The sequence below is a fragment of the Quercus robur genome, chromosome 8 (assembly GCF_932294415.1).
Source record: "Quercus robur chromosome 8, dhQueRobu3.1, whole genome shotgun sequence".
NCBI lineage: Eukaryota > Viridiplantae > Streptophyta > Magnoliopsida > Fagales > Fagaceae > Quercus > Quercus robur.
The window spans coordinates 23,071,502-23,143,590 of NC_065541.1; the positions used below are offsets into that span (position 1 = coordinate 23,071,502).

Sequence of the window (72,089 nt, forward strand, 5' to 3'; positions counted from 1 at the left end):
TAGGTGAAGAAAACAACATCATCCAATAATTGGGCTAAGATTAAAAGATTCAATGAACTAAAAGACCCCCTAATAGCAACAGTAAATGACTTAGAAGACCCCAACAATCACGGTTTATTACAAGAAGCTGTCATAAATTATCAATGAGCCTGGAGTTAACACAAAGAATCCCGCAGCTCATACAAATAATTCATTTCGCACTTCACCCTTTATTGTAACAACAGGAATAATTTATTAAGTGAGAAAACATAAATGCAGGTACCACTAAAATTGTGGCTTCACACAACCAGAGGATTTAGTCCTTTCAATCCATGATATACACCTGTTTGATCAGCCACTTCATAATTTGTATGGACAGATTTGTAAAACTAATTTAACGTGCATTTTATGCATACCATGATATTAGATCATCATAAAGAAAAAATGATATTAGGGGTACCATGGACTCTACTGCAATTAAATTACAAATTGAAGAGATCATTTATGATGGGGCCGCTTAGTGTAATGTATGGTATCTACAAGTTGCATTCCATAAGCTCACCCTCCAAATTCACTGAAAGTGGATGTGATATACACGAGGCTTGAGAACTAAGCAACTAGTCAGTTCAACTTCTTTCTCATAAAATTTGTAAAACCCCAGTAATTCTCAAATCAAGATAAATTAAAGAGTTAAATTGTTTAATCTGTAAAAATTATGTGCCATCCATGTATGTAGTCAGGGTTTAGACAATAACACTGATTCCCCCAAGGATAAGACATACCTGACAATATCTAGACATATGTGCAATCTCTTGTAAGTATCCTAGGAGTATAAATATAAAAACTTTTGAATTGAAGTCTATTCAAGATAGAAACCAAAACCTGTAACTTACTGGGAAGGATCTGGTTTTATCCTAAAACAGTTGACAGAGACTTCTTAAGCCCATTCATATCTGCAGCTATATACAGTATCCCAAATTATGTCTGTGGCCTCAAGGTATGAACATATGATACTCTATAATTTATCTCAAAACTATTCAAAATAGGATTAGAAACCTAAGTTGCATGTCAAGGATGGAAAACAATTTGTGTCAAGTCTTAATCAGTCTTTCATCAAGAAGAGTGTTCATGTTGCAGCCTTAGGCATACCACAGAAACGCTTGTTCCCGTTCATTCCAGGAGACTGGAATATCTCACAGCCCTCAGCTCCAATTTGAGTAAATGCCTTGACAAGCATATCCACATAGCCTGCCAAAGACTCCTTAAACCGCTTTGAGCAGCTCCTGTCACCCACATCAACATCCTGCACCCCACCTTTGACCAGAGATCCTACTTGAGCACCTTCCATATATGCTTTGCATGCAACCAGAATATCTCGGGCACGGTTTCGGAAATGCCCCATAACAAAGTCCTCAAAATGCTGCAGCCACACATGACTCAGAATTAGATGTTGAACCCTCAGAAGCTGCCAAAAAAATCCCCCCCCCCCCCCCCCCCCACCCCACCCCCCAAAAAAAAAACAAGAAAAAAAAAAAAAAAAAAAAAAAACCCAAATAAAAAAGACCACACACACACAATCATATAAGCCTAGTACAGAAAGCATCATTTCCATCAATAACCATTCCAAGTGTGTACAATGGATGAAATCAAACCATAATTCACATGTAAACTAAAGACCGAATTTGGAAGTTATATAACTTTTTGATTGTCAATGATCATGATGCAGCAAAACAACCAAAAAGATCATTGTGAATCCCTAAATGCTAATAAATTAACATTAATGTTACACAACATGCTTAGTATTTATTTTTTTATAGGTAGGTTACACAATGGTTCTTGAACCCATAACAGCATAGCCTCACCCTTCATCCCTTTATTACGGGAGGAGGAAGTGCCATCAAAGCCAGGGCTCATTGGCATTACAATCTATTCTAAATTCAAGAATCAAAACAATCAATTGTAGACAACAAAAATGTGTTGCAAGAAAAAAGATATACAGAACAAAATTAGAAAATCATCAACAGTCAAGGATCTAATTTTTACATATTGTAACAATCAATTGGATCTCCGTACTAAACTATCTCCTTAAAACAGAAATGCTTGAGTGATCTAATGCCAGATATAATGCTTGAATGATTTAGTGTCCCATATAACACAGAGTCAAAGACCACATTAATTTCTTTTTCTTTTTTATAATAAATAACCATCTACATTAAAAAAAAAAAAAAAAAAATGCACTGTTTCCACAGTATCATAAGCATAAATATTTCCAGTACAAAGTGCAATCTTGGAGTCCATGCACAAAAGCTATTTCATAAGTAAATTAATATTTAATACCGAAAAATGCAATCTCTCCAAACTCCCACAACAACATATGCAATGCATTTGGGATATGATTGGAATTTTAGTTGAGAATACTTTGGAGAAAAGAACAAAGCCCAACCACATTAATGGGTATTAAAATAAATAAATAAAAAGCATTTGCCCACATTTTTAGAAATTACATCATATCATATTGAATGGGGAAAAGTTAACCATGACTCCACTATATCTCTTCATCTCAAATTCCCTATACACTAAATTATTACACATAACATGGTTGTTTGGTAGGACTTCAAGAAGTATAATATTCACTGACGTTTAAAATTAAATACTTAAAAACCTCAACAGGAATCTACATGAATTAATGTAAAGTTATGTATTAAGGTTATAATTGTTAAATTGAAATTGAAATTAATATCTATTTCAGGATGCAATGAACGATACCATATCCAAAATGTGGAAAGAATGAACAAGGCATAATCAATGGAATTGAGAGATCTCAGTAGCACCTCCAATTAGTGCTAATACGTATGTTGTTTGATTGGTCTAGAGTGTGGGATTTCACTATTGTAATTCTTTTCTAGCGTTCGAAGACTCCTTCCCTTTTCTGTATGATGTACTTTTTAAGACACTTTGTGTTCATCATTGCGAGCATGACGTGATCTTCTTTCTTAATAAAACTTTATTACCTATAAAAATTAAAAATTAAAAAAAAATGGAATCTTACCTTTGGTGGCCTCCTCATTGTGTACATCATTGTTCTTAGTGAGAGAACAAATGTATCCTCATTGTATTGTTGGGACCTCATTTCACCAGACTCTGAGCCACTCATATGTGCATATCCAGGCTCGTTGAAATAGGGCTTTGTATTCAAGATCAACCCTTGTATGGAGACAAGAACCTGAAGCATGGTCGATACACCTGGGATCCACTTCTCATTCTTGTTACCAGACCAGGTATTAAGTAGACTCAGGCATACTTTCCCACAATTGTACAGATTAGGATTGAGTCGAAGGCCACCAGAGTGGTAGTAGACATTCTGACATAAACAAGTTCTACAGTATTCAGACCAATGATGTAAAGCAGAAGACAAAAAAATATATATCGCCAGCACTCAAAGCTTCAATCACATACCGGTGGTACATTAGGATAACCACAGGGGAAGAAAACATCAAAGAAGAAGAGACCATCATGATAGGGAGTACCCTCTGCTCCAACGATGACAGCCCTCAAAAGATCCATCCTTGATTCATAAACTCTAACGAATATTGTATCTATTGAAAAAAAAAAATTAATTACAAAATTTTAGGGAAAAATAAAGGTGTGCATTGGGGAGGGGCAGATAGCAAATCCATTAATGTCCCACACTACATTTCTACAGCTATGCTTTGCATATTTAAATTTTAGGGCTACAATTATCAACAAAATATTTATTTCCAATGGTTTGATCAAAATAAAGGCTATGTATTGGAAAAAAGTTGCAGCCATTACATCAAAAAAATAAAAGAATTAAAGCTCACCAGGTAGATCCTTCTCCAGGATCTTCCACTCCTCCTGAATTTTCTTTGCCCAAGTCCTTGATGGCTGTAAGAAAGGGGGCAATGAAAACGAAATTTAGATAGATTTAAAACCACAGACTGAAAATAGAAGGCAAGCAATGCATCGTCTAAACCTAGTCACCTGCTTTGTGGTAGAACCATAGCCAGTATAGTGATGGTCCGAATAGTCTTCCACGGTATCAAATTGTTTAAAAAGTTGGAACCTCCTCAAAATTTCATCTTTGTCCTTGCCAGAGATTGCCTCAATCGAGAATGTTGAACTACCTTCAGCAGCTGCATTATTTTGATTTTGGGCGGAATCCGGAACCCAGGGGAACTCTTCCACATCTTCAGGAGGAGCGTGTAAACCATGAAATGGAAAATAATAACCTGGATGGTTAGTCAAAGGTGGCGTCCACAAGGGTGTGGGTGGTTCTAATCCAGCAGGATACTTAAATGGATCTGTATGGCCCCCAGCAGGATACATAAATGCATCCGCATGCACCCCAGCAGGGTACTTAAATGCGTCTGTATGCACCCCAGCTGGATACTTAAATGCATCTGCATGCACTGGGTTAGTTGGATAATATGTACTACTACTAACTTGCTTCTTTACATTCTCAGGAGTATAATGTCCCCAAAAGGATGGCTCAGCCCCAGAAGGGAGCTTCATTGCATCCAATTTCTTTACATAACTACAATTGGGTGAACTACTTGAAGCAAATGGCTTCTTCTTACTTTTGAAAGGATCCAAAAACCACCGCGATTTAGATGATTCTTTCCCAAGTGGGAGATTCAAAGAATTCCCTCTATGGTGTGAAGCAGATGATTTCTTTTTATTTTGGCCAACTTTGGAATGAGGGTGAACGACAGAATCCATACTTGAACCACTGGCCGAAGTTAGATTCTTGTTGATGTGAACAGGCTTTTCAGACCACGAAGGCAGAGACGGGTCTATGCTATGGGGACCAACAACATCCAAGTGCATTTGTGACTCCGTATAGTGTGAACTACTTCCAGTAACTGGCTGTTTCTCATGTTGTGCAAAATCTGGCAACCAAGGAACTGGTGCCTCTATTCCAGGAGGAATATCCATGCTATCAAAATGGGCTTGCAAAATGGCATACTCATCAACATCATAGATATCATCGGGAAAAAAATCAGCATACTCATTATTATCATCATAAGATAGATCAGAACTATGACCATCAAGGTTGATTAAATTATGCATCTCAGAAGACTCAACCCCATTCACTGATCCAAACATTTCCACACCAGCACCAAAAATATAATTAGCAAAATCTTCCTGATTAAAAAAAAAAAAAAGAGCGATGAATCAGCAACTAGAATTCAGAATCTAGAATATATTTTAAAAGTTAATCACAAACCTTAGCTTGATGATGACCATAACCATCAGCCACATCTTTTATTTCCTTCCCTTTTTTACTTGTGTGAACTTTTTCATCAATAAACATTACATCAGCAGAATCCCCCTCTTTGTCTATATCAATCACATCGTGCAGAATGACCTATAGAGAGAGGAAAAAAAACGCACACACTAAGCAAAAACAGAATAGTTAATAAGAATCAGAGAAGCCAATGAAGTTTAACTCAAATTTCTTCCCACAATAATGGGATGGAGGGTGAAGTCTTAGACTTCAAAATTTGAAGCCAATGAGTACGTGCATATGTTATAATTATATTTGATGTCATGTGATGGCACTATGCACATAAAGAACTGAAGCTACCGAAAGTGAAAATCAGTCTGAAGACAGCAACTTGACCCTCATTCCATGGCTGCATCAAATATACAGGATGCCAACTCTCCCTTAGATAAAAGAGAACTTAAAATTTTCATGCCAAGGATGTTTCAGATATACAAGACAGCCCAGTTTAGAAAATGCATAACATGTCATTTGCTAGACAGATTCCATTCTTCCTAACTTTGAAAGAGTGGAAACCTCCAATTATTCCATATGGAGGAAACCAGGAAATTGCTAGAATAGTGAGTAGAATAGAAGTCTTAGAAGTAAAAATGTACAGTAAGGGACAGACTACTGCACCCAGAGATCCTGAAAGAAATGTGTAAAACTTTTTTTTTTGTGGGTTATTGGTAAGTTACATGCCTACTCGGTGAGTCTTCAACCCACTACCTCACCCTCTACCTTGCTTTTACAAGGGAAAGAGATACCAATTGAGTTAGAACTCGACTGAAATGTGCAAAACATTGCAATTTCAACAAATTGTGGACACAAAACCTGCTAGGAATAACAGAACTCCAAGGTTTGGTCAAAATGACTGTGTAACCATTTCAATTTCAAACAAAACATTTTGTAGGATTCAACTATAGGATGGTGTACCAATTCAACCAAAGGTAAATGCCCACCCATTGTTGCTGAAAATTGACTGATCATCTAAATGGGTTTGAGATGACATGTCATTCATAAAATAAAAACTACACATAGAATTCATAATGGATGATATAAAACACAAACAACAATCACTTCAGCAGCAAGAAAAACCCATCTGCATATCAAACTATCTTTCTTTCTTTTTTTTCAATTTATACTAAGATTCATCACTATAACATTGCACATAACAACAAAACACTACTATGAAATTCTTTAACTCGCCTCTAAACTCCTTTGAATGAAAACTTCCAAAACAAGCAAAAACCCAAATTAAAAAGACTTACAAATTTAGCTACAACCCACCCAGAAAAAACCCTAAAAACCGAAATTTTGCATCAGATTAACCAATTTAAAGTCCCCCATATTGCAAAGCAAGCGAGATTCTACTCTGTCCAAATGAAGTCCCACACACACGATCAATTTCATGCAATTCAGAATCTAATCACTACGAGATTAAGCTAACAAAGACCTATCAGAGTAAAAAAAAAAAAAAAAAATTAATAATTTCAGTATGATCAACAGCCGAAACGAAAAACGAAAAGATTAAAACTTGAAAATGAAGTTTTTTTTTTTTTTTAAAAAAAAAAAAAAAAAGCTAAATCTAGAATCATGTAGGAGTGAGCGAAATAAAAGCGAGTGATTGAGAGAAATAGCGGAGCAAGAATCTGAGAAAAAAGAAAATTGGTTTGGGTTATGGAAACCTGTTTTTGTTTGAGGAATTTGGGAGTTCGGAAAATCGGGGGAGGGATTTCGATTACTTCGGGCTCCATGAAATCGGAGTATGTTTTCTCGGAAATCAATTGCTTCCTGTTTGGGGACCGAGAAAGTGAGGGAAAGTGTGAGAAAATGTTACTACAAAAATAAAAATAGTCAAGTGTGAGAGAGAGAGAGAGCGTTTTCAAAAGTGAGTGAAAAAGGGCGAGAGAGAAAGAGAGACACTTTATAGGCGAGAGGTATTTGCGTGACGGCGGCGGCGGCTCATTTTATCGACTCGGCTCGGCCCCAGAGAGAGAAAGTAACTGAATCGGCGCGCTGGGGCTAGTGGCTTGGCTTTGAAACCAGATATATAAATACTATTTGCTTTTGTTTTGGTTAAGTTTGGTTTGGTTTTGTTTTTCTCAGCTCCACAGTACAGTACAGTCAGTCGAGTCCGCTTTGGATTATAGAGAGAGAGATTTGTGAGTAATTAATAATCTGTTAGTAGTTTTGGCTTCGTTGGCTTCTTGACAAAGAGATCAACCTAGAGAATGCCACGACGCGACTGGTGCTTTTACCTCTTTTAGTATAAACTATTCGACTATACCATAAATGCACACGCTTCCATCACACCCTTTTTTATGATTTATCACTTTTAATCACTAGTGGATAGGTGGTAAATTTTTGTTCATTCTAATTATGTATACATGTGCATAACACTATTTTTAGATAAAACTTTTAATTATCATCAAAATATTAAGTAAGTTATCTCTTCTCTATATATTAAGAGGATTCAAAATTTTAGTTATTGTCTTTTTTATTTCTAAAAATACTCATAATTTAATTAACTTATTTTTATTCCTATAACATAAAAATGAAGTTAAAACTGTAAATTGACCAAAATTAAAAACAAAAAACATACTCATGCTTATAAAACTATCCCATGTTCTATAAAAATTTCCACTACCCTATCTAAACAACCAAATCTACCCCATGTTCCTATTAAAAAAAAACTATTTAAAAAAAAAAAAAAAATAGTCTCATTACACGCACAAAGTTCCTAAAAAAAAAAAAACTACCCCAAGTTCCTATTAAAAAAATTATCAAAAAAAAAAAAAAAATCTCATTACCCGCACAAAGCACGTGTGATGAGGTTAGTTATTATTAAATTTTTGGATTGTTTACTCTAAGATTGACAAAATCTTACAAGACCCGCAAACTCGACACAATTAACCAGTTTATAAATAAGTTGTAGATTGACGTTAAAAAGGTTCGAGTCAACACCACTAACACGTTTAATAAATGGGTCATGTTCGTGTTCAACATGTGAACACGTTTGACCCGTTTAAGTTATAAAGGTATTAAATTTTGTTATTAGTATTTTGTAATTATTGCTTTTGATTAATTTTTTGTTGTAATTATATGTTTATTACTATATTTATGGCTGTAATTGTATTTTAATTTTAGCAATATGGAAATTGATAATAGGTTATTCAGGTCAAATATGACCTATTAATAAAATAGGTTATTAGATGGGTCATTTGTGTTAACTTTTATATAACTTGTTAATTAAACGGGTTAAACGTGCTATGTTGGGTCAATCTTTATAATAAATGGGTCGAATTAAAGTTGAAAATTATTAACACATTTACTAAACAAGTCGAGTTCGGGTCAACCTATATAGCCGAGTATCCATGGCTCGACACGACATGACCCCGACCCACGAACACAAATTGCCACCCCTAGTTTACTCTAGCTAAAACTCTATTACCCAAATTTCAAGAAATTTAAAATTCTATTTAATATTTGTTTTAATTATTTTTGTTATATATCATAATTTAGTTTTATAATATAGTAAAAGGCCATCCTATGTTCTTTCTTATAATATAGTATAAGGCAAGACTTAAATACAGTACTTAGGTTCCCTTCTTAAGATTCAGGCATGTGGATTTTTTCTCATAGAATAGAAGTGTATTTTTTAGTTAAGCAGCCACATAATTGAATCTTTAAAAAAAAAACCTAAGGAACAGCACCTAAGATATTGTACCTAAGTTTTGTCTTATAATAAAACATACACACTACACTATATATTTTTTTTTTATAAGTAAGAAAGATGTATACACACTACACTATATATATCATACATACTTACACTAAATAGCTCTCTCCCTCTCTTTTCAAAAAAAAAAATATATATATATATATATATATAAAACTTCATAAATTTAATATGTTTTTATCATGGCTCATTAATAATTAATTTATTATATAGGTAAAACTCTATTTAAGTTACTCAGTATAATTCAATGATATCAGTTAAATATTTTCTTGTATTTACATATAAGTTTTTACTTAAAGCATACTACTAGACTACTAGTATAGAGTTTTAAACCTACAATTGAAGAGGTGCCATCTCACCAAATCAAAAAATGGCACAAGATTTAAAGTTTAAAGCCCTCCTTATAATGACACTATAAATTTCCTCTTGTATCCTAAGTATCCATTACTTTTTATTTGATTTTTTTTCTTTTTCATTTTTTCAAATTTACTACTAGCTTACATTGTCTTTTACACCTTTCGTAGTTCATAACTGTAAAATATCAAAGTTTTTATAATTCATATTTATATTTCAAAACCATTAAAAAAAATTCATGGATATAGGATAATAACAAGATCTAATTTAATAAAAAATTTGACATACATGTTAAAAATAAAGAAATAATAAATTCATTAATATTCATTAATATGAAATATTAATGTAATAAAAAAATACTTAAGAAGTAACATAAATTAAGTTGTACACTAAAAAAAAGTGAGAGGTTTTAAAAATATAGTTAAATAAATAAAAGTTGAAAAAAAAAAAAAAACTTTCAAACGTGGTGGTGTAACATTAATAATAAAGAATTACGTAGATGTGACATGATATAATTAAGAAGGTGAGTGATGAGTATGAGGAGGCTGTCCCGGACAGAAGCCAAACTTGGGTAGCAAGCCAAATGAGTAAAGGGAAAGAACTTCCTCAAATTCTCCAACAGTCCAACGTTGTGTGTTGACTAGTGTAATGCGTTATCAGCCGTTGGATCAAATTTTTGGAGTACGTCAGAGGACCAATCAAACGGCTGTTGTCAAAGGAATGGAAGAATCTACCTTTGATGGTCCCACTGCTTCCCTTGTTTTCATTTTTGGTAAAACCTTGTTTTTCAAATGGCTAGATTTTTTATACATATATAATAGTAACCTTAGAGAGATGTCCACGTGTGCCTTATAATGTTTTGGAAGTGGACCCCACATCTATATATATATATATATGGAGAAATTTTGGTGTACGATAAGGGATTTTTTTTTTGTTTTTTGTTTTTTTTGGATTAGTGGTGGAATAAGATAGTATAAGACTTTTGTGATAAGATCTTGATTAATCAGGATTTTGAAAATAATCATTTTATTTATTCTTCGCGTGAACAAAAAAGGAATAAACTTTTGACAGTAAATTGAGGTACAATCTATGGTACTCTCTACTATATATATTTGTATAATGTATCCAAGTTTCTTAATTAAAAAGTCTCTTTTAAGTCACGTTTCATTTATACCATTTGGAAGCAAATTTAACATGTCAACAAATTTACCAATATGCCGGCAATTTTTGCTCTAAGGCAATTATCATTTTAACTTTTAATTTATCCAAAGTTTTGTTAATGGCTCTCCCGATAACTAAGAGCAACCACCATCAATTTATGTAAAGTTTTGCAAAATAGAAAAAGTTACTTCTTTTACACATTTTGGCTAAAAAACACCCACATCAGTGGGTGTAAAATTGTGCATTTATGCACAATTGCTATAGTAACCGTGCATATATACACAATTACTGTGACACGTGCATTTAATATTTTAATACTTTTTCTCTCTCCTTGTCTCTGCTCTTGCTCTCACTCTCACCTGACTCTCTCCTTGTCTCTGCTCACACCTCACCTCACTCTCCCACCGTATTAGCCAAATCCAAATCCCAAAAAATTATAGAGCATGAACATGTGAGAAGGTAATGAAAGAAAATTTTCCAAAACAAAGATTAAAGACTTCTTTCTTGGCCATAAACTTCACATTTTGAACCACAAAACAAAGAGATCCCCACCCTTTTTTAGATCACTGTCCACCTCCTCAGGTCAAAAGCATCGACTTTGGGTGGTGGTGTTGCGATTCCGGGTTTGAGTTGCAAATCAGCGGCAGCGTGGGTGACAATAGTGGAGATTTGGGCTGTCTGGTGGCGGTGGTAGGTAATTTAGGATTTCAGTTTGGCTAAAATGGTGGGTTTTGGGTTTTTAGTTTCTGCAGTGAAATTTTTTCAATTTGGCTCAAGAGATGATGGTGAAATTGCAAATTTGTTTGGAGAGAGAGAGAGAGAGAGGCCATGAGTGAGAAAATAATAAAAATGGTAAAAGAATGAATATTTTATTGAATAAATGTGTAGAATAGATAAACTGATGTGAGTATTTTGTAAAAATAGATGCATAAAATAGAAAAAGTAGATTTTAAATGTGCAAATTTACAAAAATTTTACATCAACTGATGTGGATGCTCTAAGAAAACAAAATAAACAAGTTTCTTTGTTTTGGCTCAAAAGTCAAAACCAAAGTTGTCAAATTCTGTTCCGATATATACATCGGAATCAATCAAATATTTTGGTTTCAGTCTTATATATATATATATATATATATATAACAAAATATTAAATTATTAATTCAAAATCAAATAATACATTCTTAATATTATCATTACATATCAAAAACTCTATAACCCAATTAGTATCTTCTACAATGGAATATTCCTGCATTTCAGGTGAAACGAAAAGGAATTGAGCATTGGTCAATTAGAAATTTAGGAGTAATCACTCTAGTGTAAAGATTGAAGTTTGTATGGTGTTTTAAATTTTAAATGTAACTTAAACGTTAAAATATAGGTGTTTGAAATTTTATTTTTTTTCCTTGTTTGACTATTACATTTGGATCTATTAATGTTTTACTCAATAGGGGGGTGGCTAAGGTCACTCGTCAAAGCATTCTTGATAATCCCCTATAGCTGATCCTCACAAAGATTTAATATTAACCCCAAAAGCTAACCAGACAGTGGAGGATGCGCACAAATCAATACGACAAATGTTCCTTGATCAAATGAATAACCTATAAAACAATGGGATGAGTTGGAATTGCTCCACAAACAAGAGCTTTTGTTTAGTGATCTCCCAAGCAGGGAATGTTCAGAAATTTGCAAAAACTAATTTTGCTAAGAGAGGTTTCGATGTAGTGATGAAGGTCTTGAACCATAAAGCAAAGTTGTCAATACCCAGATGTTGTTTTAGTCTCGCTAAGGAAACAAAATATTTCAATACTAACTAATAACTGAGCACCATTTTTAAGTTATCACTATATATATATATATATATAAAAAAAAAAAAACATAGAATTTAAAATCTATGTATTTTATAAGCCCAAGTATATTAACCCAACATATTTCCCATGTTTCAACCCCTTTCCATTTTTTTAATATTTTTTTTCTTATATTGAGCAAAACACTCATACATCCCCCAATGCATGCCGGTATTTTATTCAGTATGTTTCAGGAATTTGTACTGATTTAGCTAGCTGCTACAATTTGATATTGACAACTTTGCTATGAAGAGCTTCCAATGGTAGATAGGGGTTTCAATCTCAATGAGGATGGCAAGTGTCACTTGCAAATAAAAACAAGTAAGAAAAACAATTGGGGACGATATTGTTGAACTGGAATTCCTTCTTAATCATGCTAAGGCTGCGTTTGGTTCGATGTAAATCGAATTCCGAGTGTAAAATAAATGCAGGGGATAATGAATTCCCGTAAGGAAATTAAAATCCGGGCGTTTGGATGTGCAATGGAAAATATTCCGGAAAACGATTTCCAACGTTTGGTAACATTTTGAAAATGCTATTTTCCTACAAATTTTTCACATTTTCTCAGCCATTTTCTCAACTTCCAAACAAATTTTATATCAAAAAATCCACCAGCACCCACAGAAAATTCACCACCATCCACACAAAACCCACCACCACACCACAAAAACCACCAAACCACCACCCACACCACCACAACAACAACAAAAAAATCAGAGATCAAAGAGAGAAAGATTGAGAGATTGAGGGAAAGAGAGATAGATCGAGAAAGAGAGATCAATCTTCAGCGGTGGCGACGAGATCGGTCTTGGGTGGTGACGACAGTGCATGGCCTACGGTCGATTGTCAAGATCGGAGCTCAACTTGTCTCGTCGATGCATGGCTGGCGATCGGAGAGGTGGGTCTTGGGTGTTTGTGGATCGGTGATGAGGGAAGGGTGGATCGATGATGGCTGGCGATCGGTGATGAGGGAGGGGTGGATCAGTGATGGCTGGCGATCAGTGATGAGGGAGAGGCACGGCCCAGACGGCGGTGCCATCAATCTCAAGTTCAGGTGACCGACCTCTCTCTCTCTGATGGTGGGCGGCTCTGTCTCACTCACACTCTCTCTCTCTCTCTCCCTCTCTCTCTCTCTCTCTCTCTCTCTCTCTCTCTTGATTCGGTGCTTTTTTTCTGGAAATGGTTTGAAGGTAAAATAGATCTGTAATCTATTTTACACTTCAGCCAGTCACATTTTACCGTCAACGAAAATGATTTTCCGTTTGACCAAATTTTTCATGTGCAACCAAACACATGGCAGGGTGTAAAATGATTTCCTGAAATGCTTTTCAGGCGAAATAAATGCACTCTAAGATGCAACTCATTAGGCATAATATGAATGGTTAAAGCAAAAATAGATGTCAGTCTAGCAAAACTCCAAGTTTTGAGCTTCAAAGGCCCAAATGAAAGTCCAAATTTTAGCCTTTCATCTTGAGCCATTAATGCGCCTGCAGAGAATTAGAGTGCTCTGTTTCAAAAAGATCAGAGAACCTTTACAAGCTTGCAATTCATTACCTTTAATAAGGTGAATGGAAAGATTATTGTCAAAGCACTAAGTGAGGCGGTTGCTAAAGGAGAAGCAAGAATAATAAAATGAAAGTCAAGAATAGAGCTCAATGGAACCTTTTGTAATTCTATTCTTAACAAAGTTGTATGTTGCTTTTGGGGTATTTCTTGTTCCAACATCCACGCTTAAAACCAGAGCAACAAATGGCTCTCTACTCTTAGCTGATGTTGTCTATTAGCTTTTTTCCTATGGTGCCTTTGTCATGGGGTTGTTGAGTTTGGATAGTTTTTGTCCTGTTGTTTTGTGCTGTTGTTGTGCTTAAACTAATTGTACCTTTGGTTTTCTAGAAATGAAACTGCTTAGTTATATATATATATATATATATATATATCACAAATCAGCAACTAGAACATATTTAAAACATTAATCACAAACCTTAGCTTGATGACCACCATAACCATCAGAAACATCTTTTATTTTCTTCCCTTTGTTGCTCCGCAATTTGTTCCATGTGTGAACTTTTCCATCAATGAACATTACATCAGCAGAATCTCCCCCTTTGTCTATATCAATCACATCATGTGGAATGACCTAGAGAGAGAGAAGAAAATTGCCCACATTAAGTGATAATGGAATAATTTATAAGAGTTAAAGAAGCCAATGAACTCCAGCTCAAATAGCACATCCTCTTTCCACAATAATAGAATAGAGAGTGAGATATTGGGTTCAAACATTTTTTTTTAATTCAACAGTTGGGGTTGGGGGATTTAAATCCTAGATGTCTCCATTGGAAACATCAAAAGCTATCAACCAATAGAGCTACAAGGCTCTTGGCGAGATATTGAGTTCAAACATCAAAAGCCAATGAGTACATTCATATTTTATAATTCAATTTTATTTAATCTTATCCAAAAACTATTCAACAAGACCAAAAAAAAATTGAATTCAAGCAAGGAACAGAAAGAAAGAGGAAGAAGCATACATTTGAGCAGGACAAAACAAATTCAAGAAGAAAAGATTTAAGATCCAGATGCACTTTTTATTTTTTAAGAATAATAATTAATGGGCCTGGGTTGGGCACAATGTTTTGAGCCTTTACCAAGGTGGTTCAAACATATTATACAAAGTCTATCAGCATATTAGGAACAATATTCTCAAAAGAGTCATTCAAAGTGCCACCTGCCTTTTGAGATCTGATACCTCTGCTGCCTCAATTGTCATTAAATAAATTGAGCATGCATCAATGCATGCTGTGATAGTAACAGAACAAAGATGTTTAAAGGTTATTGTCCATCTTAGCCAGTTAATGTTGTTCCAAAGTTTGAAACAATGTCCACCAATTCCATACTGTACAGATTACACTACAACTATCAGAAGTAATCCAGTTTACAGCATAATAAATGATGACACATTGAAGTAAGAAAAATTTAAGGAATCTGTCTACATGTGCTTTGTTGGGCTAGGGATTAGGGAAATCTGTGAATGTATTTAAAATTTTTTAGAATAAATGATTAGAATTCAAAGATTGACAAGGGTTTTGACTTTCAAAACAAAGGGGAATAATGCTAGGCCACTTTCTTGAAGCAAACAGGTTCATTCTATATAGTGACTGCGTTTGGAAGTTCATGGCTGATTTGATAGGTTTTTTATGTCTACTTGAAAGGGAAAATATATGGGAGTTTTAGGGTCTCAATAGGTAAGGAGAATGGCATAATTTGGGGTCACACAAGAGAGAAGAAAAAGAGAGAATTTTGTGATTGTTCAGGGGCTATGAATAATACTAATGCACAGTGCATAAGAAGAAGAAAGCTAATTAAAAAGAACACGTAAGGCAATCCGGCATCAACACTCAAAAATCAATATTGCATTATGAAAGTCTGCTGTCTTTTACCAATAAGGAAATTTATATACACTAATTGATTTAACCTACTAGGACTGGGACTGTGACAAGGACCCCTAATTTTGACTAGTAAACAAATTCCTGGAAAAACCCTAAATGCGGATTACTCATAAACTAGTGACTCAATTCAAAACTGTTTTAACCCTAAGATGCTTATAATATAAGCTTCAAAACCACATAGGTTTTACTTCAATGGATGTCACTTATTAGCTCTATGCAAATAAGGACCTGAACCTATCAAAACTGAAAATCAGTCTAAAGAAAGCAGCATGACCTTCATTCAATGGCAGCATCAAATATATAGGGTGAAGCTCTCCCTTAGATAAATGAGAACTTCAAATTTGTCAAGCCAAGGACGGTTCAGATATAACATGGACAGCTAAGTTTAGAAAATGCAGAGCCTGTCATTTGCTAAACAGATCCCCTTTCTTCCCAACTATGAAACAGTGGAAACCTGCAATTCTCTATATGGCACAAGCTGCAAGCCAGGGAATTGCTAAAATTTCGAGTAGAATAGAAGCCTTTAGAAGTAAAAATGTGGAGTAAGAGACAAAGTCCACTAATCTACTTCACCACAGAGATCCACATGTGTGTGTGAAGAGAAGCAGATTATAAGAAGGGTTTCCTAGTTCCTTATTCTGATCAAGAAAACAAAAACTCGTATAGTTTTGAATGAAATTTGCAAGACATTTCTTTGTTAAGTTACACACGCACTTGGAGGGTATTAAATTCTTGACATCACCCTCTACCTACTCTTCAACTCTTCAAGGTGTCATTTGAGTTAGAGCTCATTAACCGATGTATGAAACATTTCAACTTTGTCAAAACAGCAGACACAAAACCCGCCGAGGAATTACAGAACCCATTCGACTGAAAGGGTCCAAGTAGGATTCAACTGAAGGATGGTGTACCAATTCAATGAAAGTCCAATGCCCCACCCATTGATACTCAAAATTGATTGACTAGCTCGATGGCTTTAATATGATATGTCATTCATAAATAACAATCAAAACATAGAATTTACAATAGATACTATATAACACAAACAATTTTATCAATTTAGCAGTAAAAAAATATCCATGTACATCTCAAACTAACATTTATTTTACACAAAAATTCATCACAGTTCACTAAATGTAACACCAAAACAAAATTTCTAATACTTTACAATCCAGTTAGAAAGAAGCAAAATTGATATTTGGATAAACAGAATAATATGGGCGTGTGAAAATTAAAAGCAGTTGATTAAGAGCGAGAATTAAGGGGGGAAAATATATGCTTTGTTATCCAACCTGCTTTTGTTTATGCATTTTGGAGGACCGAAAAAATAGGGGCGGGATTTCGAAGATTTCGTGTCCCATGAAGTTGGAGCCTTTACCGGAAAACAATCGCTTCCTGTTTGGAGACAGAGAAAGTTAGGGAAAACGAGTGAGAAAATTTGTTTCAAAAAATAAAGAGTCTCAGAGCGAGAGAGAGAGAGAGAGAGAGAAAGACCTGGAAGTGGAAGTGGAAGTGGAAGTGGAAGTGTAAGGGTAAGTGTTGGGTGATGGAGGCGGCGGCGGCGGCGGCTTCATTGATCGGCTCAAGAGAGAAAGTAAGCGAAACGGCGGCGTTGGCTTGGCTTAGCTGTTATTTGACTTTACTGTTCCTCCTCGTTGGATGTGTTTTTTTTTTCCTAGTACATTTGATTCATTAAGTACTGTTTTTTTGTAAGCAATGCTAGAATCGCGCCATTTTATACAACTTTGATTACAACTCTTCACGTGGCAAGTTATAAGTGATAGATATGTGATAGTAAATTCATGTGAGACCATACCTTTAACACTCACAACTCATCATGTGGTGAGTTGTGATTAAAATTGTGTGAAATGGTGTGGTCCTAGCTTTTCACCTTTTTTTGGTAGCTTCGCGCCTTCAGTAAGTGACAAACAAACCAACCTAGAAATTAGAGTGCCAAATGCACACGCTTGCCTCTTTCATTACCATTTTTACCACTATTTGATTTATACTACTTTTATTTATAGTTTACCACGTTAACTTGCCTCTACAACTTGCCTATTCTACAATTTAAACACCACCATCTCACCAAAATATACTACAAATTTTTAATGGATTCGCATCCTCTTCATTTATAATCAAATGACTTATAGTGACGTGGGTTCTTGCTTTGGCTAGAGTCCAAGCCCAATAGTCTGAGAGGGTCCTAGACCTCTAAAGGATAGTATAAATAGTTGATGGACTAGGCTTGACCTACCGTGGCTTTGTTGGGCCGTTTACAAGCTAATATGTACACAAAATATGGCCTCTATAACACAAATATACATGAACATATATATATTGGTTAAACAAATAACTAAGAAATAGCAAAGGAACTAAAAGAGTGCAAATAAAAGAATGCCAAGGACCCTCAAAATAGAGTGAGATTATATTTTTTATTATATCAAGTATTTGAATATATTAAGTTCTACTTTGCTAGGATATATCTCAAGGTTCAATAAAGTTGAAAAATCACAAACTTAGATAGCTTTCTTTGGGCTTCCAAGACTTGTGAAGTTTGAATCCCTTTAAATCCAAGTATATCCTTAAGTATTTTCTGTAGGATCCTTCACAGTTCCTCACTGTTCACTCTATTTCAATCTTGCAACTCTCTTTTTAATATCTTTTCTAGTATTTGAGTGCTTCTTGTTGAATGTCTTTTGGCTGGAGCCTTGCCCCCTTTTATAGAGCCATTTCTAGGGGTTTTTTTTTCCATGCCATTGATCCATTCTCTTGGTACTCTGGTATCAGAACCAATGTTATGTCTATAACATTGGTGGCTAGTCCTTTCCTCTTTCTCAGTGTTTCCCCTTTTAAGGTTTAGCAACCCAAAAGTCTCAAGCTGACATTCCTCTTATAAGAGATCTTGTTTGAGTAATCCTAGATACTTTTCCCAAATCAAGGCTTCTCATCCTTTTCCCAAGATCTTTAAAAAGACATCTCAAAGTATTGGTTGCTTCACACTTTGTCAATTTCCTTTAAATGGGCAGATTCCTCATTGCTAATGATGAAATGCAAAAAGGCTCCCAACTACCTTCCTTCTTAATTCTCCTTTCCTACTTTACCCGAGGAATTAGGCTCCTTTATTAGATGCTGACTTCTAAGCCACCATCTGTACCCAAAGCTTTCTTCTAAATTATGGGCAGCTAATGGGACATGACCTCCTTCGTTTCTTGTGTCCATGGGCATGCCACCTTGAGCTATCCAAATCCTAGCTGGTTTTTTTCCCCAAAATTTCCCGAGGTTCCCCTTCTGACTCTGGGGGATCCTATGCAACCTGGCTTAGCTCCTTCTTACCTCCTTGTTAGGCTTCCTTAGGTACCACCTTTTACTTAAGCCCATGACCCATGTTTCCCTTTGTGCCTCTTTTTTCTTCCTAAAGCCCAATACTTTATTCTTTTCTCTCCGTGGGCCAAGCTCCTCCCTTTTTTATTTTTTGAGGGTTAAGCTTTTTTTCTTCATGGGCTGGGCCTCTCTTACTTTTAAAGGCTTGGTTCCTTATTGCAATTTTGAACCTATTGAGGAACAAAATATCACAAGTGGTGAAATCTAAAACTAAATGGGCTCTCAAAGAAAGGGAAGGCCCAATCCACTAACCAAGGCCCACTTAAAATGAGTAAGAGGAAGCCCAAACCTATGAATGGGCAAGTTTTGGGCCTTAGAAAAGGAAGAAAAAGGAAAAAGGGAAGCTCAGCCCAACCTTTGTGAGGAGATCTCCTAGGGAGCCCAAAAAGGGATTGGATCAAGATATCTTGGGACTGCCAGAACTAGGGGGGATTCTTGGGAAGTGTAGGAAAAGGATTAGCTAGGATTTGGACAGCTCAAGGAAGCATGCTTATGGACACAAAGAACGAAGATAGGCATGTCCCATCAGCCGCCCATGACTCAGAAAAAAGCTGATGACTTAGGAATCAGCACTTGATAAAAAAGAAACTTGGTACCTCTGGAAATGCAGGAAGGTGAACCATAAAGGAAGGTGGCTAAGGATCTTTCAACTTGACAGAGGAGAATCTACCCATTTAGAGAAAAGGACAAAGGGAGCAGCAACCAAGTGGAGGAGTCTGAAAAGGTCTCTCTAGAAACCTTGAAAAAAGGGATTAAAAGTCAGCCCTCAAGACCACCCAAAATAGGAAGGTTAGTTGTGGACTTTTGAGGGGGAAATCTCAAAAGGAGAAGGTAATTAGAAAATAAGGAAAGGACCCGCCATCAATGTTGGCTGGCACAACATTGATTCTGGTACCTAAGGTAGCAGATGGAGGGAATTAATGGCACATCAAAAATCTTAGGAATGTACTATAAAAAGGGATCAAGCCATCAGCAAAGGGCATATAGCAACACTTCATTAGAGCAAAAAGAGCATTTTAAAAGACTCATTTAAACCTCAGAAAATAGAGGAAATAGGGAAATACTGAGAGGAATCTTGAGATAAGTGCTAGAGGATACACTTGAATTTAAGGGGATTTAAACCTCACAAGTCTTGGAAGCCTAAAAGAGCTATCCAAGTCTATGATTTTTGAACTTATTTGAACTTTGTGACATATCCCAACAAGGAATAGGACCCAATGTACTAAGATTTAAGATAATGACATATCACTTTATTTTCTGAGGATCCCTGACTTACATACATGCTTTTTCTTTATTTCCTCACTGTTCTTTAGCCATTTTGCAAGAGACCATGGAAAATTTAGGGCCTCTCAAAAAAGAGATTTGTGTGCTTGTAAGGGCACGTCTCTTTTGGATAGTGGTGTGGAGTCACCGCTTATTTTTTATACAAAAAAATAAGAAAAAATAAATACAAATTACATGTTCAAAATACTTCGAATGTCAGTGATTGAATAAAGAACAATACAATTTTGGTAAATTAACCTTATAAGGCTTTGGGTCCTAGTTACAATCTATGCAAAAGAATATTAAACTTTGGTCCTAGTTACAATCTACCAAAATAAAAAACAAAACACTAATCTACGTATCCAAAAATCTTAAACTCAAGGGCTAGGTTACGGAATGGGAAGATGTTAGGCATCCATTCTGTCCAGACAAAGTCTGGTCTTCAAGACTCTAATGACCAATATACCCTTTTTTGAATGATGCTAAATGATCTATTATAATGCACATGACAAACACTTAACAAAAATTAACTTAAATAAATTTTCCTTATGGATGTGTCCTCTTCTTAAAAAAATTAGATATGTTTTTTGAATTAAAATAATAAGACTTGGTTTGTTAAAAAAAAAAAGAAAATTAGACCTATTTTTAGTAAAAGAAAAAAAAAAATTGTTAAAAAGAATCAGATCTGTTTTTGTGTAAAGTTAAAAAAAAAAATGATTTTATCAAGAAAAATCAGATGTGTTGTTTGTAAAGAAAAAAAAAAAGATTTCGAAAAGAATCAGATATGTTTTGCGTAAAGTTAAAAAAAGTGAGATTTTATTTGTAAAAATTAGATCTGTTGTTGGGAAAAAAAAAAAAAGACTTTTGAAAGAGGATCGAAATCTGCAATTTTATAACAAAGAAAACTTTTCAAAAAAAAATAGATCTGTATTTAATGAAAATACAGATCAGTTTTGGGTTTATATATCTGTATTTAATAAAAATACAGATTAGTTTTGAATCTTCATAAAAGAATTTTGTTAGTCACTGCAGATTTTGAAGTCAAAAAGAAAGAATTGAAATAAACAATCATTTAAAGTATCTAAGCATAACAATTATATATTAAGAACAAGACATAATAAAACATACTAAACATATTCATGCATCAAACAAAAACATACTAATTAGTGGAAGAAGAAAAGAAAGAAAAAATAGAATACCTCGTACATGAGCGTGCTCATCTAATGAAAGACTATTTTAGAAATCAAAGAAGTTTGTTCACCTCTTTGAAGTCTAAAATACTTTACTTATGTTGGGACGTTTTTCGTTGCCTACATGATGTTAGGGGAGTCAAAACCGAGACTCGATTTTAGGCTTGGAACATGGCCCAAAGGCTATCAATGAAGTGTGAAAGACCCATTTTGCTCAAGGTCTAGGTTGCATCCAACAAAGATTATAATAAAGCCCAAAATATCTAGATAAGCTAGCACAAAGGATGACCCACCACAACAAGGGCTTAAATAATAATCTAACGGTAAGCAAGAGAAACGTCCAATGGTAGATGTTTGGAAAATCAATAAATGTAGTTGCATAGTAAAAATTATGCATTTCCTCCTTAGTTGGTTAATATAAAAGTGGGCCCATTATAACAAGTACATAAGAGGAAAAATGGTCCAACGGTAAATATGACAAACCTCTAGCGGTAGATGCTGACAGATTAACAAGTGTGTTTACATGGTAAAAATTATATGTTTTCCTTAGTATTATTATTATTATTTCAACATAAGGGAAAACTTCCTTATTATCTAAAACATTATGGCTTTCGTCATAATAACAATAAACAAGGATTAGAGGCTTCATAATTACAAGTAAAAGAGGAAAAAATAGGATGGAATGAAGGGAGAGAGAGATTCCAGCTCAGTGCAGCAGATGTTGAACTAAGATTCTTAGGGTATATATATGTGGGGCATGAATAGGGTAGTACATGCTGTTTTAAGTGAGTGGGTATGTAAGCTTATGGTGGTGTGATGGAGTTAATACTAAGGCTAAAACTTTAATGGGTAAAGGGTTGTTTGTGACTGATTTGGAAGCATTTAGGGGCTGTGAATATGTAGAAAAAGAAAGGGAATGTCTAAGGCTAAGTGAGTGTGGGCTAAGGGGAATGATTTATGAGTTTGGAGAGAGCTAAACCACAAACAAAGTGGCAAGAAAATCAGAAATTTCAGAGGGGGTTAGTGTGTCTATTTTAAGGTGTTGGGATTTTCTAAGGAGATGGAATATGATGTTTATGGATAAGTGTATATGAGCATTTATGGACTAAAGGCTAGTTTCTGAACTAAGGGACTGACTTATGGGCTGAAAATAACATAATGGGTGAGGAATTTTATGATAAGATTAGTTGTGCTCCATGAGTTGATGGTAGTTCCCTTTTATATTGAAGCTTAAGAGATTGATTAGCAAAAGTCCAAAACATAGGATTGATTCAGGGGCAGAATACCTGATATAATTATCCTAGGATTTGGCCTAAAATGGGAGATTTGCTTTTGGGGCTATTTTGTTTCTTTGGGCAATGTCACACATGGGTAAAAATTAGCATAATCTTGCATTAAAAGCTAAGAATTCTGAGATTGTGTTCAACCAATGGGATTAAGGCAAGTATTAAGAAGGAATCCTAGTGTTGCAACTGAGATTTGGACCCTAGGAAGTAAGATTCAACATCCCAAGCCAGGTGTCAAAGTTTAAGTCCACTTCAAAGGGTTCCGTTGGAGATCTCTTTATGCCCTCCAAACCACATGTTCCCAAATTTTCCCCTTTAGGATTCATGGGCTTGGTTTATGTACCAATTACATACATTTTTAGTAATAAAATAAACTATTTGGTTGAGGATTTCATGAGCTTGGAGGTCTTGGTTGTGGCTTCCTTGAGTTGTGACCAAAACTTAGGAAAGAAGGGTATTTATTACCCATTAGCCTTTAGGTGTTAGCTTCTGGTTTCGTTCACGTCAGAGTTGGCAGTGGGACAGGTGGCCAGCTCCTAATTTGGTTTGGGAGCTTGGTTGCTTCTTGAGGTGACCTCCAACGGAAGGCAAAACTGAATGGAGTTCTCCAGCGGGGCCAGTTTGCACACATGGGCTATTTTGGATGAGATTTCATGTTGGACTTGGCCATGAGAGCTGAGTATTTTGGTGGGCTTCTGGCTTTGTGGTTCTCTCTACTTGGGCCTATTCTTTTGCTTTTTCATTATGAGCCCTACAAAATGGACAAAGCTACCATATATTGCCATAGATTTTTATTCCACATGGGCTTTAGTTGTTAGTAGAAATAAAATGAATCCATGAGTTTTAAATAACAACTTGTATAGTTTCTCATAATTTTTGCTATGGATTATTTTGTAAATAATATTTTCTTTGGGGCTTTTTAAATAATGACCTTCAATATTTTTTTGAGAATAATATTTACCATGGGTTTTAAATAGAGGCAATATCCATGAGTTTCAAATAAAATATGGTAACAACCACTAATGGAATAATGTGATATCCTCATGGGGTTTTCTATAGATAATCATAATAAGGTGAATAATTATTATGAGTTTTGAAAATAAATATTATAAATATTGTGATATAAGATAAATAATAACATGAGTTTATAATTTGATATGAAATAAATAAATGTCATGGGTCTAAGATAAATAATCATAACTTTCTATGGACTTTTATACGATGATTACCATGGGTTTGGAGAATAGGTAATTGCCATGGATTCCATGGGCTAGTAATATCATAGTAATGTTTAAGAAATTAAAACATTGCTAGTCATTGGACTTTTTAAGTGAAATACTTATAATATAGTATTTTGCCAAGTATTAATAACCATGAGCTTTTGATAAAATGGTGTCAAGTAGTTAGTTTGGGCTTTTGATGTTGCCAATGAAAATTAGGCTTTTGATATTGCTAGCGAGAATTGGGTTTTTGATATTGTCAACAAGAATTGGGCTTTTGATGATGTTGCCAATGTGGATTGGGTTTTTGATAAATAAATTGCCATGGGTTTAAATCATGGGCTTTGATTATGAATTTGAATTCCATTGGTAAAATTTCCATGGATTTAAATCATGGACTTTGATTATAAATTTGAATTCCATTGATAAAATTTTCTTGCCATGGACTTAAATCATGGGCTTTTCAGATACTGTCAAGCATAAGTATTCTTTGGCTTTAAAAAGAATGGGATGTGTGCTTTAAGCTCGTAGAGCCGGTTTTAGGCTTACCTAAATAATGATAATAAAATTGCATAAACTATGAGTTTTTTGGGCTTTTGTGATAGTTTATATCATGACAATAAGATATGAAATATTTGTGATTAACATAATAATAGGGCAAAAAATATTTGGGAAAGCCCAATAACTTGTTAGTGGTATTTGAAAATAAATAGGTGGTATTTAAATAAAATTAGGTGAAAAAAAAGAGTACCCCAGCAACTTACAAAAAGAAGTTCCTAAAACAAAGGCCTCCAAAACGTCTTTAACGTAAGGGAAATTGAAAGAGCCGGTTTTGGGCTTACCTAAATAATGATAATAAAATTGGATAAAATATGAGTTTTTTGGGCTTTTGTGATAGTTTATATCATGACAATAAGATATGAAATATTTGTGGTTAACATAATAATAGGGCAAAAAATATTTGGAAAAGTCCAATAACTTGTTAGTGGTATTTGAAAATAAATAGGTGGTACTTAAATAAAATTAGGTGTAAAAAAAAGTACCCTAACAATTTACAAAAGGAAGTTCCCAAAGTAAAAGCCTCTAGAACGTCTTCAACGTAAGGGAAATTGAAAAGTCAGAAGAGAATTGCCTCTCATTGTTATATTTTTCCTCTATTTATATAGATTGACATGCTTAAAAAACTAAGCTAAAAGAGATCAAATACGAATTGGAATGTGTCCTTATCTCTAAAAATCCGGAAAAGATAGGCTTTATCTCAATCAAGGGGTTCTCGGGCCGGGCCGAAGGTTTGGGCCAATCGGCACTTGCCATGTGCCGAAAGTTTGTTATCTCAATCAGAGAGTTCCCACATCCTAATGATCATTTAATTGTTATTTTAATTGTGATTACTCATAATCAAGTTTTGGGACTTTTTTTTTTTTCTCAAAAATAATACACTTTTTCACTAATTTTGCAATATATTGTTGGACTTAAGTCCGACTTTGGGCCTGTGGCTGTGAGTAGTTATTTTTAAGGGAATTCAATCATCTTTGATGTGAACACAAATTTATCTGGATCAAATGGTCAAATCTTGGTTGACTGAAGTGTTTAGGGTAGATGGACCTTGCCACCTTGGTTAATAAGGTGGCCTTTCGCGGACTGAAAAAAGGAAAGAAGAAAAACCCTTTTGCTAAAAGCCCGTAAAACCCTTCTCCTCTACACTACAGTGTGTACGAAAAACCCCAAAGCAGCAATTGATACACAGACACAGACACAGACACAGACACAGTAGTAATACAATACAATGGCCATCACCATCAGATTGAAACACTGGCAAACTGCCCTTACTCACCATGGCGCGTCCCTACTCTCCTGCCTTCAGACCCAAACCCAAACTCCCTCTCGCTCCCTATGCTCTCTTCTTTCACCCACCAATTCTGAGGAGGATCAGAAACGGAGACAGAATGAGGAGCAAAAGGAAATGTTTCGCATGAATTACAAAGTAGATGCCACTTCTCATGACACCCGTCAGCCTTTCAAGCCTTCTGTTTTTTTCTATGTATGTTTTCTTTTTATTCTATTCCAATTTCAGGCCCTTACAACTGTATTTTTTTTCCCATGTAATGGGTTGGTAATTTTTTTTTTAAAAAAAAAAAAAAAAATTAAAATTGAGTCTTTTGGTTTAAAGGTGTGTTTTTGAATGATGGTGCCAGATTGGGAATCAGGGTCATGAAGCTAGCGTAGGGGATTTTATATTCACGGAAAGACTTAAATATGTTGATGTCAAAGACAAGGTACGAGGATCAATGACTTTTCCTGTGTGTTTCTTTGTTTTTGCAATGTGGAGTTATTTTGGTCTTGCTTTTCTTTTCTTTTCTTTTTTTTCATACCCATATATATATATATATATATATATATATTTTAATTTTTTTAATTAGTAAGTTACAAATGGCTCATGGGTTTTGATCCTATGATCTCACCCTTCATCCTATTCTTATGGGGGAAGGAAGAAGCGTCATTTGAACTACAGTACATTGGGTACTTGATTTCTTATATGTAACAACTAGTTATCGTGGAAACTTGGTTGAATGGGGCAAATGGATTTTAAAAAGTATTTTAGAAGAGACAAGTCATGGTCAAGCACAATTTGATATGCAGTCGAGTAGTTTAGTAAGAGGAGAAGGAAATGTTTGGGGAAAAAAATGGAGATTATTGAGTAGAAGTAAATAATATATGCTAGTAAAGTGAACTATGTAATCATTTTGTTGGAAAACCTTTTAATAATGGAGACAGAAAATTAAAATTCACAGGAAGTAAATCGCATCACAGAACTCCCCCTCCAACACATGATGCTGCACGTTTGCGCAAGCAGGTCCTGTGTATGAGTGGATTGGGCGTCAAGCCTTTGAATCAATATTTATAAGTAGAATGGGGCTATATTCTACTGCAGAGACCTGGGAAACTATCAGAGGAACAGTATGCAAGTAGGCCTGGGGATCAGTTTACAAAATATTATGTCAAAATGCTAGGATATTTGGGGGCCAAATTCTGAATGAAGATAGTATAATAAATTACATTTGCTGGGAAGTAAGGACCCAAGCTACAGCAAGAGTGAGCTTCAAGGATACATCAACGAATAGGCAATTATGCTGCAACTGGGGAATCCTATTGTCAGATTTCAGAGTCTGACTGTCTGAGGCTTTGTAGTGTTTGATGCGTAAAGATTCCTTTCTTCTTGTTTGTATTTGATTGTTAGCAGCTTAGCCTTGTGATTTGTGGTTTGTGGGAGTCTAGTGTGTAGATTGGAGTGGGGCTCTCTTTATGTTGAGGTGCAGAGTAAAAATGCTTTTTTTTTTTTTTTTTTTTGGTGGGGGGGGGGGGGGGGGGGTGTTCCAAAGTAACATGGATATGCTTTGGAATGCTAATGCCACAGACTATCTTCCAAAGAATATCATCTGAAACAATGTAGCTTTAATATGGTCTTGGAAATTAGCACTATCGTAGATCCAGTGGCCCAAATAATGATTAGAAAGTACCAGCATGGGTTTATCACTTGATATGATCATAAGAGTTTTAATTTGCCCTTTTGTCTTTTTTTATTATTATTATTTATTAAATTTGTTCTCAGCAAGCCTTTCTTCTCTTATTCGTATTACCATCTGGTTGGTAGGATATGTAATATTAAAAAGTATTCTGTGTGCGTTTTATACACGCAATTAAATTAACAGCTGTAAATTTTTTTTTGGTTATTGTTTGCTGTGACATTTTTCATTACCTGCAGGTGGAATTCACCAAGGTTGGCTTAGTTTCACTAAAAAGGAAGCTTTTCTTGCGTCACCCACTCAAACGCTTGCTGCAGAACGCATATGTTAAGGCAGTAGTTGAGGCTCATGTAAGAAAAATATCTATTCTTCCTAATACGCCACTTCTCTTGCAGTGGTTGCTTAATAAGAACCATTTTTCAGATGCTTATCTTATAGAAACCTGCCAGTCTAATACACTTTGAGTAAGATCAGTTGAAGTTACCTATCATTGATTTGTTTTGCTAATGTTCCTTGGACAAAGTTGCATCAATGCATCTCCTCCCACCATAAGGGATGTAGGGTGAGGTTTTTCAATCTTTTGGGTGTGTGTTTATTAAAAATAGGAGTTAAGTGCTACAAGAAATTTTTCCTTTTTTTTTTTTTTTTCTCCTTTTGCCATTTGGCACATTATAAGTATAATAAATTATTAGCATAGTTTTCTCTAACTAAATCACTAATTCACTATTACCAAAGATGCCTGAAGATTAAAAATACTACTTAGATTAAAATTCGATTTCCCAAAGTTTAAAATATTTTCGTTATTTATTTTATTAATAATATGCCATGCTTTTTTTGTTTTAATAATAAAAGTTAAGCCTTACATGACATGCTTGAACTATGTAATTCAACATATGTATTACACAGCGTATGACATGCTTTTGCTATGTGATACACTATAAGTATAAGTACGTAAGAATTGTTAACATAGTTTTTAAAAAACTATAATGACAAAAGTTAGATTACCAAAAGTTTTTAAAATTTGAAAGGACTTTCATTATTTTAATAATCGATTATAAATTTTGGATTTTAATAAAAATTTGGTCTTAAACTATGTTCTTTTGGCATGTGAGTTAATAGTATTTTTAGTTTGTTTATTTTTACTATTTTTTTTTATTGTTTAAATTCAATTATATTATTGAAGTGTATCTTCAATTTTCACATGATTTTCTATTAATTTGTGCATCGCATGAGCATGTTTATTTACGAGAGATATAGTTCCCCCATTTATAGTATGTTTAATTATTGAATCTATTTTTTTTCCTCTACAGGTTCAAGAGTTCGGAAAGGTGATTACATTAATAATAGAAAGTGGAATGATGTATTTTACGCCCAAACCAGCAGTCACAACCAGGCTAAGTTGCCTAGACCCTTTGTATAGAATTTCAAAATATATCTATTTTAGTTCAAACACATTGATAGCATGTGGACAAATAGTTGTCACATTGATGCTGGATGGGGATTATTAACATAGATGAATTAATTCTGGTATGGATATCCAATTACATTAAAACTTCAGAAATATAGAAAATAAAGATTAGTGAAGTTTGGTTGAGTTGGAAGATTATAAAGAGGAAGAGTGGTATAGTTTTAGACACATAATTGTTAAATCTAAGAATCATTTCTGGCCACCACAATTTTGTACAAGTTTCTGTTTGTACATTTAAGTGGAGCTCACATCTTTAATACACATGTATCGACTCATATGTTTTGAGTTTATGGTGGAGTCAAATTAGTCTAATGTCTTCCACACTGATTTACTTTCAGGATTTCACTAAGTTGAGAGTTGTTGATTTTGGCTTCTTAGATGACGAAGGCAGAAAAAAAAACCTCAAGTTTTGAGGGAACTTTTAAACAATTCATGGTGGAAGTTAGGGCATGTGTCGGGGCAGAACTCAGAAGACAAAGGCAAATGCTTTTAATCTTGAATATTGCAGCCTTGCTTACACCTCTGGTTATCCTAATGTATTCCAGATTTATATTTCATGTAAATTATGTCTCATTCCCTGCCTACTAGTTAGAGAATAGAAACAACTTTGTGTTTGGTTTCCTCCTATTAATGGCTTTAAGTGATAATTAAGAAATTACTATATCACATAACTTCACATGTTACTAGAGTTCTTCTAGCCAACTCTTTCTGTTCTTTACCACTTGTAGTATTATATTTTCGGGTTTATTTGGTCGTGTAATGTTTTTTTATTTTTTTATTATTTTAATTTGCCCTAGATTCTCTCACCTTTTAGCTTTATGTTCATTTTGATCATGTACAAAAACTTTGCAGCAACATGCATTACACATTTTCCTTGGTAGCTTTATGCTCTTCACAAAAACTCTTGAAAGACTCTGGTTAGCTCAAAGTAGGGAAGCCACCATATGCGAAACCAGAAACTTTGGGTTACTCTGGTTGGTTAGTATTCAAAATAGCCTCACCATTTGGGCAGTTAAAATAAGGTTAAATATCTAGTAAAGCAAGTGATGATCTTTTAATTGAGTAGGGTTTTTTTTTTTTTTTGGTGGTAAAACTTAGGTATAAACGTATAGTATTTTAGGTGTAATATGTCAGATTTCTTAATTGAATTCAAATACTTGTTTGCATTGATTTTAATTTTCCTTGAATAAGAAAACACTATTTATATTTTATTGGTTAGCATGATAACCATTGTAACGCATATCCTTAGAGTTGAGTAAATTCCTTATAGATTTAGAAGAGTATAAGGCATCATCAATAAAAAGTTTAGTGTCTTTTGGCAATATAATATTTTATCTTCTGGAACCTTCAATTAGGTTAAATGAGCCTGATATGGTACTTTAGCTTTGGTTAATGTTAATTGTAGAAAATCTTTCTCATCTTTAAGGATTGTGTGCATTGTTGCACTGCTGACTAGATAAAAATCTTCACCAATTATCTAATAATTAAATTTATCAATAAGACACTTGCCTTAATATATATGCAAAATATAAGTAACAATTCATTACATTAAACAAAAATAAAAACATGCAAAATTGCATTAAGTGAAATAAAAACATGGCGAAATTATATTAGGCAAAATAGCATAATTTTATTATATGTTAGGCGAAATAACACAGTGAGTACAACAAGAACGTGGTAGTAGTTCAATAAAGCTTCAAGAGGCCAAGAAGAAAAATGTCATATAGGTGTGATATGAAAGGGCATTGGTTGCGCGCTTGCCTGTAAAAGAAAAAGGCAAAGGAATTGAATCAAATTATGTCAACCATAGTGATATCTTGTAGACCTTTCATCTTCATATCTTTGTGTTGCTAATTATTTCCTTTAATTTTATAACACATTATCAACATGAGGCACTGCCCAAATTCCAAAAGGCAGCTGCCCTCATTGTGTCTTTAAAAGCCAAAGATTATTTCGGTGATTCTCCAACCCACCGTAAGTTTTACCCTAAAGATTGATAAATCTTCTTATCTAATGTGTTTGTTATCACATTGATTCATATGCCTAATATTAGTGTTCATTTAATGTAATTCAACTACACTTCAAGCGAAAAGTAATTCAATTACACATGTTATCTTTACTTTAAGCATATCAAAATTTACATGACATGTGTATATTAACTTTGTATACAAATTGATATAAGATAATATGCGCATATGTTTTACGCTATGCTTCATGAAGATAATTTTATTCTTATAGTTCTCTCTCTCTCTCAAAAAAAAAAAAAAAAAAAAAAATTCTTATAGTAAGTTTGCATTTAAATTATTTAGATTGAATATTGTAATGTTCCTCAAAAAAATTAAATATTGCACTAATTAACTAAACTTGACATAATATAAATGTTTATGTAATTATTAATGTTGTGGGTTCCAATTAGCTCAGCAGGTAAAGTCTTTGATGGTTAAATAAAATATTTGAGATTCAATTCTCACCTACACCAAAAACCATTTGTTGTCTTGGTCTGATGATAAATAGTTATTGTAGGGGTAAAGTCCCCAGATCAAACAATGGGCCTTGGGCCCCATATGGAATTTGACCACGTTCGAGGAGAAGGTGTGGGCGCCAAAAGGGCTCCCAGCCCAATTCTTATGGGCCCAAACTTGTTTAAAAGGCGGTCTGAGGAGAAATGTCTCCTCGAACGTACCAAGTATGGCTCAAACATGCACCCTACCAGTAATAAAGAATCACTCCAACGAGTATTAGTAGCAGGGATGAGTTCCACAAGCCTGTGAGAGGAAAGAGAGTATAGGATGTCAAGGGAGAGACTACAGCTGCCACATTAAATGCATGACGGCTACTTTTCTGGCCGCATTAATGTGGAGAGGACTGGCGAACAGTGTTACCTTGGCTACTACAACTCACAGAAAGATGGGGGAGATGTCCGATGGGACAGGCACTCAAGTGAAGGTCCAGATGATCAACAAGTGTAAGATTCTGATGACTTCAAGGGGGCTATATAAGAGAATGGAATCCCCATGAAGAAGGGGACCAGAAAAAAAGGAGGAACTTAGAACAGAAGAAGGAGAGAAAGACCATAGCCTTTGATCAGGGACAGAGGTACACCCCATACGTCTCCTCGGACCGAATATCCAATGGACATGAAGGAGATCTTCTTATTTTCGATTGTTGTATGGCCCAAAGTTAACTAACACTCACTTCGTTAGGGCCTAGTTCTATAACCCGCTCTCTACAAATTCATTGTCTAGGGCTCCTTGGGCCAGAACCCAATACCTGTTGGGCTTGGGCCCCGAAACGTGACCCTACAGTTATCATTAGGAGCGGACGCCATAAATTGAAACTCTTTCAAGGTCAAACCTTTTAAAAGTAGAATTTGTTGCTCTTGCCATTTTGGTTAAGAATTACTTCAATAAATCCTTGCTATGTGCATGGGTCGGGTTAAAGACTTTTTTTCAACTCAACCCTCCATGGTGAGTTAAAAAAAAATCCAATCCAACCCAACCTATTACAAGGGTCCAACCCAACCTAAACCAACCCACATGGATTGAGTTGGACAATTTTTTTTAATTGCACATTGTTGTTGTTATTATCTATATATATATATATATAATCGAAGTCTCTGAAACTCCCACAAATTTCCACATCATCACTATTTTTTTTTAGTTCTTTTTATTTTCTTTCCCCCACTATATAGAGTTTTGGTCATGGTGATGTCCTCACTCCAAGGACACTTTGGAGGTAGTTTAAACATAGTATAATTCTAATTATTAGGCCACTGCATAGTAAAAAAAAAAAAAAAAAAAAACTTTGCTATACCTGTTTCAATCCATAAACATAACAATTTGTCTACCTATTTTTTTGATAGGTCATCTGCCCAAATTTGTATCTACATTAGCTAATATTTTGTTTGGAGGGGGCATAAAAAAAAATTATTGATATTGTTTGTTATAATTAGAATTCTACAATACAAACCAACACTCTTCTAATCCGTCATTTAAAAAAATAATAATAATAAGAGAGAGAATTCTATTATAGTTGTATCACGTGCAAAGCCAGTTTTGTTATAGTATTGTTATAGTAGTATTGTTGGCTCAGTTTTGTGAAAGTATTTGGTTATGATTTTTTTTTATTACGCATCTCCGTAGATTTGAATTTTGATTTAAATTATGAAATATGTTATTAATAACTCCTCTTTTCATTTGTTTGATGGTTCTTCATGTTTTTTTGTTTTTGTTTTCCTTTTGATTTTGCAGGTTTCCGAGGAACACAACCTAGCAGGTAAGAGATTCAGTATGTGTTTTTTATTTTTTTAATATATATGAGTTTGTCTAATTCTATGTTTTTTTAATTCTTTAGTTTGATTTCAAAAATATGTGCATGTTTATGATTCCTTTTTGTGGTAATAAGTTTCTATAGTTTAAAGGGTAGGTTTTTGTTTGCTTTTATGTCAGAACATCCTCCTTCCTCCGTTGTAAGTATTGAATTTAAAACAAAAAATCTTTTAAACTAAAATTTTTACTTATCAATTTTTATGTTAGAATATATTCATAAACTTTGAGGTTTGTAAGATTTATAGTTGGAGTTTGTGCAAGCATTTGGTCAGGAATATAATTATGTGCTCTCTACTCTGTGGGCTAATGATAAGTTTGTTGGAGAAACTTAAAATATAATATCAACTTTCTCATTTTTTTTTTTTTTTTTTTATGAGAGTAGACCACAAACAGAGAAGTTCTATTTTATTCAAAATTTACTATCAACTTTCTTATTCTTTTCTTTCAATCTATAAACATCTCACACAACTTTCATCCGCCAACTTCATATTAGCTAAAATGATATTACATGTTCAATGTCTATTTCAGTGTAGAGATTTGTATGTAATGTTTCTTATTGGCAGATTTATGGACATGGAGAACATGCTCTATTAGCTTGAACTCACATGTCTATAACAAAAACTACTCAAAGAAGAGATAAATCCATGCATCGCATGAGTTAACGACTAGTTATTATTAATTGAGCATTAGAATAACATCACCACAAATAATAGCAAATTTATAACCAAATAAACACAAACTATATAATTAGAACTTAGGATTTGGGTTTTATTGAGGAAGAAGGGCAAGAAAGTAAATAACAAAACAATATTATATAATATATTTTTTAAAATTTAAATATATATTAAATATAAGTGGGCTAGGTTGGTTAGGTAGATTTCTAAATCTTATGTAACTTGAACACAACCTGACCCATTGTAAAAAAAATTTCATAACCAACTCAACCCACCAACCCTTAAAAACCGACCCAACCCGACAGGTTGGCTTGGATCAAGTTGGTTTTGGCGAGTTTGCTGCACACCCCTACCTGGAGGCAATGAACCTTGGAGATACTAGAAAGAATTGAAACTAAGCATCCCAACCAAATTGTACAAAAGTAATGATTTTTATTTGTCATCATCCTCATGAAGAATTAAAAACTAAGTACCTTACAAAGTTTCACCAACCTTATGTAATAATTTAAGGGAAAGATACAAGCACCAAAAAACTGTAATCCTCCCAAAAGCTTGTTACGATTGGATGGACTTGAGTTTGCAAGTGATTTTAAAAGTGTTAGTGAATATAATTCTACACTTTTTAAAATCATCTCATAATTAAAATAATGTGGGAAAAATGTCACTGATGAATACATGTTGGAAAAAACATATACTACATTTCATGTCTCGAATGTACTCTTGTAGTAGCAATATCTAGAGTATAAGTTTAGGACTCTTAACTAATATCTTGCCCTCTAGTAGCTGAACAAAATAATGAGTTTTTGTTCAAAAAACCATCAATCATGCCCAATTGGGTCCTCACCATTCCTTGAAATAAATGGAACCTCAGTAAATAAATATGGAGAAAATAATGGTCATGAACGTGGTAGGAACAATCAATATAGAGAGGATTGTACTCATAATCCCAAAGATTCCTTAGATTATCTTGAGAACCTAACATCCTCAAAGAATTTAGAAACATCCAGATGAGAAATATCCATACCATTTGCTTCTTTTTGAAGAAATATGAGTGCGACCCCTCTAAATTGATTGTTCCTACCTCGTCCATGACCATTATTTCCTCCATACTGACTTACTTATTGAGGTTCCATTTACTTCAAGGAATAATGAGGACCTAGTTGGGTGTGACTGATAGTTTTTAAGCAAAAGCTCATTATTTTATTTAACCAATAAAAGACAAGATATTAGTTTAGAATAATTTATAAACTTACACTCTTGATATTGCTACTACAAGAGCACATTCGAGGTATGAAATGTAGTAAATGCTTTTTCCAACCTATATTCATCAGTTACATTTTTCCCACATTATTTTAATTATGAGATGATTTTAAAAAGTGCAGAATTATATTCACTAACACTTTTAAAATCACTTGCAAACTCAAGTCCATCCAATCGTAACAATCTTTTGGGAGGATTACAGTTTATGGTGCTTGTATCTTTCCCTTAAATTATTACATAAGGTTGGTGAAACTTTTTACTGTAAGGTACTGAGTTTTTAATTCTTCATGAAGATGATGACAAATAAAAATCATTACTTTTGTTCAATTTGGTTGGGATGCTTAGTTTCAATTCTTTCTAGTATCTCCAAGGTTCATTGCTTTCAGGTGGATCTTACATGAAGCATAGCGTAAAACGTACGTGCATATTATTAATTTGTATATCAATTTCTATACAAAGTTAATTCTCCAAAAAAAACAAAAAAATTGTTAAAATAAAGATAGCGTGACCACCGCGCACCTTTGATGCGATGATCACTTCATAAGTATAAGTACTTGTGAAGTGTGGAAAGAATGGGCTGAGATTCAAGTCGTTAGCTTTTAAAGACACAACGAGGACGGCTGTGCCTTTTGAAATTTGGACAGCACTTGATGCTCATAACGTGTTAAAAAATAAAAGAAAATAATTAGCAACACAAAGATACGACGATGAAAGTATACTGATAGTCATCCACTAGCATAATATGGAAATATATACATGTAATAGTTTTGGATACAGAATAGCTATGTGTTATTTACAGCAAAGCTTTTGGTTGAGTTTAGTAGATGTGCTGAAGCAATGAAATATAAATCAAGTCTATCTAGATTCTTGGCCCATCCACTGGGTGAGCAATGGGCTCTGATACTGGTCTGTTATGTGGATGGTCATATTTATAAGTCTAGGTCATTGGTCTCATTGAGTTTCTTCAAGCTTCATTTTTATTTATTACAGGTTATTTGTTTGATATGTAATAAAAAATTGAATGAGAAAATATGGGGTTTTACCCTAGTGCACATGATGCATACAAGAACTAAAAAAACAATCAAAATGTTAGAGGCTGTTTGGATGCATTTTTTTGGTCACTCAATTTTCATCACTCATCACTCATAACTCATTACTCATCACTCTAAAATACCAAGGCTGTTTGGCACCATCACTCACTTTCCATCACTCAATATTTTTCGCACTATTTGTGGACCCCATACTTGTCACTCATTGCAGCTTTCTTTTTTTTTTTTTTTTTTTTTTTTTTTTTTTTTTCAGTACCCAAACTCACCAAATCCAGTAAAAAAAAAAAAAAAAGAGAAAGAACTGAACCCAGAAACCGAAACCAGTGAAAGAACAATTGAACCCAGTGAAAAAAAAAAAAAAGAATTGAACCCAGTAAAAGAACCGAAACCGAACCCAGTGAAAGAAGAAGGAAAAAAAAAAAAAAAAAAAACAGCCAACGTTGGAGACCAGTGAAAGAAGAAAAAAAAAAGAACCCAGCCAACGTGAAAGAAGAAGGAAAAAAAAAAAAAAAAAAACCAGCCAACGTGAAAGAAGAAGAAAAAGAAAAAGAAAGAAAGTGGAAAGCCAACGGAGACCAGTATTGAAAGAAGAAAGAAAAGTGGAGAAGAAAGGGGAAAAAAAATGGTCAAAAGTTGCAGTTGTGGTCCCTCTGTGTTTATTTACGGAAATAACATTAAGTTATGAGTTATAGAAATTAAAAACAGCCAAAATGTGTTTTCGGTTTCCATAACTCATAACTCAAAAATCAAATAATTGAGTGATGGAAACAGAGTTATGGAAACAGAGTTATCGTTTGCCAAACAGATATTGAGTTATAGGTCCCCCATTTTTGAGTTATGAGTTATGGAAACTGAGAATTGAGTTACAGAAATAGCCAATCCAAACAGCCTCTTATGAGCTTCTAGAATTCAACATATCCATAAATTCATGGAGACTCAAAAGAAGAATTTGTTGAGCTACTAAAAATAAATCCCAACATATCGACAATTTAATCACGGATTGTGGCTTTGACCAAATAATTCCAACCAAATTGAAGACCGTAGGGACTCCATAACACATGAACTTTTGGGTAATGTAAGAACAAATGGTACATGCAATACCAATCCACGACACATGGTATTAAATGTCTTAGAGCTCTCATAACTATAACACACACAAATGGAGAAAGAGGATCTTCCTATCGACAACCTATCGTAATCCTCTTTGAGCTTCCTGAAAACCCACATAGTGTTCCATTGTGACTAGAACCAAAATAAACTTATGGAAATACAATATGAAATCTAGGTTTTCCACATACTCTCCGCCATGTAGAGCAAGAAATCCTAAATTACAGATCACAAGCCTTTTCCAAATCTAACTTACATAACAAACCAGCTATACTATCTTTCTATCTACAATTCAAACATTCATTAATCTCCTGTTAAATTGGAATCTAGAACTTGCCTTCCACTTATTGTTGTTACCATGAACATAAATTAATAAATAAAACAAATTTCATAATTTTCAAATTTATGATTCAAACAATTATATTTCACAGAAAGTAGATTTCACCATAAAATAGAGAAAAAATTAGGAGAAATTACCTTGTTGGTGCTTTAAAATCATCTCATAATATGATAAATAAATTAACGTCAATTCCATGAGTTTGTGGTGGTAAAGTTGAGGTCAGGCCTATGTCTCTTTTTTTAAGTAATACACGCTATCTACAGAAAGTAGATTTCACCATAAAATAGAGAAAAAATTAGGAGAAATTACCTTGTTGGTGCTTTAAAATCATCTCATAATATGATAAATAAATTAACGTCAATTCCATGAGTTTGTGGTGGTAGAGTTGAGGTCAGGACTATGTCTCTTTTTTAAAGTAATACACGCTATCTACAAAATTTACCGATGTAATAGTTCAACAATTTTGCATGCTACTCCCAAGATACAACAAGCCCAACCACCTATTTGTCTATTCTAACAAATCCTACACTTGTAGGATAAGAAACCTTCAAACAATATTTCCTTGAACCCAAAATAAAGTGTAGTGGGGATTTTTTTTTTTTTTTTTTCTCAAAAGAAGAGGAAAAAAACCATGCAAATGTTTTAGAAATTCATTGCTGCGTATGAGGGTGAGAAAACAAAAACAACACCTTTCCTCTATGGGTTCATTTTTTGTTTTAGTGCCTCACCTATTTTTAGGTGTTCATAGTATACTATATATAGAGGCAAATGAGAAAACATCCTTTAATTTATTTTAATAAAAATTTAACTATTACCATAAACGGCTAATTTATGTTTTTGACTATTCTTGTCAATATAGAAGGTATCCCATACTAGTAACATATATATAAGGGCTCATTAATATTGAAAACAACAGCTATTTTGCACTAAATATACTGGTTTTATTTTTCCTTTAAACGAAATTAATGAATGACCTTTTAATTAGGCTTTTTTTTTTTTTTGAGAAAAAATTTAATTAGGATTTAAAATAAAAGATAATAATAATTTTTTTTTTTTTTTTAATTTCCAAAACCTATCAAAGCATTTTCTGTGTCCAAATCAAATATCCCAACAATGACTTCTGTCTATTAGTTAGAACTTTTGCCATAATCTTAGATATGGATACTATCTAAGAGGCCAATAGGCCTAGAATATTTAGGGCCCGTTTGATAGAGGAGTTTGAGTAACGTTGTTTATGATGTGAAAAATGTGGTTTAAAAAGTGTTGTGAAAAACACATATTTATAGCATTCATAAAGCAAAAAATGTGTTTGGTACTGTGTTTCAAATAACATATTTTGGTGTTTGAAAAATAAGTAGTGTGTTTGGCATAGGTGTGTTTATTTTTTAAAAAGCTGACAAAGGTACAAATTTAAATTTATTATATCAAGAGAGAAGACAAGTGCTTGAAGTGTCTGAGCACTTCTTTTTCCCTATGTGCCACTGAAGTTTCTCTTTTCTTCATCAGTAGGAACTGAGGCAAACGACGATCCGCAACGTTTTCCTTTACTTCACATTCCTCATCTCCATCGACACAAACAACGATTCATGGCCGGGTTTCAGTTTCTGTCGGATCTCGTCCATTCCTGTTAGCAGTCCACAACCCAGCAACAGCCAGGGGTTTGCTCGCTACTGAATCCAGGGGAAGAAGGTCCCACTTCACCACCGAAAACGCATGAGCTTGTTGCAAATCCAGGTTTGAATAACACTTTGACCTTGGTTCTTAATGAGTTTTTGTAACAAGATTGTTGTTTTCCTTCTCTATACTTTTAATTGAAAAACTATGTCAATTTATTAGTGAAAGGGGTTTTGTGAGATACCCAGATGATTTAAACCACTCCATGGAGAGAAACCACCAACCCTCGGTAGAGGAACCCTTGTGAAAGATACCAATTTTGGGGTTGTAGGATGCGAAAATAGAGAAGAAGATTCGGATAAATAGATGATTTTCTTGTAAAACATGAAGATGACAAAGTACCTTGTAGATTGCTCAAGTATACAACCATGTGTGTGGTAATTTCAAGAATAAGGAAAACAGTAATAGTATCCAATTTAAATTGAGGTGGCTTTAAGTCATGGCCTTTGAAAGCAGTCCATTATTATCTGCAATAGACATCATGGAAAGTAAGAACAGATGCTATTTGGAGTCTAAACAATATAAAGTGTGCATGTTTTTGGATTAACACCTAATCCAATATTACTCCCACAACGCTTTAGAGTAAATAGGTTCTGCTGCAGGAGTTACTCCACAATCCTTAGGAGTTTATTTTCGGGTGGAGACTCACCCTGAGCAAGGTAAAATAAGTTGGTTTCGTGAAAATTCAGAACAAGAGAAGTAAAAAAAGTAATATTTTATTTGTACATCAGCAACTGTAAAAGCTTTTGGTGATAGTGCTGAATTCATAAATGATCTTTTTGTACATATAGTGATGGATTCAGAAATGATCTTTTTTGCAGTAGACATGCATATTACATTGTTGCTTGTTTTGAACAAAGCACTGTTATATAATACATATTACAATTGTTTGATGTTAAATGTGATACTGAACTGGCTTTGTGCAAATTATTATACATTGAAAGCATAGTGAATTCATTACTCTTTGGTTTCTTTTGCAGATGTCAGAAGCCATGCATAATGATATTGACAACGGGATTAGGTTTTGAAATGTGAATTGTTTGTGTGGCTTGAGAGCAAGTGTGAGGATATCGGATAAGCGAAATGAGAATCGATACAGGGTTTACTAATGTTGCCCAAGGGATCAATGTGGTTTTTTTGAATGGTGTATTCCATTGAATATGCCATTGTCATATGTGGAGGATTTCCAACAACTACAAATAGAGCTATGTGTATTGCAATAGGAATTGAAGGCCGTGCATGAGACGGTCCAACCCATTGTTGAGACTAAAAGAATGGTGAAGATTATGTTCGCTAGATGGTGCCTGCTATGCGCGACTGTTGCACTACTGCTCACTATACCAATGGTGTAAAAAAAAGTGATATGCTGTCCACTTTGTGTTTCCTTGCTACGCATATTTGTGTAGGGTTTTTTTGACATAACAACCTCTTGTATTTTGCTACTGCTACCCATATGTATGTTTTAAAACTGTTTGCATAAACCCGTCTAGCAACTTCTCCTGTATATATTAAACATATTAGTATCTTACTAATTCCACATATCATTTTGTGGAATTAGCACCATCGATACAACATTCATTTTCCTAACAAGTGTTGCTAAAAATAGCTTTTCACATTTTGATATGTGAATGCTCTAAGTGGCTCATGTTGATTCAAATGTGATTAAAGTGAAAGATTGTTGTCAATTTTATTATAAAGTTATATGTGTGTATGAAAAACTTTAGTGAAGGAGTCAATATGGTCTTTCATGAAGTTATCAAATATTGAAATCTTGATTTTGTGCTAGTGATGAGATTGATTGAAACTTGATTAAAAACAAATTATAGTTCATGCAAACTCAATAGAAAACAAAAAAATGAACTGGCGGTTACAAAAAATATACACACCATATTTGGACTCAAAATTGGCGTTGAGAACCCACCACGTCATAACTAATGCCCAATGTTTATTAAAGGAATCGCGTATGAACTGAACCTGCATGAGAAATAATACAACAAGGCACAAAGATTTGTTAGTGGAGATATCTGGAGAAGGGATTTGGAAGAAGAATGAGATATCCTCATATCATTCCTCACACCATTTTAAAAAGAAAAAAAAAATATGCTTGAAGAAATTAATACAATCTGGTTAATACCACTCTTAGGCCATTTGTTAAATTACTTTAAGATGGCTTTTATACAAATTTCTTGGGAAATATTAAATAATAAAAAAATATTTTTTATTTTTCCATAGAACGTTTCTAAAAATATTTTCTAAATCAATACCGTTAAGTCACTCATTAAAATGTCTCAAAGTTTTTGTGTGAAGGGAAAAAAATATGTAAAATATGCCACCAAAGGGAAAAATATACCATATGATAGCAATAAATATTGCTGAGATTCTATCACTCCTCTTATTTTGATGGGTTTTGAATCACCAACCCTTTACAGATTAGTCCTTTATAATAAAATCCAATTACAAACAGGGTGAGTTCATTTTGCAAGATAAGAAGAAAAAGGGTGAGTTCCCCTTATCCAATTATAGGATAGAGAAAAGATAAGAAGAGTGGAAAGAAACAGGATGAATTTGAAATACATTGAATTTCCCCTTATCCAATTACAAATAAGGTGAGTTCATTTTGCAAGCCAAGAGAAACCTATAACAATATCACTTAATTTGATCAATATTTACTACATAAATTTTAAAACAAGAACCCACATAAATTTCTTTCTTCAGGTTAGAATTGCCCAACCTAATAAATACCGTAGATGTTCCCAGTTCTGTTGCTTTGAACAACAATCAAATTCAACCTAAATTCCAGCACTACGTGTATCTAAAATTCTAAATAGTCACCCACCAATGGGAATTACTTACAGCTATGACAACTTTAAGTATTCCCCTATATTTGATGGAATTGAATTAGAAATGTCATTATTCCTTAGCAACACATAGCACAGCAGCACCTGATGCACACAACAACAGCACTAACTCCTTATCACAATGGCTCCTACTCCACTCAATTCCAATACAATCATTCCTATCATTCTCAATCAGCAGCACCTCACATCTAACTAATGTCTCTAGTTATCCTTAAAACAAGTAAACCGATTGTGATGCTAAGCAAAGTAGGGACACAAAAAAGAAATGAAGATGCTTATTGAAGTTTTGAATATAAAAGTCTATTCAATCAACAAAGTGCAATTGATGCCATTGAAACCAAATTTTTCTTACAGTTGGATTAACATGGAGAAATTTGTGCTTTGTCAAGTATCAAGATTCCAGCAATATGATAATAGCAAATAAAAAAGTGAAGACATCCCTTCCAGCAATATGATAATAAATTCTAGGAATACCAAATCCACCAAAAAGGAAAAATGGAAAAGGGATAATTATGATAATGTTAATGAAAATATAAGCTTACAAATGAATAATGATATACTTACTTTTCAATATACTTACTTTTCTAGCGCCTGATATAGCACTAGCCTAACTGCTTGAATGTCTGTTGGAATTTCTTAAATAAATTGTGATTATGTCATAATTAAAATATTATAATGAGCTAAAATACAAATAAATATAATAATTGTGTCAAATCAAAAGTTAATAATGTTAAATCAAATATTACTAGGGTTTTACTAATGCAATTTGAAGATTTATTACAATAACATTAGTTATACAATAAAACAGAGTGTATTGAATTCACAAATGAATGCTTAAAGGCATGTTTAAATTTATTATGCACTTGTTGTACTATATGGGCAATTTAAAATTAAATAAAAAAAGAAAAAGAAAAATCTCACTTCAAATGATGTTGCAACAATGTATTCATAACAATAGTGATAATGTAATAAGTAACTAAAGTGAAAATATTTGTTATTCGTTTCTCATTATCCACAGACATGTGCTATAAAGGAGCTAATTCAGTTTCCACTTCCTTTCAAAAAACAAGAATTTGGGTCAATAAGGCCTTTTTTTGGAGACAATGAAATCAAAAGAAAGAAGAAATCAATGTACCTTTGTCAATTTGGAGCCCCACCGGGTCAAAGTTTAGGATTACTCTCTCAGTTGCCTAATATTGCAACCGTATAGTCAAAAAAATTCCATGTCCTTTAATTTGCATAAGCTTTTAACTTGAGTCTTCTTGCCCAAAAAAACCTGACTGAAGAGGAAAGTCATATAATGCCTCATTAATTTTTGTGTTGATAGAAACTATATATAAATTTTATCATAGATACTGCCCAATATAAAGTGGAATTTAGAAGAAAGTATGGGCAGATGAATAACTTCACGTATAGATATTGACATCAGTTACATAGTTGCACACATATGTAGAGAGATAAATTATAATAGGACGACACTTCATCAAAGTTGAAAAGGTCACTTCTTCTGTATATATAGTAGGTAAATTTTTGTTGTAATTTAGACCAAATATATATATATATATATATATGTATGTATATGTATGCTCAGATAACTAGGACTAGCTAGGAAGAAGAAGTTGTAGGACACTTCCTTTTGACTTAAGCACAAAAACTCTTAGACAAATTTTTTTTCCCTATATGCAAGAAATGTGATCACATGATAATCTGTACAAAAACCCCAATTGAATCTTAAACTTGAAATATTAACCACAAGGGCTGCTTGATTGAAGGGAACTCGCTAATTAATTAGCTACTATACTAGGCAATACATATGTGCATGTTTCAACATTGATGGATGCCAACTTTATCACAAAAACAAAGCAATAATCACATCACATGGTTTTAAAAGTAATAAATAAAATCAAATAAAAGAAGGTTTAGTTTACGAAGTATCTCATTGAGCATCCCAGTAAGGTTGCAGCCAAGGAGCCAAACTCAAACTACATTTGACTAAAAATGCTAAGAGTTTGTTTAGACCCCTTAAAACAAATTTTTTAACCTAATATATTAACCAAGTGATTACTTAGATTAATTTTCAAATCTAGGTTAAAAAAAATAAATCATATCATGCAAAGTTGCAGAAAAGTAAATAACACCACAATATGATTACCCAATAAAACCAATGAAACTAACTCGTTTCAAGATAAAAACCTGGGGAGAATTTGACTTAGCTATCCTCAAGGTAAACCAAATCCACTATAAGAGAATTGAAGTTTTTACAAAATATTTAACCCGAAATCTAATGCTACCTCATGTAGTAACTTACTGACACGACCGTGTGCAAGCTTCGAATTCATAGACTCCTTCTCTTCTTAGAATAACAGCAATAGAAGCCCGCCTTTGCTTGTGACTTTGAGACTCTACTCAAAAGTTTCAGATCACCATCAGTAGTTGATCTTGAATGCAGCAACTAGTTCTACCAATCCTTGATCGTAGTTTAAATTCCAGTATAATCTTGTGTAGTTAGAAGGTACAAAACCTCTCAAATCTCACAAAGAGTAACACAAAAGTCTTCTAAAAGTCTTCAAAACGTAGCTAGGGTTTTCTTTTTATACGTGAAGAAGTTTAAGTGAAACCTTAAACATTTTTGTAGTGATTGGACTGAAGTAACCTTCTGCAGAAAACCATATTTGCAATTTTCGATCGGTTGGGTCTATTTCTCGATTGGTCGAGAAAGGCAGAACTTGTCTTCTCTTTTCTACAATTAGCTGGACATGAAATTTTGAAACATACTTATTTAAGCACACTCTAAATACCTAAAATAGACATGTTTTGCTCACAGTTTGCCAACACAATACAATCACAATTCTAAACATTTAATCTAAATCTTTAGAACCTAACAAATGCATTGCACAACAAAGGAGCCAAACTCAGAAGATACATATTTACAAAGCATTTGACTAAAAGTCTTACCCTTCTCCATCACAAGGTAGCTTTTTCCACAAATTTTACACTTCAAGAGATACATGGTTACAAAGCATTTGACTACAAATTTATGAAACATTCTAGTCTTTGCCTCTTTAGTGGATCAAAATTCAAACATCTGACCTAATATTACATTCTAACCACAGTATTTCAAGGAAAATCCAAACCACTACAATCTTGCTTACAATACTAAATATAGAGTTTACTTTGAGGGCGTGGACTCAACAATGTAATGATGTCATGGGGACACGATGACTACATGTATTTGGTACATCTTTGAACTCTAAAAACTAGTTTAAATTTCATTATATACATTAAATTTAATGTATTATTCATCTACTAGAAATAAAGAATCTGTAACTTTGATATGTCATTGTCAGGTGGCCAAGGAAAATAAGACCACTCCACCTTCAGCAGGTCTTTTCATCATTAGATACCACTCATTCTACGATAAGTAGGAAATATAGACAAATGCTATAAATATAAGCTCCCCATTTACATGAAATATGCCATATTTTCTTATTAAATGATCTAATGGAAACATTTGATATTACAGCCTTACATAGATCAGGGGCATATAAGCAATTAAATTAGGTCTTCAACCCATTTTCATTTCACTGAAGAAGATATTGGGATCCAATCAATTAAATTTAATAATATGTAAAAGCCATAGTATGAACATCAAACTACCTTTCTCAGTAAAAAAAAAAAAAAAAAAAAATCAAACTACCGTTATTCCTGTAAAGGAGACCTGTAGGATTCTCTTAATTCATATCTTTGATGATCAGTGAAAGGATGAGTTCAAATACATGCACCATGCACTTATATAAATATTATTACTAAAAGTGTATGCTTAAAATTGATTCTCATTTTCTTCTTCTTTTTTTATGATTTTTTTTAAAATCATTTATATCCCAACTAACTTCAATTCTTATTTTTCAATGCCTTTTAAAGGTTTTGCAAACCTATAAAAAGAACATAAGATTCAACAATATCAGAACTCACATAAGTTGCACTAGAACTCACATAAGTTGCACTTGAACTTTGTTAAGTTACTAAAAATTCTTTCTTACGAATTGTAAAGGGAATTTTGGCATAAAAGAAATTCACAAAGCATTCATTTGAAAAAAACTTCTCTAACAAAAATAATTAACTACCATACTAGGCAATACATGTGTGCATGTTTCAGCAAGGATGGATGCCAACTTTATAAAAAAAAATAAAGCAATAATCACATCACATGTAATTAAAAGTAATAAATAAAATCAAAGAAAAGAAGATTCAGTTTAGGCAAAATCTCACTAAGCATCCCCAATAAGGTTGTAGGTAATACTCTTAAAATGCATTGCACAACAAAGGAGCCAAACTCAAAAAAAATTTGCAGCCAACACATATTTAGCATTGTTCCTTAGCATGTTTTAGACCATGCTTTAGGATATTTCAGACCATTGATTGGAAGTTTTTTGAGGATCAATGATTTCTCATCTATCAATAGGTTATGTTTTGTTTCTCTATATATGTAGTAGTCCATCAACATGTTATATTTATAGAACTTTGTAGCAAAGACAGCATAATGTTTATACAAACAACATCCACCAATTAAAACAGCATATCATGTCTTTGCAGCAAAGACAAAATAATTTGCAGCAAAGACAGTTGGAATAATCAGCACAACAGTACGTATTAACAACATCAATAGTTATTAACAATGTGGCTTGTAGCAAACAACATCACACAATAGTAGTTATTAACAACAAAATAATGGTTCCTTAACAAACCAGAATGTTGGAATAATCATTAAAAAGAAGTTTATACAATAAACTTAGCACCAAAGCTAGTTTTTAACAATAAAAAGTAAATGGTTGCTTAAGAAACCAACAAATACTACCATCATTAACAATAAGTTCACATATAGTAAGATCATTATTCTTTAGCACACTAGAATGTGACCCCACTAAACCATATAGCCAATGCAACAAAAAATGGTTTTAGTGGTAATTAGCATAATACACATAAGAATGCAAACAGTAGAAGCAACCCCACAAAAAGTAGCCCAAACTTGCCTTCTTTCCTTAACCAAGTCCCCTACATAAAATTACTGACTAAATCCATCTAGCCACTTCTTCTATTTGGTTTCAGCATGATGAAAATGGCCTTACTATTGGACTTATGGAGTTTGTTAAGGACCTTGAACATGGTGTAATCATCAACATTTTCAATACTGTTAAGAATTGCGATGGCATTGTCCATTGAGAACTTATCATCCACCGACGTAGATTCAACAATTTCCTTTTGACTATCGCTATTCTTATTACTACGCCTTTTCCTTGACATGTCCATGAACTCCATGATAGTATTGGTCATATATTCAATGAGCCCTCCTTTCCTCTTCTTCCTTGCCGAGGTCTTTGAGTGAGATGGCTTCTTTCCAACACGCTTGCTACCTTGCCTTACAACTGGAGTGGGCAGCTCCTCCATATCATCTCCACTATCGGGTTCGACATTGATGTGTACTCCATGCGTTAGGAAAGCGGCATTCGATTCTCGCTCCTTATCGCTACTAATTTGTAAAAATCCAGTTGCAGTGCCAATGTTGAAGAGCTGTCCTAGCAAGTCATAGTGATCTAACCCCTTTTTACGAAACTCTATACACTTAAGGGTTGGCCTATCAAGATGTGGTATATATGGGATTATTCACATGTGGTATATATGAGATTATTTGTATGAATACTATGAATCAACGGCATGGAAATTATAAAGTAAACCTATAACACACACCGCCACTACCTGTGCCCGAGCCACGTCACTACTTGTGACCATGTTAGTGACAAAATCCTAACCCATTCCAGTTCAATCGATTAGCTGGGAAAAAACACGTTGGCTTTGCTTTAACTTTTGATATTTCTGGCGTAATTGATCTTTGTGATAGGCTTTTTCGGCTCGTTGATTAAACTTGTTTCGGACAACTATCCAAAGCCCTTTTTTGAATTGGCCACTAGGCATGTTCCCTTTGGCTTCTTCTTCAACCAAAACATCAATGAAGTGCTTCTCAATAGGTGGAGGCCATAACTTCCAATCCTCAGCATTGGATGATGCAGCCATCTAATAAAAGATACACACTTAAGCCAAAAATATCCACTAACATGGATAATAGGAAATACTGAGTGTACATGGTTGCCTAGTAAATTCAAGGTTTCTCCTTTCCTAAATTACTTTTATGATTTCTCAAACTTGAACCTAATCCTCACCAATACCAATAACTGAAGAATAGGAAAATGGCCCTTTGCACAGAAAACTATACCAAACATGTTGTAGCATTATGTATTAAGTTCAAATAAAACTAGAGCAACACATTTACCAATTAACTCAAACAAGTTATGACAAGTATATATAAAAGAGATTACAGTGAAGACAAGTTCCATACAACATGAGGAAACAAAACAAAATTAACATCACAATTATAAATGATTTATATGAAATCAAATATACACTTTAGGCCTTTATTAATAATTTCTAAAAAGCCCATTTTTCAAACCATACTTAGCTTTAGTTAGATGGAGATGGAGGAAAATAGTGTCCAAAATCAAGAGCAAAATCCAATAGCAATTGTGAAAAAATATGAACACCATGGGTGAAAGATTGTTTAACAACAACTAAGAACAAATGCAACAGCAAAATTGAACATTGAATTGAACAGCAAAATTAGACACTTACCGTAGGTAAAGGAACTGCGTTGGAAGAGGATGAATATGGCAAAATGACTGAGGAGGAGGACAATGTGTTTGCAAACTCCATAACATACTTAGCTAATGGTAGATGTGTTGTGGAAGGGCACTAAAATTGATATGAGATAAAGTCTTATAGTTGTTTGAAAAAATCTTGCCCAAAACAATGATTAAAGGTGTGGCTAGACTGTTCGAGTAAATATGGTGGTTAGGGAGATGAATCAGGTCGTACAGATTTGAGATTAATTTTGATGAATTTAGGGTTTCGTAACTTTGGTTCTCTGTGTGTTTATGAATGCTCTCAGATGGCCATTGGGATGAGTAATGAGGGATTCAGGTGGATGTGTGGGATTAATGACGGGTTAATGAAGGGAGCTACAAGCTAGGTGATGGGACTACCATTGTACAAGAAGGAGAGGAGAAGTGAGCTTCGGGAAGGGTGAGAGGGTAGAGACTCAGAACAGACAAATGGTGTGGGAGAGAAGAGAGTTGAGGTGTAGTCACTTCAGGTGGGCCCAATGTATTTCAACCAAATGGTAACATAACTCAAATACCATTTGAACAACATAACTCAAACACCATTTGAACAACACACCTCACCAAACACAGAACTTAATGTGGGGCCCACATGTTTGGGCATTTAAACAACAAACAACACTTTTGAAACACCCATACCAAACAGTACCTTAATGTGCATAGTCCTTATCTTTCTAGGAATAAGAGATAGCAAATCTTTTTAAAGTTTCTTTCAAACATACATGTCTCATGGAAATGGGTAAATTGCAAAGTACATCCCTAAAGTTTGGGGTTGCTTGAATTTTACACCCTAAAGTTTGAGGTAGTGGATTTTACACCCTAAAATTTGGTTTCGTTAGCAAAATCCCATTGTCTAAGGATGGAAAATATAACCCAACCCGTGGGTACCTAATCAGACTCGACTCGTTAAACAATAGGGTCAGGTTTAGATTAGGTCCAGGTTGTATGCATACCTGGCCCGAACCCAACTCGTATACACATAATATTAAAAAATAAATAAAACCCTAGTAGTATAAATACTCTCTTTTCCTTTCAAATTTCATTTTCTAAACACTAAACCCAACTCTCACCTTTCAATCGCCCCCTCTCTCTCTTTCTCTCTCTCAAGCTCTCACCGCTAGCCACCCTCCCTCGCCCTCAAATGCTCCCCTCATAGTCATAACCTCACTTAGCCTCATGGCCCCACAGCCTCGTCCTGCCTCACGCTCCCCTCACGACGTCACTCCACCTTGCCGCCCCTTACCTCTCTCACTCTTACTCTCGTTTTCTCTTAGCCGCCCCTTACCTAGCCACCTCATTCTCATTCACTCACCGACCCACCCTCACCCTCACTTTCATCATGTGGTGGTTGTTGTTTTTTCATGGAGGAGCACGGATCTCGTGGTGGTTGAAGTTTGTCATGGAGGAGGACGAGATTGTTAGATCGAAGAATGGGATTGTTAAATCGGAGCATAGGATTGTCAGATTGAAGAGAGATCAGATGATTCGAGGACAGGATTGTGTTTCTGTTTATGATTTTTTTTTTTTTTTTTTTTTTTTTTTTTTTTTTTTTTATGAGGGAAAAATATGTATTAACAAAGAAGAGCCAAAAAAAGGCTAATTTGTGTTTTTGTTTATGTTTGAGTTTGTGATTTGTGTTTTTTTTTTTTTTTTTTTTTATTTATTATTATGAGTGAAAAGTCTGTATTAACAAAGAAGAGCCAAAAAAGAAGAAGAAGAAGATGATTTGTGTTTATGTTTGGGTTTGTGTCTCTGAATTTGTGGTTGTGATTTCTGGATGTAAAATTGAATTTTATTTTTATGATTAGGTCGTATTAGGCCATAGCTTTAGATTAGGTCCAGATATGGTTGGACAGGCCAGTGGGGCCCAATGGGGCAGGTTTGGAGTTAAAAAAAAAAAAAAAAAAAAAAAAAACCTGTCTATTAAACAAACTAGGTTCGGGTAAGGGGTGAGGACTTGCGGTCGAGTTTGGGCAAAAAAAAACCCACCCCAAACCCGAGCCTTTGCCATTCCATCCTCTGTTAGTTTAGACGGTTAAATGACAACTTGGCATGTTGACATGTATTTTCCTTCCCAAATTAGCCCCCTACAAAACAATGTCTGCTGTTAGCTTACAAAACTGGACCATTTCGTCCCAGAAGAAGAATCAAAACATAAAGCCCAGTAGCCTACAAACAGAGTCATTTCACTAGTGTAGAAAATAAAATCTCAAACTCTCCTTGGTTCATCACCCACAACCCTCTCCATCTTGTTCGTTCCACCTTACTAGCGACGATGAGAGAGCTACTTCAAATCGACGGTAATGCGATGGCTCTAGAGTAGGTCCATCCCAGTTCCCACAGTGAGCTCTCCTCTCTTTCTCTGCAACTCTCGTTAAGGAGAGACCACTTTCTTCGATTCTATTAATAACAATATTGGTGGACCGTGTTGGCTATAATATACGTGGCATTTCAGGGTCTTCAATCTTAACTAAATTTCAATATGAAGCACTAGAAGAGAGCAGGTAAATTAGGAAACTAAATGATAAAATAAATTAAAAACAAGAGTTTCAATAAATAATTTTCTAATACTAATGAATTACAAGAGTACTCTATAACAGTTGGCTAAATATGGCCAGTGAAGAGTATAAAATCAGGGATGACGGATCCATTTAAATAGACCTGACGGTACTAGACTAAGTGGATGGTAAGTTTCCATACGTGGATGGATCTGAGACACACGGACACAAGGTGGACAGATCCCAAGGCCACGTGGTATCCACATGACTTAAATGGCCTCCAAGGAATCCTAAATGGAAACAACTTGCGTCTCACGATTAACCCTAATCAGTAGAGTTCTAATAGGAAAGGGATCCTATAATATACGCACATTTATGATGATCATACCTGTAAGGAAATACCTTCCTACGCAAGAAACGGAGGTCGGTTCTACACTATTATAAAAACCCAAGGCCCTCAGGAAAAAAGGTACGCATAATTAACCCCAGCTCTAGCACTCTAGAGTTGTGAAAAGATTTCTAACTTAACCTTCGAAGGATCTTTGGCCGGTACCACACCAGTACTCCTAGGGTTTTCTTTGTTTTTGTTTCGCAGATATTAACTCGAGCACGTGAGTACTGTGTGACTAACTGATGATTTTTGGCATCATCAGCCACAAACAATAGGAAGACCTTCTTTGGCAGCAAGAATAGCTTCAAAGAGTTCATGACCATCTGATGGAATATTCAGAGTCTATTTTAGCAGCTATGGGTATGTGATTCTGATAGTAAAATGGGTTTCAGTGAAACGGTCGTGTTATAGATGGGTTATGATTCTTCTTCTTGGTGGAATAGTCTTGTTTTGTAAGCTAGCAGTAGTTCTTTTGTTTCAAGTGAAATGACATTGTTTTGTGAGGGGCTAATTTTGGGAAAAAACAAAAATATACCTCTAGCACGCCAACGCGAAATCCGATAACTTAAACTAACAGGGGGTGGGGCTTTGCTAACAAAACCAAACTTAGGATGTAAAATCCAACTCCTCAAACTTCAAGGTGTAAAATCCAAGCAACTCCAAACTTCAAGGATATACTTTGCAAATTACCCCATGGAAATTGTGAAAAGCCTTCATAATGTTCCCTTTCACCACCTTGAGCATTTGTGAAAAACTGCAATAGTAAAATCATTTGGTCGCAATTCATTATCCCCATCCATGTTTTTTAGTACTTGCAATATTTCCTCTTCATTAAATGGTCTCACCATTTTCACAAGGCTTCCAAGTTTCCAATTCATAGTATGTGCACGTTTTTATAGACTTGGAAAATTTTTGTTTTTAGGGAAAAGTTAATGGATGCTTAAAGGTCATTGGTTTATGAATTATTTTTAGAAAATTTTTATGGAAAAATTTAAAAATAGTTAAACATTTTTGATAATTTTTTATATTTCCCGTGAAAATAGTATATAAATTTTTCTAAAATGGTCAATTAACAAATACTTAAAGGCACCCATTAACAGGAGCATTATTTTTAATATCGACAAAGGTCTATCTCCAATTTAGTTTGGAGAGAAACTTTTTAAACTCATCCTATATCTTTTAATTGGATGTGAATTTTGAAAATTTAACTGTTAGAATGTATGCTTTAATTATATCCTCCATAGTTGCAAAAATTTAAGAAGATCAAAGATCAATAGTTATGTTATTGATCAAATGTTTAAATTTTAAGTTTTTGTGATTTAAAATTATATATGAAAAATAAGTATCTAATAGTATATAATGTTTGATTTGAACGAAACTTGACATGCCTGTTAAGAATATAAAAAATATGTAATCTAACAACTCTATTTTTAAAATTCATATCTAATAAAAAGATATAAAAGGAGTTTTAAGAATTTTTCTCCGAACTAGTATAAAAAAACCTTGTCCTTTAATATCCTTGTGATAAGTACACATCACTATCCAGACATTAATGAGAGTTAAAGCTTGGTAAACCATGGAAGTAATAATTAATCACCACTATTTATTAATCTAATCCACAAATCCCTTTAACCTCAGCCACATTTTCTCAACCCAAAAAGTAAAACCTGATCTTTGTATTCAAACCTTTGCTATTTACAAAATTGGAGAACAGCTCAAGAGATTTCCAGGGAGTAAGTATTGACTTCCATTAGGAAAGTGTTCTTCCTAGTTCCCACGTGGTAGATATTAGGCCTCCGTTTGGATACCAATGAAAAATGAAAATTATTTCGCTATTTCGTTTATTTTTGCTACTATTTATGGATCCCATTGCACTTTTTGGTACTATTCATGGCCTCACTATATTATTTCAACTAACTTTTACCTTTATTTATAGTACTTTCAGTAATAAGTTTTCAATTTCAGCAAAATAAGCAGTATCCAAATAGACCCTATGAATCTTTTTTTTTTTTTTTTTTTTTTTTTTTTTTTTTTTTTGTCGAGAAACTAGAGATTAGGAGTTTAAGAATTATTTATTTATTTATTTTTATACAAGATAGAAATTCTACTCTTGTCTAATCTAATTGTATATGTGTGTGAAGCTCCCTCTTAAAAACTTAAACCTCAACCTTTGCCTCCACATCTCACAAACACTTGTATTTGTGGAGTGACTATCTTGTCAAAAATGTGTGATGGTAGAAATCTAATAATTCTTGACATGGCAAGACTGTCTTGATTATTGGACAAGGTATAAATTATTATATCTCATATTAATTACGTGTACGTATATATTTTTAATAAAACTCCTGTTATACTATATTGTAACAAAAATACTTTAATTAACTGAACTTCAATACTTTTATTGATGGTGTAGTTGTTTATTTTGTAGAGATGACATTTCATTATATATAACCATTAAATTATCATGATTAATTTATGATGAAATAGGATTTTGCCTCGTTAATATGTTCCTTGTCAATTGATGGATGACCTGTAAAACCTGTGTCAAAGAAAGCACTCAGTGGATAAGGACACCGGTGTGAGGTTTGCCAAGGACCCTCCAATGCTAAAGTTAGCTTATTCTCTTCCTGGAAAAACTGTAAATTGTATTGCTGTGTGTGTTTGTGTTCTTTTACCTGTGTTTCTTGGCTTTATATAGCCTTAGGCTAAGTTAATACTCAGCAAACTATTATGTTGCAGCTGGATAATCAATGCTTAATGAACGTTTTCTACTCATACCCGATCCTTAGTTTTGCATTATTGGATGAACACAATGGTTTTGTGCTATTCATTGCTCGATTATTAATTACTACTTGGAGTTAATGCATGCACGCCCGTCCATACCCTTACTCGTCACTAACTCGTTACTGTTAATGAGGATTTGTGAATGATGGACGATCATTTATATGCTACTCGTCAATTTAGTTTGAAGTTTTATTATTTATATCAAACATCCTTATTTTTCACGTTTTTATTATAAATCTAGAAATTTTTTCATTTTTATTAATATTTTATCTTATAACAAAACACCAAACCCACATTGCTTTTCATATACATGTGAAATGGTTTGAATTGAAGTCTCTTAAAGTTGGTAATTAATGACCTTGTTCATTTCCTCATTAAAGGTGTCATTGCCATAAAGTGAAGTTGCATTTGGACTTTGGAAGGGAGGCAATTAAAGTTTGGTCTAACATTTAAATTGTAATTTTTTTTTCCTTTTCTTCAAACCACAAAATGTAAATTCAGGTTCAATTCCCGCCTACACCAAAAATGATTGGTGTCTTGGTCTAATGATAAAGAGCAATCATCAGAAGCAGACGCCATAGGTTAAAACTCTCTCTCTCTCCAAAAAAAAACAAAAACAAAAACAAAACAAAATGTAAATCCAGGTATGGATCTAGAAAGTAATAAAAGTAGGCAAATTTAGTATTAATTAAAATTTCTCCAACAATGATTAGAAAATACAAGGCATGATAAGTAGTTTACGATGTAAGTTTAATGTCTGATCATTTTCATATATGTTAAACTCACAGACACGGACACAGACACCCCGATATAGCTTCTTGTTGGTCTAGCCATCCTTAAGGGCGGCCAGCACCACAATAACCTTGGCAGTATATATTGCATCTGGAATAGCCAAACTTTGGCGGGCATCGCTTAGGATTGCAAGCCTTATAGCATTGAAAATCATACGCATAATAAGCTTCCCCAAGCTCAACACAAGCAGCAAACATCACAACCATGGCAATGAGGAGCAGAGCTACCACTTTGGTTGAACCCATTTGCGCTCTGCTTCTTTGTACTTTGTAGCCTTTAATTATAAATTGTGATGTGTGGGGTTTTGTTTTGTGGGAGTCTTTGCATTTTATAGCCATATATTTACGTTGGAAAACAAAAAGGTAGTTAAGGGGCTCACCTATTTTTGGGTTAGACCATGGAGTCGTTTAGTTGATTTATGGTGTAGGCATAAATGAGCGGATTGTCATGGAGTTAGTCAGTTATAAAAACACAATAATAATACGTGTAAAGAGAATAACTTATGTGTACAACAAGTTTTGAGACAATTTGTCATGTAGTAACAAATATAGTTATATATATATATAATTGTGCAAATATAATATGTAACACTTATCTATAACGAGTTTTGCTTTCGCATTTGTGACAGAAAATTCAAATTTGTTTATGCCCCATCAATCAATATCTTTTACTATTACTATTACTATATATAATTGCAAAAGCCAATTCCTAAGTCTCCTCCCATCACATCTCTCAATTGCTTAAACACAAAAATTAAACCTATTCTAAAATCAATATATTTAATATAATATACTAAATCAACTCTACTTTATACTGACTCAAAATAGAAGAGGAAAAACCAATATAAACACAGCATAGAAAACTTCCAAGAGGAAGAAGAATTTTTTTTTAAAACCTCTATTTCTTAAGCACAAAAATGAAGTGTCATAAACAAAGTTGTCAAAATTAGGATCAAACACAGGATCTTAGGAGATAGGTGGGATTGTAAATCGTAGAATCGGATCGTGGATCATGAGATCCTACATATTTTCAGATTTAAAGCAAAAAACACATTGATAATGACTTTGTATGTTGAATAATCACATAAATTTTGAATTTATCCATAAAAAAAACAAAGATTTGCATCATATGATGTCATTTGCAAATCATACATCGCTACGTCTATACTAACGAAAAAAATATATTTAAGTTTTGACCTGGTGTATCTAAAAGTTCAATAAATGTTTAATTAGCAACTAAATACCAAAATATTTATCAACACATGGAAATATTTTCCAAGATCTAAGTTCCAAGTTCCAAGTTTAAAATCCAAAATAAGTTATCAAATGGAAACTAGTTAACTAAAATAAGAAATCTAAAAGCAAGATTAATATTAAAGTGAAGTGAACATTTAATTATTCTAATTCTAGGGTTCTTATAACCTCCGTCCTAATCATCATCATCCATTTCATCATCTATGTAGACATTGTATATTTGTATACTAGAGCAATAAAAGAGATCAAGATACAACTTCACACTCAACTATTCAAGTTCTACCACTCAACAACAATTACAAAACATGCTCAAAAAAATCAATCAATCAATATACAAATACAAGCATACTAATAAAATTATATAAAAGAAAAAAATTTAGTAAAATTATAACACAAATTAGTATATTAATCAAAAAAATTTAACAACATTATAGCTTAGAGTGTAGCAAAACCAATATAAATTCTTCATATAGAAATGATGAAGCATTCATTCATTTTGATTACAAGTGAACTAGAAACTAGATAACATTTGCTTAGGTTAACATGATTTTGTAAATAAAAAATAAAAAGTCATACCATCACAACATAGAAAAATAAAAACTCTTAAAGTTTCATTAAAACCAAAACTTTATCCCATAAAAAATATAAAAAAAAATATTAAAAAAAAAAAAGAAAACCAAAAACTGATGTTTTGGTAGGATCGGTAGAATCGGTAGGATCCATACAATCCTAATGATTCTACATACAATCCTACCATTATTACAATCTTAGTGCAATCCTAAATATTTTGGTAAGGTGGAATCCTAAAATCATGCGATCTTACGATTCAAATTGCGATTTTGACAACCATAGTCATAAACAAACCTAAACTCTTGATTTGTAGCCTTTCGAGTTCAAACTATAGGAAATCCTCCACATATGATTAGGTTGAATCTCTTTTGTGCAAATGCAAACATTTCACATGCAAACTGCAATAGTAATGTAACTTCTTTGACAACGATATTTTTCCTTTCCCTCATTTTAAGTGGATGGTATTAGTTGAAGCTATCGTACAATTAAGTGGATGTAAATAATTGAAGTTATCACGACATAAAGGTAATATAAATGAAAACTTTTCTGTCAAAAGACATTAATAATTTAATATTGCTATGGATATAGAAATTTATTGGTAGAAATATGTAAATTTTATAGAGTTTAGCGCGGCTGCACGTACATATATATATATATATATATATATTTTATAAGACTCTTGTTATTATATAATTAAATGTATTTACAAAATAAACAACTTCAATACTTTTATTGATGGTGTAGTTGTTTATTTTGTAAATACATTTCATTATATATAACCATTAAATTGTCAAGATTAATATTTTTAGTTTGAAGTTTTATTATTTATATCAAACATCATTATTTTCACGTTTTTATTATTGTAAGGACCAGATTTGAGTTCCTTGGCCCAAAGGTTGATGGACTTAGGCCCCAAAAGCCCAAAACAATGAATTTGTAGAGAGTGGGTTAGAAAAACTGGACTTTAATGGTTCAAACAACTATTAAGGTAGATTAAAATGAGAAGAGAATGAAAATAGGCAGTTTTATGCTGAAGAAAATTGTCCTCGACAATATCTGACTAAAATAATTCTTTTCTATTGATCTTAGGTTTGATTACAAGATTGGTTCCTGATTGCTACAGTGTTTTTCCTCTTGATTTCTCGACCCCTTTTCCATGGTGGGTCTCTTCTATTATATAGTTTCCTTTAAACGATCCTAGCCTTCCACTTGTTGATCATCCAAGCTTCTACTTGAGAATCCATTTCATCGGACACCGCCTCAGGTCTCTTTGTGTGTTAGGACAGCCAATCTAGCCCTGTTCAGGGGTCTTCTCCACATTAATGCAGCCAGACAGTTACAGAGCCTTTAATGCGGTGGTAATAGCTTTCTCCCTAAATATTTTAGGACTTCCCCCTGTCCTATGTTTCTGTAATGCCCATTCATACTGACAAAATTTCCTAGAATGTTCCCCTAAACTGCAGACCACCTCTGCTGACCTCGGCCTTGATCAGCCGAGGATGCATTCATCCTCGAACAACCCTTCTGTGCCATTATGACCAAAAATGACTTCTTCATTCACTAAAACAAACTTCCTTGACAATGTCCACTCCTGCTCGGACGACCCCTTGTCCTCAGATTGGGTCGCCAACCCAACATCTACATGGATCATGAGCTCCGGGCCCAATAGCCCCTCAAGATTCTTCTTTTTGTCTCCTCAACATGAAATGAGGATTTCGATGTTACCTTAGCTGGTCCGTGCTCACCATACGTCACCTTTGCCTACGCAAACGCCTTTTTAACTGCCCAAGACACGCTCCTCATTAAATTTTTACGGCCTCATGTCCCCCACGTTTTACAGTGCGATGCAAATCCAACGACTGAGAACTCTACTGGGACTTGGGCAGGAACTTTCCCGCTCTGTAGTTCTTCATTTGATATAAATATCACTCAAATCAAACACTTTCTTTAATTTAGCATTCACTTAGCTCTAACATACATACACTGAATCTGCCAACCTTACCAACTCACTCGTGCTCTTACAAATACCAAAAGCCTGTCCGAGGATATTCTTCTTTCTTCTGTAAGTGCTCATAAATCCCATACACCTTTCTTTTCTCAGTGTCCTTTCCTCCTCAGCTCTTTCTTCCTTTGCATCTTCTTAGTGCATCCGATTCTCCCCTAGGAATGGGTAGATTCAAAAGTTTGGTAAACTCTGAGGAGGGATTAGAGAGCTTTAGAGCTCTGTATAGGATTCCTCCAAGGGTAGGTATTAGGTATTGTAAAGAGGGAGAGTGGCACGAAAAAAGGTAGGAGGGAGAAGTGGTGATCCCAATGATCGCCTTTATAGAGGGAGGGATGAGGATTCCCGTGGGCATTGTGACCAGGGACTATCTTAGGGCCCATAGGTTAGCTCCCACCTAGTGCGCCCCAAACGTGTTTAGGATTTTAGGGTGCATAGACGCTCTCAATGAAAAGATAGGTTTAGGGCTTACCCATCATGATGTCAACTGGGTTTATAACCTCCACCACTTGAAGGGGCAGGGGTATTACCTAAAGTCTAGGTATCCCGAAGTTAGGCTCATCCAATGCCTTCCTGACTCCAACAAGAGTCTAAATAAAGATTTTCTGATTGTGTTAGGAGAATGGCATGAAGGCCTCCCTTGCCCGACGAGAGAGGGGTAACCAGGTGGGGTATTAGGTCCAGGATGCTTATTTACAAGTCCTTTATTTTCTTTTGGTTTGTTCTATTTTCACATTTGATAAAATTTTGTTTTCCTGATGATTTTGCAGATAAACATGCCGCTAAGCCGAGCTTCAGCCTGGTCAATAAGGAGAGTCTAGATAAAATACTCCAGGCTGAGGTTTTCATACACGAAGATGGCCAATTGCAAGCGGCTCACCTAACTTTAGGGTACAAGCCGATCTCAACTGGATTTCAAGCTCCAAAGTGTGTGATCAAAGCCAAATACCCCCGTCTACACCGTATAAGTGTCGTCGTCCCTAGGTTTCTTCTTCCCGAGGGCACTCCTATCCCAGAAGGTGCTCTCGTCACTCAGCCAATCCCAGAGGGCATTCCCAAAGTAGCTCCTCCATCTCAACACCCAACTGGTGAAGCTACTTCCTCCCAACCTACCAACAAAGAAGAAGATGAGGAAGAAGAAGAAAAGGAAAAGGAGATAGTGGATGTCTCAAACTCAGACGATCTCTACGAGGTATTTAACCAGCCCTCGTCTCCTGTGACATCAACTGGTTTCCTTGGCCAATCGTCCCCACCTTAATCCAGTCATTTTGAAGGAGCTACTCCTTTATCAGTCGAGATAGGGATCCAAAGGAAGCAAAGGTCAACTCTCTAGGAGTTACTGGAGTCTCAGCCGGGGAGGGATGCGCCTATTAAAGCTCCTCAAACCAAGCTCCCCACTCCTCCACCCACCTAACCCTTCCGAGCTGATCCAGCCGATCAAAAAAGGAAGATGGAGGATAAAGGGAAAGAGGTGGTGAAGGGTGGGAAGAACCAACCTCCCTGAGAGATTGAGCCTTAGAGGGGGGCCAAGCAACCCCGAATGATGCAAACGAGGTCAGCCACCGAAGGGGAGAAAATGGTTGACCACTAAGCTGCAGCCCCTGCTGCCCAAGGACATGGCTGACCTCAGGTCTATGAGGCAGCACGAAGTCTTCCTCGGATTGAAAAGGGACTTGGCAATGGTAAGTTTTTTTTTTTTTTTTTTTTTTTTTTTTTTTTTTTTTTTTTAATTGCACCCCCCATCCTTTTCAGGCCATCCAAGCCACCTTCAGGGCCGAGGAGATGGTGAACTACTCCCATCGCAAAATGAAGGAGGAAGAGGGGAGAAGGATTGTAGCCGTGGACGCCTTCCATGTGACTGAAAAGAGTAACAAAGAGCTGAAAACCAGGCTACAGGAGGAGGAGAAGGAAAGGAAAAGTGCCACCGTGGTCCTAGATACCGTGGAGAGGCAAGTCGAGAGCTAAAGGCTACTTCTGCGTAACACCAAAGACCAGTTGGCCGCCTCCAAGAAGCATATTGTTACCCTGAAGCAGAAGTTAGAGGAGGTCGAGATGGCCAAGGCTCATGCTGAGAAGGCTAAGGAAGAGGCAGAAAAGGCCAAGGACGAGGTAGAGTAACATGGATATGACGTTCGCGTGGCCAAGACCGAGGACACCCTTAGGGCCAAGATCCTAAGGGTATGTAGAACTTACTGTGCCCAGGTATGGGATGAAGCCCTTAACCAAGCTGGGGTTGAGGCTTCTTCTGTGCTTAGGAAGGCAGAAAGTGTCTACTACCCCCCAACCATACGCCCTTCAAGCTAATCGGGCTCTAAGGCCGCCTCAGTGTCCTCGGAGGCAGGTGAAGTTCAAGGCAACCCACCCAAAACTCCTCTTGAGCTAATACTTCCTCCAAGGTGGCAGAGCAGGCCGAGGATACTGCAAAGACAGGGGATATCAACAAAGAAGTGGTCCAAGGTGCTGACCTACCTCCAGCTGCTCCAAAAGATCCTTCCAAGGAAAAAGAAGCTTCTCAGAGCATGGAGCTGGTGTTGGCCACTCTCCCCATAACCCTAAAGGAAGATCCCAAGGTCAAGGCCCAAGTATCCTCCATGGTAGCAACTACCCAACTTCCCAAGAATCCAAAAGATAAACTTGTAATAAAAATGAAGTAATAGGTCGTCTTTTCTTTTTCTTTTTCTTTTTTTTTTCTTTTTTTTTTGGTACTTGTGTCAAGCTTTTGTAATCTACTTGCCTTTTTCAGAGGCTCAATATTAATGAAAATTGCAAGTCTTTTCTTTATGAATTTGACATTAACACTGATCCAAACTTAAGCTTTGCTTGCTTCAACACTTACAAAATAAGTAATAATGAAGCATGTCTTGAATTACAGATCTGCATAAGTGACAACATCATTCTCACATATCACATGATCAGTAGCAAAACATGTTCAATTTAGCTTAGAGAAAATACACAGTAATATAACCTTCATTCAAGTTTAAACTTACTCTGCTCCCTACCTATTATTAAGTTTAAGGCAACAAAGGGGTAATCAATTCTTAAACAAGCACATGTAAGCCTGTAAATGCTTTAAGTGATGCTCATGCATATCCACTTAAGTTAGTTACAACAATGAATATCTTTGCTGTTTGAAGTAGCAGACCATTTTTGACATTTAAGTAATTAATAAGAAGTACTTATTTTACCTTATGTATGTAATCCACAAGGTCTGAGATAAATTAAGGTTTTGCCTTGTCACTTGTCGAGAATGATGGCAAGTATCAATGATTAAAAGATATTAATTTACACAAGGTATGTGGTCCGAGGAGCCAGGCATGACCAAGGTTCTATTTGATACTTAGATAGATGTCAGAAAGTATTAATTTTTCCAAAGCATGTGGTCCAAGGAGCCAGGCATAGCTAAGGTTCTGTTTAATACTTAGGACAATGATTAGAAGATATCAATTTTCCCAAGGTATGTGGTCCGAGGAGCCAGGCGTAACCAAGGTTCTGTTTGATACTTAGATAGATGTCAGGGAGTATTAATTTTCCCAAAACATGTGGTCCAAGGAGCCAAGCATAGCTAAAGTTCTGTTTAATACTTAGAACAATAATTAAAAGATATCAATTTTCCTAAGGTATGTGGTCCGAGGGGCCAGGCATGACCAAGGTTCTGTTTAATACTTAGATAGATGTCAGGGAGTATTAATTTTCCCAAAGCATGTGGTCTGAGGAGCCAGGCATAGCTAAGGTTCTGTTTAATACTTAAAAAAAATGATTAAAAGATATCAATTTTCCTAAGGTATGTGGTCCGAGGAGTCAGGCATGACCAAGATTCTGTTTAATACTTAGATAGATGGTAAAAAACGCAATGACATGCAATGTAACAATCCCAAATAGGGTAAATAAAGCCTTCATTAATAATAATATCTTCTAAAGTTATGTACATTCTAAGGGCGTGGTACAACCTTTTCCTCTAGATCTTTAAGACAATACGCACCTATTCCAGCTACTGACATAATACGATATGGTCATTCCCAATTGGGTCCCAATTTTTCCCATACTAGTTTTTTAACAGTGCCCAAGACCTTTCTTAATACCAGGTCACCAGGTGCTAGTGGCTTTAGCTTTACGTTGGCATCATACCCTTACTTAAGCTTGTGTTGATAGTAGGCCAATTGGACCATGGCATTTTCTCTTTACTCTTCAATTAAGTTTAAGCTCTTTTCTAATAGTCCATCATTTGCTCAAACTAAAGGAACTCATTTTTAGCATGGGGAACCCAGTCTCTAAAGGATTGACGGTCTCGGCCCCGTAAGTCATTGAAAAGGAAGTCTCCCTAATGGACCTATGAGGAGTAGTCTGGTAAGTCTAAAAGACGTGTGGCAACTCTTCCACCCATTTTCCCTTCATGTTGTCCAATCTCTTTTTAAGCCCATTCACTATGACCTTATTGAAAGCCTCAGCCTGTCCGTTCCCTTGTGGATAAGCCAGGGTGGAGTATCTATTTGTTATGCGCAGGTCACAGAAATACCTCCTGAAGGCCTTGCTTATCAAAATGCAATCTGTTGTCCAAGATGAGGGTACAGGGGATTCCAAACCGAGTGATAATATTCTTCAAACGAATTTTTTGGCATCCACATCCCTAATATTCGCCAATGGTTCCGCTTCAACCCACTTGGGGAAGTAATTCGTACTGACCAATAAATATCTTTTATTCCCTACTGCCTTAGGGAAAGGCTCTACAACATTCAAGCCCCATTGAGCGAAAGGCCAAGGGCTAGACAAAAGATTAAGGACTCCTCTAGGTTGGTGAATGTTTGGGGCAAATCTCTGACATTGGTCACATTTTTTTGCATAGTCTTGTACTTCTTTCTGCATATTTGGCCACCAATAGCCTTGTGTGAGGGCCCTGTGAGACAAAGATCTGCCCCCCGTGTGGCTTCCACGAATTCCTTCACGTAATTCTTCCAGGAGTAGCTCAACCACCTCAGGGTGTACGCATAGTAGATATAGGCCAGAAAAAGACCTCTTATACAACTTTTGATCCTCAGACAACCAAAACCGAGAAGCCTTCCTTCGTACCTTGTCAGCCTGGACTTATCATCGGGCAAAACATCTTCCTTAAGGAATTGTACAATAGAATCCATCCAGTTAGAACCCACCTTTATTTGTTGAACACAAACCATATTCACTCCTACCTCAATAGGTTTACATAAGTCCTCCACAAGGATTACCCGAGGTAAACTTTATGCCAAGGATGTTGCCATTATGGCAAGAGAATCCGCATGAGTATTTTTATTTCTAGGAACTTGTGATAAATGGAAATACTCAAACCTGGACTGTAAATGCCAAACCTGGCTTAAGTATTCCTGCATCGTGAGATCTCTGGCTTCCAACTCTCCCTGAACTTGGCCCACAACCAACCTCGAATCAGAGAATACCTCCACTGCTTTTCCACCCATTTTCTGAACCATGGCCATCCCTACCAGTAGAGCTTCATACTCAGCTTCATTGTTGGTGGCCGAGAAGCCCAATCTCAAGGATTTCTCGATTGCGATCCTCTCCGGGGATACCATCACTAGCCCCACTCCAGATCCTCTAGGATTCGCTGCACCATCAACGTAGACCTTCCAAGATAGAGGTTCTTGTAGGGAAATCACACCAACCAATTTTTCATCCATGTTTTGTTCCCCTTTTTTCTCTTCTAGTGGGGTTTCAACAAACTCAGCTACCAGGTCGACGAGGACCTGACCCTTGATTGAGGTACGAGGCATGTATTTGATATCAAAGGCCCCTAAGACTGATATCGTACCCCACTTTGCAATTATCCCTGTATAGACAGCACTCTGAATTAGAGATCTGAGTGGGAGTTGAGTTAGAACAACAATTGTGTGTGATTGGAAATAGTGGGGGAGCTTACGTGTAGCATGCACCACTGCCAAGATGGCCTTCTCTAGTGGTAAGTAACAAACCTCGGCCTCAAGTAGTGACTTGCTCACGTAATAAACCGGCCTCTGCACACTAGCATCCACCCGTATCAGCACCAAGCTTACTGCGTGGGAAGCCACGACGATGTAGGCAAACAAAACCTTATCCATCTTCGGTCTGGACATAATGGGTGACCAAGATAAATATTCCTTCAACTGTTGGAATGCCAAAACACACTCCTCGGTCCACTTAGATCCTTTCCACTTGTTCAACAATTGAAAGGAAGGCCTACACCTGTCTGTTGACCGAGAGATGAATCGGTTTAGAGCAACGGTCATCCCTGCTAGCCTCTGGACCTCTTTGGGATTCCGAGGTGGCTGCAAATTGTTGATTGCTTTGATCTAGTCAAGGTTAACTTCAATTCCACGGTGTGTAACCATGTACCCCAAGAACTTTCCTGACCCAACGCCAAAGGAGCACTTTGAAGCATTAAGGCGCAGCTTGTGTTTCCTCAAATCTCGAAGATATCCTCGAGGTCATTGACGTGCTCGGACTCTGCCTTACTTTTTATCACCATGTCGTCTATATAAATCTCGATGTTTTTTTCCCAACTATGGTTCAAACATCCGGGTCATTATCCTTTGGTAGGTAGCCCCTGCGTTCTTCAAACCAAAGAGTATCGCCTTGTAATGGTAATTCCCAATAGGAGTAACAAAAGCCATCCTCTCTTGATAATCCAAAGCCAAGGGTATCTGGTGGTAGCCTTAGAAAGCGTCCAAAAAGCTCATCCAAGGATGGCCTACAGTGGCATCCACTAATTGGTCTATCCAAGACATGAGGAATGGGTCTTTTGGGTAGGCTTTGTTTAGGTCTATAAAATCTACACATACACGCCACTTCCCAGTCTTCTTCTTTACCATCACTGTATTAGCCAACCATTCAGGGTAGAACACCTCTTTGATGGCCCCAATCTGCTTAAGCTTCATCACCTCATCTTTGACAGCGTCAGAATGATCCTTAGATGAGCGCTAAGGTGGTTGTTTCTTGGGGGTGACAAACGGATTAACGTTTAAATGATGGAAAATGAAGCTTGGATCCACCCTCGGAGCCTCGTAGGCGTTCCAAGCAAACACATCAACGTTCCTTCTGAGAAACTCCACCAGCTCTTCCTTCCCCCGAGGTGGTAGCTAAGCCCCAACCTGAAAAAACTTCTTAGAGTCATCACCCACAGTAAATTTCTCCAAATCCTCGCATTTTGCCTCCTCGGCCTGCCCATCCACAGGTACTGCCGGGGACTTTGACTGTTATAAACTTCCCCCAGCAGAGGCCAAGGACTCAACTGCGGGCTGATGCAAAATTACAGACACTAGGCATTGCCTAGCCATGGACTGGCTTCCCACCAACTCCTCAATCCGGTCCCTAGACGGATACTTCACCTTCTTATGTGGGGCTGAAGAAACAGCCCCTACAGCATGAAGCTAGGGTTTGGCCACTATGGCTGTGTAGGGGGAGTATGCATCTACTATAATGAAATCCACTTCAACCACCTCTGAGCCTACTTGCACGGGCAATCTAATCTGGCCCTTGGGGATTACCATTTTTCCATCAAAACTCAGTAAAGGTGACTCATAGGGTGTCAAATCCTTAGGTTTCAGGTTCAGCCATTTGTACAAGTCAGGGTACATAATCTTTGCACCACTGCCCTGGTCTACCATTACTCTTTTCACATCGTACTCTCCTATCCTGAGGGTTATCACCAAAGCATCATCATGTGGTTAGATGGTTCCAATCTTGTCTTCATTCGAAAAGCTCAGCATCAATCATATCTCCAATCTAGCCCTCTTCGGCTCAGAATTAGAATTCTCGGATTGAATTCTCACTACAGACATTACCTTGGAAGGCTGAGAACTAGTTCTCCCAGGTGCAACAAAGTTGACATTGATTGTGCTTATCAGGGGCCTTGAAGAAGCGTTCCCCTGAGCCCTTGACCTTGATTGGTCTCCCTGCCCATTGGGACGATACAAAAATTGTTATAACCGTCCTTCCCTAACAAGTTGTTCCAGATGGTTCCACAGATTTCTACAATCCTTGGTAGTATGCCCCCGTTCCTAGTGGTACTAGCAATGGAGACGGTGGTTGCACCTCAAGGGATCCCCACTCATCTTGTTCGACCATTTAAAGTATGGCTCATTCTTGATATTTTCCAAAACTTGATGCACTGACTTCCGGAACACGATATTAACCACTGGAGGTCTATTATTATTGTAGCAGTCCGACCTGAAATCCCTTCTCTCCTGAGGGATAACCTTACCCTTTCCTTTGCCTTGCTGTTGGTCCTTCTCAACCCTCTTATATTTATCAATCCGATCCATGAGCTAGCGTACGCTAGTAACAGGCTTCCCGGTCAAAGATTTCCTCAGGCCATGCTTAGAAGGCAGGCCAACCTTAAAATTCCTGATGGCCACATCATCAAAGTCACCATCTATCTCGTTGAACATCTCCCAGTATCTGTCCAAATATGTTTTCAGGGTCTCTCCTTCTCTCATGCACAGGGACAACAAGGAGTCTAAAGGCTGAGGAACCCTGCTGCACGTGATAAGGTGGGATCCAAATGCTTGAGTGAGCTCTTTAAAGGAATCAATGGAACCTGCTCCCAGGACATCGAACCACCTCATCGTGATAGGCCCCAAGCTAGATGGGAATACTTTGCACATCAAGGCCTCGTTTTTGGAGTGTACAGCCATTCTCTGATTGAAATGGCTAACATGCTCCACAGGGTCTGTTCGACCATTGTACATGGTGAACGTGGGCTGAGTGAACCATCGAGGAAGTCTCTCTCCCTCAATCTTGCGCGTGAAAGGTGATCTAAAAATTTGGTTGAGTGCTCTACTCATAGCATCATTTCTCAAGCCTCTCGAAGATGGATTTCTATTTCTGCGTTCATGATGGTAGTCTTCATCATACGAGAAAGACAAACTAGGGGGAGTCATTGATCTGCGCCTATAACTATCATCCTCTTCACCACTGGAGGAGAAGTCGGAGGTGGAGGGAGCTCTCTTTCGCCACTCGTGGCACAAGCTTTTTTTCAAGTGATCAATCTCCAATTGCACGGCTTTCATATTTTTCTCATGAGAGAGGTGGCTACCACCTTTGGAATGACTCCTACTCGTATGGGTAGTGTGCACGCTTCCCTCCCGGTCTCTCCTCTGCTCAAGATCACAGAAGTGATCTTGACATTAAGATCCTCTGGAATCAGCCTGATTTGGACCCAAACCTTGCATCGTTGAACGTTAGGCACAGTGCAACCTTAGTATTCCTCACAGACGGCGCCAATTGTAAGGACTAGATTTGAGTTCTTTAGCTCAAAGGTTGATGGACTTAGGCCCAAAAAACCCAAAACAATGAATTTGTAGAAAGTGAGTTAGAAAAACTGGGCTTTAATGGTTCAAACAACTATTAAGGTAGATTGAAATGATAAGAGAATGAAAACATGCGGTTTTATGCTGAAGAAAATTGTCCTCGGCAATATCCGAGGAGAATAGTTCTTTTCTATTGATCTTACGTTTGATTACAAGATTGGTTCCTGATTGCTACAATTTTTTTCCTCTTGATTTCTCGACCCCTTTTCCATGGTGGATCTCTTCCATTATATAGTTTCCTTTAAACGATTCTAGCCTTCCACTTGTTGATCATCCAAGCTTCTACTTGAGTATCCGTCCCATCAGACACCCCCTCAGGTTTCTTTGTGTATTGGGATAACCAATCTAGCCCTGTTCAGGAGTCTTCTCCACATTAATGCAACTAGAAAGTTAGGCTGCAGAGCTTTTAATGCGATTGTAGCAGCTTTCTCCCTAGATATTTTAGGACTTCCCCCTGTCTTATGTTTCTGTAATGCCCATTCATACCGACATAATTTCCTAGAATGTTCCCCTGAACTGCAGACCACCTCTGTTGACCTCAACCTTCATCAGCCAAGGATGCCTTCATCCTCGAAAAACCCTTCTGGGCCGTTTCAACCAAAAATGACTTCTTCATCCACTAAACAAACTCCCTTGACAATGTCCACTCCTACTCGGACAACCCCTTGTCCTCAGATTGGGCCGCCGGCCCAACATCTACATGGATCACGAGCTCATGGCCCAATACCCCTACAATTATAATCTTGAAAATTTTTCATTTATTAATATTTTTTCAATGATTTGAAATTTTGAATTATTAAATCTTATTGCCATATGTAATCTATTTATTGGATTTAAAATAAAAATAAAATAAAATCATTTGAAAGTGTAATAACATGACACAATAATTACCTCTCTTTTGGCTAAGTAAATTTTGAAGAAAAAATATAAACTAAATTTATTAAATTATTAATTAGTTGAATTGTTATAACATCTTATAAAATTAAATTAAGATAATATAAGTATACTACTAAATTGAAATAGAGTGAAAGAAATGATTTAACATATATAACCATTCTTTTAGTCTCAATTTCTTAGTTCAAATTCGTATTATACTTGAATTACCTCCTTTATTTTTTTTATTTTTTTATTTTGCCATATTTCTACAAAACTTTTTTTTTGTTTTATTTTTTTTATTTAATTTCTGTTTTTAAATCTTGAGCCGAATGAAACACGTACATATTTTATATTGTACATATCTCATACATTAATAATCAACCATAATTCCAAAATGAAATCTGAGAAATTTCTCACATGACTATAGTCACTTATAATACACAATAGAATTATTCCTCCCAAACCGGCCAAATTCATTCCCAAGACTCCATTTGGGCCAGAAAGTCACAAACAGTACTAAAAAATGCCAGAAGAAACTCGTCTCTAACATTTTTTAATTTACAGGAACAAAGTAGTTACACTTGTTGCCTCTTTCAGTTTTTCCACTATCACATATCAATATAATATATGCCGCTCGATCGAGGCTCATGCAGATCCTCTATATATATGCCCAAGCCGTATACTGAAAACCCCATAAAAAGATTTATGTTTTGAATCATCTTTTCTCTCTCATTTAAACTCTAACATTCCACAAAATTATTACTAGCCTCGTGATAACTTGGCACCCTCCGTTCCTTTCTACTCAACAAACTGTTGTCATAAATCACATGATAAATTCTTCACGCTAAAATGCTCTGATACTCTTTTAACTTCAGGGTACGTAGTTGCACTTACACTTCCTGAATTTCAATTTTAACCAATTTAGTATATAACTTTAGTACTATAACAAATAGACCCCCTTCACTTTTATTTTAGACAATTCAGTACATAAACTTTGATAATGTACCAATTCCCTAAACTTTTTTTTTGTTGTAGTAAGACCCCTTCATTTTAATTTTAATTTTTTCCCATAGTGATTTAGTACATAAAGATTTTAAATTGGCAGAAAAAATCTAAATGGGTCTTACGGCTACATTATCAATTTTATAGACTAAATTGGTGAAAGATAAAGTTATGGGATCTATTTGCTGCAGGATAAAAATTTATGTACTAAAGTAGCTAAAATAAAAGTTAAAGGTGTATCAGAGTATTCTTCCCAATTCTTCACCTACTTATCATTTGAACCCCTATCTCAACCTTTTATTTCCTACAAGTATTATCTTCATAATTTCTAAATTTGGTTTTTTTCTTGATATTATCAATATGATAACTGTCCTATGCCTATTTTCCTTTTCCTTTTCTTTTTTTTTTGGTAGTTATATATGCAAGTTGTAATTCTCCTATACTATTTTGTTCATATGTTAATGCATTTTAACACTAAAATTAGATAAAGTCTGATATTAATCAAATGAAGATTATTATTGGGAAGATTTAACAAAGTAACTTTCATGCAAGTAAAATTAAATTAAATTATTAATGTTATATATTTTGTGTATGTTATTAGCATAACCTAGACTATATAAACCTCTATATCTGGTTATTTGCATATCAAGAGAAAAAGAAACAAGGTTTAAAAAAAAAAAAAAAAAAAAAAAAAGGTTTTCTTCCTCTTCCTTTCCATTTTCATTCCATTGTGAGGGGTGTGTGAGCCCAACCACTTGTGCAGAGTTGGTTTGAGTTATACAATGAATTGATGAGTGGTTATATTAGAGGAGACAAGTCAAAGAGAAGGTTGTTGCACCAAGTTTTTGGGCTTTACAAAAATGCAAAAGATTTGAATATCCTTAAAGAGAGAATTATGTGCCTCAATTTAATTTTGTTCGACCAAAATTTAAAATATATTGTGACCAAACTATTATTTTTATTGTAACTTCACCACAAAAAAAAAAAAATAATAATAATTTACAAATGATTAATTTAGATGGACGCGGGGTTCTCAATCTAAAGCTTTATTGTTTCCACATTCACATTTGATGACTCTATGATAAATTATTGATTATTTTAAAAGTATAAGCGAATGACAAGATTTAAGATCTCTTACTTTAATATCTTGATATATAAATTACTAATTGTCTATAAAAATTAAACGGTTAGAAATTGATGAAATTAATCAATTAACCTTTATTTTAACACTGAAGCAAATAGAAATATTTGCCAATGACTTTTTTGATTTGTTTTGAATGTAAAATTGTCAATCTACTACTTTTTTTGACAATTGAAGTAAATTTGACCATTTCAACTAAAGAAGATGAAAATGATAGTTGCATCCGTTGAAAGTTGTAACATCTATATTTTCTTGACTCTTTGAACACAAAATTTGTGTTAGATTAGGAGGG

The 72,089-nt window shown here is 35.1% G+C and overlaps 2 protein-coding genes and 1 long non-coding RNA gene across 5 annotated transcripts; 2 read left to right on the forward strand and 1 right to left on the reverse strand.

Moving 5' to 3' along the window:
* Positions 1-811: 811 nt before the first annotated feature.
* LOC126695015 (probable ubiquitin-conjugating enzyme E2 25) lies at positions 812-17,465 on the reverse strand. 3 transcript variants are annotated; one of them, XM_050391610.1, is made up of 9 exons: positions 17,304-17,465; positions 17,102-17,204; positions 14,345-14,500; positions 5,228-5,368; positions 3,982-5,145; positions 3,822-3,885; positions 3,436-3,575; positions 3,029-3,340; positions 812-1,399 (listed from the first exon to the last, which is right to left on the reverse strand). In XM_050391610.1, the coding sequence occupies exons 1-9, from the start codon at positions 17,381-17,383 to the stop codon at positions 1,106-1,108; spliced, it is 2,454 nt and encodes an 817-aa protein (XP_050247567.1). In that variant the 5' UTR covers positions 17,384-17,465; the 3' UTR covers positions 812-1,105. The 3 variants fall into 3 exon arrangements, with proteins under 3 accessions (XP_050247567.1, XP_050247568.1, XP_050247569.1); XM_050391611.1 differs by having other exon boundaries at positions 17,102-17,205; positions 17,311-17,462; XM_050391612.1 differs by lacking the exons at positions 14,345-14,500; positions 17,102-17,204; positions 17,304-17,465 and adding an exon at positions 6,952-7,172.
* Positions 17,466-25,760: 8,295 nt separating this feature from the next.
* LOC126695017 (50S ribosomal protein L21, mitochondrial-like) lies at positions 25,761-29,838 on the forward strand. The gene is made up of 5 exons (XM_050391613.1): positions 25,761-26,190; positions 26,345-26,425; positions 27,913-28,023; positions 28,984-29,001; positions 29,480-29,838. Exons 1-5 carry the CDS (start codon positions 25,936-25,938, stop codon positions 29,552-29,554), a joined length of 540 nt encoding a protein of 179 aa, XP_050247570.1. The 5' UTR covers positions 25,761-25,935; the 3' UTR covers positions 29,555-29,838.
* A 9,498-nt stretch (positions 29,839-39,336) lies between these two features.
* LOC126695018 (uncharacterized) lies at positions 39,337-41,147 on the forward strand. The gene is made up of 2 exons (XR_007645948.1): positions 39,337-39,633; positions 40,554-41,147. It is a non-coding gene; the product is annotated as an uncharacterized LOC126695018 (long non-coding RNA).
* Positions 41,148-72,089: the final 30,942 nt, after the last annotated feature.

What these genes read in the sequence shown, in the direction of transcription:
- LOC126695015 (XM_050391610.1), bottom strand. Translation starts at nt 17,383, where the DNA reads ATGAAGCCGCCGCCGCCGCCGCCTCCATCACCCAACACTTACCCTTAC. An exon ending in AAATGCATAAACAAAAGCAG is followed by an intron (nt 14,501 to 17,101) that starts GTTGGATAACAA and finishes CTCTCTCTCTAG; the next exon opens with GTCATTCCACATGATGTGAT. An exon ending in CAATGAGGAGGCCACCAAAG is followed by an intron (nt 1,400 to 3,028) that starts GTAAGATTCCAT and finishes GTGTGGCTGCAG; the next exon opens with CATTTTGAGGACTTTGTTAT.
- LOC126695017 (XM_050391613.1), top strand. Translation starts at nt 25,936, where the DNA reads ATGGCCATCACCATCAGATTGAAACACTGGCAAACTGCCCTTACTCAC. An exon ending in AGCCTTCTGTTTTTTTCTAT is followed by an intron (nt 26,191 to 26,344) that starts GTATGTTTTCTT and finishes TGATGGTGCCAG; the next exon opens with ATTGGGAATCAGGGTCATGA. An exon ending in ATGTTGATGTCAAAGACAAG is followed by an intron (nt 26,426 to 27,912) that starts GTACGAGGATCA and finishes CATTACCTGCAG; the next exon opens with GTGGAATTCACCAAGGTTGG.